Source organism: Heptranchias perlo, chromosome 24, assembly GCF_035084215.1.
Source record: "Heptranchias perlo isolate sHepPer1 chromosome 24, sHepPer1.hap1, whole genome shotgun sequence".
Lineage (NCBI taxonomy): Eukaryota > Metazoa > Chordata > Chondrichthyes > Hexanchiformes > Hexanchidae > Heptranchias > Heptranchias perlo.
The window spans coordinates 16,465,058-16,537,146 of NC_090348.1; the positions used below are offsets into that span (position 1 = coordinate 16,465,058).

At 42.1% G+C, this 72,089-nt stretch overlaps 2 protein-coding genes and 2 long non-coding RNA genes across 4 annotated transcripts; all 4 read left to right on the plus strand.

Annotated features, from left to right (window-relative positions):
• The first annotated feature begins 2,710 nt into the window (after nucleotides 1–2,710).
• On the plus strand, nucleotides 2,711–4,239 carry LOC137341835 (uncharacterized). The gene is made up of 4 exons (XR_010967129.1): nucleotides 2,711–2,747; nucleotides 3,696–3,752; nucleotides 3,841–3,897; nucleotides 4,194–4,239. It is a non-coding gene; the product is annotated as an uncharacterized lncRNA (long non-coding RNA).
• A 2,805-nt stretch (nucleotides 4,240–7,044) lies between these two features.
• LOC137341477 (uncharacterized) lies at nucleotides 7,045–21,606 on the plus strand. Its single transcript, XM_068004582.1, has 8 exons — nucleotides 7,045–7,084; nucleotides 19,042–19,098; nucleotides 19,312–19,356; nucleotides 19,961–20,017; nucleotides 20,106–20,162; nucleotides 20,459–20,503; nucleotides 21,397–21,453; nucleotides 21,542–21,606. The coding sequence occupies exons 2-8, from the start codon at nucleotides 19,059–19,061 to the stop codon at nucleotides 21,604–21,606; spliced, it is 366 nt and encodes a 121-aa protein (XP_067860683.1). The 5' UTR covers nucleotides 7,045–7,084; nucleotides 19,042–19,058.
• Nucleotides 21,607–21,903: 297 nt separating this feature from the next.
• LOC137341836 (uncharacterized) lies at nucleotides 21,904–24,522 on the plus strand. Its single transcript, XR_010967130.1, has 3 exons — nucleotides 21,904–21,939; nucleotides 24,206–24,262; nucleotides 24,476–24,522. It is a non-coding gene; the product is annotated as an uncharacterized lncRNA (long non-coding RNA).
• An 853-nt stretch (nucleotides 24,523–25,375) lies between these two features.
• LOC137341478 (apomucin-like) lies at nucleotides 25,376–52,274 on the plus strand. The gene is made up of 13 exons (XM_068004583.1): nucleotides 25,376–25,466; nucleotides 27,760–27,804; nucleotides 28,883–28,939; nucleotides 29,236–29,280; nucleotides 30,247–30,303; nucleotides 31,911–31,967; nucleotides 32,056–32,112; nucleotides 32,389–32,433; nucleotides 33,139–33,197; nucleotides 34,684–34,785; nucleotides 45,074–45,125; nucleotides 50,188–50,296; nucleotides 51,835–52,274. Exons 1-13 carry the CDS (start codon nucleotides 25,376–25,378, stop codon nucleotides 51,989–51,991), a joined length of 933 nt encoding a protein of 310 aa, XP_067860684.1. The 3' UTR covers nucleotides 51,992–52,274.
• The last annotated feature ends 19,815 nt before the right edge of the window (nucleotides 52,275–72,089 follow it).

The following is a 72,089-nucleotide window of genomic DNA, read 5'->3' on the forward strand; positions in this document are numbered from 1 at the left end:
AAGGGACTGTGTGTGATTTTGGATAAACATGGGAATGTTTCACACACTGGGGGAAACAGTCCCAGTTGAAATGGACGTGTTGCAGCCGTCAGCCTGTGGCAGCTGCAAAGGTCCATTTGGCGGGGTTGGGGGGGAGACCCTCAGCCATTGCAGGAGGCCGCTCTGTCACTTGGGACAAAGTTTGGCCTCCACCACCCTCCTCCTGACGGTCGAAGTCACCAACCTGCAATATTACCCCGGGGTCCGGAGACATGTACCTACCTTGCGGACCCCCTCAGATGTACATCTTGCGGATGGGGGCCGCCGTAGCTGCAGTCATGACCTCCTCGGAGGGCGAACAGCATCACCAGCCTCGCCATCCACGCCGTCCACCTCTGACACGTGGAGCTCCACAACAGAGTCCTGTGACACATCCACCTGTACAGCAGGAGGGAGGGCTACTGCAGAGAGAGATGCGTCGCAGAGGGCACTACCCTCGCCACACGTTCCACAGACCGAGGCTCAGCCTCCTGGACCTCTCTGAGCAGCAGTGCACACGGAGGCTCAGAGTCAGTCGACATGTAGCCGTGGACATCTGCAGCCTCTTTCATGCCGAGCTGCTCCTGGCTGGCCCGTGCACCATCTTCCTACCTGTCGCTGTCAAAGTCACCACTGCCCTCCCGAACTTCTGCTCCACAGCCTTGCAGGCTGCAACCGCGGACATCCCCGATGTCTCTCAGTCGTCTGCGCAGAAGAGCCCTGCAAATACACCTACACCCACTCTGCAGTGACACACTAGGTGGCATCAGTGGTGGGTCCTCATAGTGATACCCAGGAGCGGGCATTATTGCACAAACCGGACAGGATTCGCGAAGACATGGCAGTAGTGGTGCCAATATAATGTGTGCTGTGAGTTGTTCTGATATTCAATATAGGTAACACCCATGACAAACCCTCAAACACCCTTGTGCATCCCCTTCATGCTCACGGCACGTTTGCCTTACGCTGCCTACTGCACATATGTGATGCATGCCCTATGGCTGCAGCACAGGTGGTGGCAGGTTGAGTGAGGCTGGCCGTGAGAGAGATGCACGAGAGGGTGAGTATGGGATAGAGCCATGAGATTGTATGAGGGTTGGGTTGCGTGGTAGTGGCGGGGTGAGTACTCGCGAGGTGAGTAGGTGCAGGTAAGATGAGGATTGGGTTTGAGTGGGTATGAGGGGTGATGTGACAGAGTAGTGTTGGCAGTGCCGAAGGAGATGTGGGGTGGGGACAGTGTTGTGGCAGATGGAGTGTAGGGGAATGAGTAAGTGTACTCACTTTGGCTGACCTACTGATGTCATTGGAGCGCCTCCTGCACTGTATGCAGGTGGGCGATATGTTGGTGGTGCAGGTGACCTCCTCTGCCACCTCGAGCCAGGCCTTCTTGGTGGCAGAGGCAGGCCGCTTCCTCCCGCCCGCCGGGTGTAAGATCTCTGTCCTCCCCCTCCTCCTCACCCCATTTAATGATACCTGGGGTGAGGCATCATTAAACTTGAGGAAGATATTACTACATTTCCATAACTTAAATGATTTTACCAGTTACGTTGTGATGTGTTGCTCTTGCATGGTTTCGAGCAATATTGGCAAAATTATCTTGTTATTAAAGTGAGCATATGTAATAAAAATTCCCAAAATTTGCTTAGTAATGTTGACCAGAAGGATTGGCAAGTATTGCTGTCATGAAGAAACCAATTTCTGACTTTCAAATTTTGAAATTGTTTTGAAATTTACATTTGCATTTTGAAGAATTAGGAGATTAGGAGATCTGTGTGGAGAAGGCTTCTATTTTCATGATTCTGGACAATGATGTTGCCTCCATGGCAAATTTATGATCAGAAAGATTGATGAAATGTTTCCTTGAAATCAGAAAGAAGGAAAGTGCTCAATTTTGAATTAGTTGAAGTATTGATGAGAACTGGGGTGTGTTCAGTGAGAGTTCTCAGTTTTGCCCTCTGTTCTTTGGAAAATAAATCTTGCGATATTCCATGACATTTTTTTACTTAAAAGCAACATTTGGATTTATTTGAGAAACGACAATGACTTGTTTGCTGACAACATGGGAGTTATGTTGTAATGGCTTGACAAGTAGATTGCTTTAACAGGCAACTTGGGTCAAGACATGCTCTGAAGGACAATTGTTACATTTGTTAAAAGGAGTAGTTCAAATGATGATTGTAAATTTTTGATCTGCTCATTGTATTTTTTGTGACATTTGTAACTTGCTCCATCCATTGTGACCAAGTAGTGGTAATCCACTGAAAAACAAATTGGAGTCCATTTACAGCAATTAGTGAATGAATGCTCCGTATTATTTTCTCTGCTACGCAGGGCCAACACCAACTACAGTGACAGGCACACCTTCAGTTTCTGAAACTACCACAACTGGTGAGTAATAATGTTTCTCATTGTCACATGAAATCGACTGTGCCAAAGCCCACCAATAAAGTTTTTGTTGTTGGACTACCATTGAATTACTTTTGATGTTGATTGTCATGCATTTGTAAGTTTATAAATCAGTACTGCGTGAGTTGTTCAATATTAGTGAAGGTTTTATTAGTATTTATTGAATATGATTCATTCATCGCCTACACTGTCAATGGTTTCTGATGGGAAACAAGTTGAGTGATGGCAAATGATGAAGGTTTGAAGTAATCTTTTGAAACATTTTCTGTTCCCTGTAGGAGTAACTGCGAGCACAAGTGTGTCGGCTTTGCCTTCCACCACTGGTAATTAATGCATATTTATTTTGAGTGTGAATGAACTTTCCAATGAATAGCATTAAGGGAAATGAATGTTGCCTGGTATTCGTAATCACTGGCATTATCAATTATAGCTTGAGGAGGAGATTAATACATTTCCATAACATTGATGATTTTCCCAGTTACGTTGTGATGTGTTGCTCTTGCATGGTTGCGAGCAATATTGGCAATATTATCTTGTTATTAAAGTGAGCATATGTAATAAAAATTCCCAAAATTTGCTTAGTAATGTTGACCAGGAGGATTGGCAAGTATTGCTGTCATGAAGAAACCAATTTCTGACTTTCAAATTTTGAAATTGTTTTGAAATTTACATTTGCATTTTGAAGAATTAGGAGATTAGGAGATCTGTGTGGAGAAGGCTTCTATTTTCATGATTCTGGACAATGATGTTGCCTCCATGGCAAATTTATGATCAGAAAGATTGATGAAATGTTTCCTTGAAATCAGAAAGAAGGAAAGTGCTCAATTTTGAATTCGTTGAAGTATTGATGAGAACTGGGGTGTGTTCAGTGAGAGTTCTCAGTTTTGCCCTCTGTTCTTTGGAAAATAAATCTTGCGATATTCCATGAAATTTTTTTACTTTAAAGCAACATCTAGATTTTTTTGAGAAACGATAATGACTTGTTTGCTGACAACATGGGAGTTATGTTGTAATGGCTCGACAAGTAGATTGCTTTTCCAGGCAACTTGGGTCAAGACATGCTCTGAAGGACAATCGTAACGTTTGTTAAAAGGAGTAGTTGAAATGATAATTGTTCAGCAATTTTTGATCTGCTGATTGTATTTGTGGTAGCATTTGTAACTAGCTGCTTCCATTGTAACCAAGTAATGGTAATCCACTGAAAAGCAAATTGGAGTCCATTTACAGCAATTAGTGAATGAATGCCACGTATTATTTTCTCTGCTACGTAGGGCCAACGCCAACTACAGTGACAGGCACACCTACAGTTTCTGGAACTTCCACTACTGGTGAGTATAGTTTTTCCTCATCGTCACATGAAATCTATTTATAGCACTTCGTGACTTAAAGCTTTGTAATATTTCCTCTGATTCGTAGGGCCAACACCAACTACAGTGACAGGCAAACCTTCAGTTTCTGAAACTACCACAACTGGTGAGTAATAATGTTTCTCATTGTCACATGAAATCGACTGTGCCAAAGCCCACCAATAAAGTTTTTGTTGTTGGACTACCATTGAACTACTTTTGATGTTGATTGTCATGCATTCGTAAGTTTATAAATCAGTACTGGTTGAGTTGTTCAATATCAGTAAAGGTTTTATTAGTATTTATTGAATATGATTCATTCATCACCTACACTGTCAATGGTTTCTGATGGGAAATAAGTTGAGTGATGGCAAATGATGAAGGTTTGAAGTAATCTTTTGAAACATTTTCTGTTCCCTGTAGGAGTAACTGCGATAACAAGTGTGTCGGCTTTGCATTCCACCACTGGTAATTAATGCATATTTATTTTGAGTGTGAATGAACTTTCCAATGAATAGCATTAAGGGTAATGAATGTTGCCTGGTATTCTTAATCACAGGCATTATTAATTATAGCTTGAGGAAGAGATTCATACATTTCCATAACTTGAATGATTTTACCAGATACTTTGTGATGTGTTGTTCTTGAATGGTTGCGAGCAATATTGGCAATATTATCTTGTTGTTAAAGTGAGCATATGTAATAAAAATTCCCAAAATTTGCTTAGTAATGTTGACCAGGAGGATTGGCAAGTATTGCTGTCATGAAGAAACCAATTTCTGACTTTCAAATTTTGAAATTGTTTTGAAATTTACATTTGCATTTTGAAGAATTAGAAGATTAGGAGATCTGTGTGGAGAAGGCTTCTATTTTCATGATTCTGGACAATGATGTTGCCTCCATGGCAAATTTATGATCAGAAAGATTGATGAAATGTTTCCTTGAAATCAGAAAGAAGGAAAGTGCTCAATTTTGAATTAGTTGAAGTATTGATGAGAACTGGGGTGTGTTCAGTGAGAGTTCTCAGTTTTGCCCTCTGTTCTTTGGAAAATAAATCTTGCGATATTCCATGACATTTTTTTACTTAAAAGCAACATTTGGATTTTTTTGAGAAACGACAATGACTTGTTTGCTGACAACATGGAAGTTATGTTGTAATGGCTTGACAAGTAGATTGCTTTAACAGGCAACTTGGGTCAAGACATGCTCTGAAGGACAATTGTTACATTTATTAAAAGGAGTAGTTCAAATGATGATTGTAAATTTTTGATCTGCTCATTGTATTTGTTGTGGCATTTGTAACTTTTTCCATCCATTGTGACCAAGTAGTGGTAATCCACTGAAAAACAAATTGGAGTCCATTTACAGCAATTAGTGAATGAATGCTACGTATTATTTTCTCTGCTACGCAGGGCCAACACCAACTACAGTGACAGGCACACCTTCAGTTTCTGAAACTACCATTACTGGTGAGTAATAATGTTTCTCATTGTCACATGAAATCGACTGTGCCAAAGCCCACCAATAAAGTTTTTGTTGTTGGACTACCATTGAATTACTTTTGATGTTGATTGTCATGCATTTGTAAGTTTATAAATCAGTACTGCATGAGTTGTTCAATATCAGTGAAGGTTTTATTAGTATTTATTGAATATGATTCATTCATCGCCTACACTGTCAATGGTTTCTGATGGGAAACAAGTTGAGTGATGGCAAATGATGAAGGTTTGAAGTAATCTTTTTAAACATTTTCTGTTCCCTGTAGGAGTAACTGCGAGCACAAGTGTTTCGGCTTTGCCTTCCACCACTGGTAATTAATGCATATTTATTTTGAGTGTGAATGAACTTTCCAATGAATAGCATTAAGGGAAATGAATGTTGCCTGGTATTCGTAATCACTGGCATTATCAATTATAGCTTGAGGAGGAGATTAATACATTTCCATAACATTGATGATTTTCCCAGTTACGTTGTGATGTGTTGCTCTTGCATGGTTTCGAGCAATATTGGCAATATTATCTTGTTATTAAAGTGAGCATATATAATAAAAATTTCCCAAAATTTGCTAAGTAATGGTGACCAGAAGGATTGGCAAATATTGCTGTCATGAAGAAACCAATTTCTGACTTTTAAATTTTGGAATTGTTTTGAAATTTACTTTTGCAATTTGAAGAATTGGGAGATTGGGAGATCTCTGAGGAGAATTCTTAACCAAAGGCTGCTATATTCATGATTCTGGATAATGATATTGCCTCCATGCCAAATTTATGTTCAGAAAAATTGATGAAATGTTTTCTTGAAATCAGAAAGAAAGAAAGTGCTCAATTATGAAATAGTTGAAGAAATGATGAGAATTGGGGTGTGTTCAGTGAGATTTTTCAGTTTTGCCCTATGTTCTTTGGAAAATAAATCATGCGATATTCCATGACATTTTTTTACTTTAAAGCAACATCTCGATTTTTTTGAGAAACGATAATGACTTGTTTGCTGACAACATGGGAGTTATGTTGTAATGGCTCGACAAGTAGATTGCTTTTCCAGGCAACTTTGGTCAAGACATGCTCTGAAGGACAATCGTAACGTTTGTTAAAAGGAGTAGTTGAAATGATAATTGTTCAGCAATTTTTGATCTGCTCATTGTATTTGGAGTGGCATTTGTAACGAGCTGCTTCCATTGTAACTAAGTAATGGTAATCCACTGAAAAGCAAATTGGAGTCCATTTACAGCAATTAGTGAATGAGTGCTACGTATTATTTTCTCTACGACGTAGGGCCAACACCAACTACAGTGACAGGCACACCTACAGTTTCTGGAACTTCCAGTACTGGTGAGTATAGTTTTTCCTCTCTGTCACATGCAATCTATTTACAGCAATTCGTGACTTAAAGCTTTGTAATATTTCCTCTGATTCGTAGGGCCAACACCAACTACAGTGACAGGCAAACCTTCAGTTTCTGAAACTACCACAACTGGTGAGTAATAATGTTTCTCATTGTCACATGAAATCAACTGTGCCAAAGCCCACCAATAAAGTTTTTGTTGTTGGACTACCATTGAATTACTTTTGATGTTGATTGTCATGCATTTGTAAGTTTATAAATCAGTACTGCGTGAGTTGTTCAATATCAGTGAAGGTTTTATTAGTATTTATTGAATATGATTCATTCATCGCCTACACTGTCAATGGTTTCTGATGGGAAATAAGTTGAGTGATGGCAAATGATGAAGGTTTGAAGTAATCTTTTGAAACATTTTCTGTGCCCTGTAGGAGTAACTGCGAGCACAAGTGTGTCGGCTTTGCCTTCCACCACTGGTAATTGATGCATATTTATTTTGAGTGTGAATGAACTTTCCAATGAATAGCATTGAGGGAAATGAATGTTGCCTGGTATTCTTAATCACATGCATTATTAATTCTAGCTTGAGGAAGAGATTGATACATTTCCATAATTTTAATGATTTTACCAGATACTTTGTGATGTGTTGTTCTTGAATGGTTGCGAGCAATATTTGCAATATTATCTTGTCATTAAATTGAGCATATGTAATAAAAATTGCCCAAAATTTACCAAGTGATCAGGAGGATTGGCAGATACTGTTGGCACGAAGACTCGAAATTCTGACTTTTAATATTTTGGAGAGGTTTTGAAATTTACTTTTGCTTTTTGAAGAATTAGACGATTTCTGTCAATAATTGGAGTAGCTGAAATTGACTTCTTACCATGAAAGATTAGAGGAGAAGAAGATTCCTTGTGAATTGATGGGTGCAGTAACATTTGTTGACTCTGAGACCAAAAGGAGTCGCTTGTAAGCAAATAATTTGGAGAATTCTTAACCAAAGACTTCTATTTTCCTGATTCTGGATATTGATGTTGCCTCCATGTCAAATTTATGTTCAGAAAGATTGACAAAATGTTTTCTTGAAATCAGAATGAAGGAAAATGCTCATTTTTGAAATTGTTGAAGTAATGATGAGAACTGGAGTGTGTTCAGTGAGATTTTTCACTTTTGCCATTATTTTTTGGAAAATGAATCATGCGGTATTCTATGACATTTTTTATTTTGAAGCAACATCCAGATTTTTTTGAGAAAAGATAATGCCTTGTTTGCTGACAACATGGGAGTTATGTTGTAATTGCTCAACAAGTAAATCACTTTTTGAGGCAACTTGGGTAAATACATGATCTGAAGAACATTCGTTCCGTTTGTTAAAAGGAGTAGTTGAAATGATAATTGTGCAGCAATTTTTGATCTGCTCATTGTATTTGTAGTGGCATTTGTAACTGGTGCCTTCCATTGTGACCAAATAGTGGTAATCTACTGAAAAGCAAATTGGAGTCCATTTACAGCAATCAGTGAATGAATGCTATGTATTATTTTTCTCTGCTGCGTCGGGCTAACACCAACTACAGTGACAGGCACACCTACAGTTTCTGGAACTTCCAGTACCGCTGAGTACAGTTTATTCTCATCGTCAGATGAAATCCATTTACAGCAATTGTAAGGGGTTTTGTTTCCGGGGCTTATTGTAGGTCAGCCAGTTATGTTTTCCTGAGCCGCCCTGCCCGCTGTGAGGTTTCGAATCGCATTCCCCTTCCTGATTCTGAGCTCAGGACTCATCGAGCGGTAATAAGGACCAACGAACAGACCGTTGGATTGGTGCAAGGACAACCAATGTTTATTAACAAGAAAACTAAAACGACAAGGTAAACAGTATTATATAGAAGATAAAAGGAATCACTATGGATGCAATACAGTCTTACACTTAACGGGGTGGAAGAAACGGACACATCGAGGGAAAATTCTAAAATCACAATTTTAGCAATACCCCTTTAATTCCCACCCTTGCACCGAGCTTGGTTGTCTTGTGACGGACAGAAAAAAAATAATGCTCACCGGTGAAACAGATGAGAAGGCCTGGCCCCTGTGTCCTGCTGCTGCCGTCGACATGTGGTTGCGATGTTTACTGGATGGCCTTTCTTCTTGGTTGCTAGCAGGCAAGCAGGACGCTGGGCTGAGGTGAAGAGAAAGAGAGAGAGAGGTTCTGGGACGCCCCAGTTATACCCCCCCGGTAATGGGTTATTTTCGCGCCTCATCAGTTTGCTCCATTCTCCGATTTGGGGGTGAAAACGTAAGACAAGAGGGTGTCCCTGATGAACTCGATTCTTTCCCCTCAGTCTGGTTCAGCAAAAACTGAAATCGAATACGTCTTTAAATTCAACACAATTTTATTTACTGCGGGGCTTGGTCTCCAGCATCGATTTTGACTCCGGACAGAGCCGTGTCGATCCTAACAGAACAAGACAAGTTGCATACAGGAGTTCACACTTTTATACATTTATCAGAGGAGATGGGCACCTGTACAGCCAGGGTCCACACCAATCATCAGCGGGGCATCGGTAGGCCATGTAAGGTTACATAATTACCGGCCAATCACAGGTAGTACAGGGGCCTGAACATGCAACATTGACAGACACAGATGAATGTATTCTTATCTCCCAGTTTGGAATGCCTTCGTGGTCCTTCTCCACTCTTATCTACTAGCTTGGAATGTTTCTAGCCTTGATCAGCTTATTGCTTTTATTGATTAACCGGCTGTACCAAGACACTCACACCAGAGACTCCCTAGTCCTGTCAGGTCTCTTCCATGATGAGCATCAACAGACCTCTATATCTAACAAACTCAGCATATAACTATCAGCCTTGATGGGGCCCCTTGTCCTGACCCACAGTATGCTGGCTTCTAAGTAACTCCTGTTTCCACTTTGCCACATAAGCAATCCTAGCTTCCAGTAAAACTTACTATGTAAGCATTTTCATTAAAGGGGCACTGCGTATGGATTCTCATTCCCCCCTTTTATCATTTTATGATAACTAATCCTTGCCCAATCAGCATGGGCATAGCCTCATACTCGGATTTGTTCCATTGCTACCTTACAGCAAATTTTGATGCAGGCAATAATCAGGGCAAAGGTAAGTATTGCTACGATTAGAATAATTAATCCGTGCATCAAATACGATCCCCATGAGCCCCCAAGGAGCCAGTCTAACCAACCTGCTCCCGGGGTTTGGTGTAATTTTGTTACGGCTTTCTGTATATGCTCAGCCAGATTAGTTATGTTTTCTGAGCTATCCGGTGTGTAGGTGCAGCACTCCGATCCTATAAGTGCACACGTGCCGCCTTTTGCGGCCAACAGGTAATCTAGGGCCATGCGATTCTGCAAGGCCACTGTCCGAATGGCTATCATCTCTGCACTGGCCTCCTTTAGTGCTACTGCAGTTTCATTGGCTACCTCCTCTAATACCGAAGCCATCTGCCGAATTTCCTTGATTGCTCTGGCTACCCCATACCCGGGGAACAAAATAGCAAAATATCGTTCCGTTTCTGTAATTTCCCTTTTCGGCCTATAATGGTGATGGTCCGCTAGGGAAGGCAAGTGATAGACATATGGCACTACATATCCTAAATAGCAGGACCCGATCCAGTTCTGAGGCAACCATGGGTATGCCTTATAGCCACATATGAAATACGTACTATTATACGTGGTACCCCCGAAGACGTCCTTCAGCCCTTCCCCTTCTCCTTTTCCTTGCTGTTCCTGACACGTTTGTTTCCGCGAACCCCACGACCGGTTTGTAGGACATCCCGGTCTGGTTCTATTACCCAAACACACAGATGTATTAACCTCTGCCCCTCCCCACTCTGGTTGAGGCAGTGGTTTGGTGCAATCATCTAAATCTACATACCATGTGCACCGGCTTTTACCCACTGGGACAGTCCCCTGTGTGCTGTTGAAACATACCGCCGCCTTTGGTAATTTTGTACCAGAGGTGTCGGGTAGGACCAGGACGGGCGGTTTTAGGGCCTGGTTAAAGGAGCGATACCAATCCTCCCCCCCCAAGCTATTCCCATACCGGGTTCCCTTCCGAGCATCCTCCCTAGACTCATCCGTGGTGGTCCTACGTTCGACCCACTCGGCAGTCTCGTTTTCCGAAAAGGGGACTGGTTTGAAGGGAATACCTCCCTTGGAATGGAGAGGAATGTGGGAACACACCCAGCAACTAGAGATACCCTGCCGTTTGGCATACACATAACTCATATACAGGAAGGTGTTAATGTGCAATTCGCGCTTCTGGAGTGGGAAATTTCTCTTACGTTTCCGTAGCAGGGAACCCTCCAACCTTGCATAGTCAATAGTTCCCACAGGGGCTAACCCATTACGCTGTTTCTCTTGGTTAAATCTCAGGTACCGCTCGTGCCTCTGTGTATCCCTTTCTTGTTTAGACAGCTCAGGGGTCTTTTCCCTTTCACGTTTACAAACATAATCATATTTGCACTCAGTCCAATAACAAGGTATTCCTCCATGCGATATTCCTAACTCTATCGAGCGGTGGGGCTGCCTCAGGAGCCCGGCATATCTGTCTATCCGGGTGGTGTTCCACCTTCCGAATCCGTCTGGGTCGTTATCGTTACATCGACGTACGTCTCCTTTGCATAGGTGGTGTATGCGCTTAGGCTGGTCCCGTCGACATGTTCTCTCTTTGGTTACTCCCAGGGTCAGCAAGAGTCCAAGGCAGAGGATCCAAGGGAAGACTTTCATGGCTGGTCACGATACCTGAATAGGGTAGATTTCTTAGAAGAAAAGAGAAGTTAGCATTTTAAATTTGAGACGTGGGACTGATAGTTTTACAGTGGTGGAGGTGAACCCACGCACTCTTCCCCTCTACCTTCACAGCGGTAGGGGTGGTGAGTAGACCCTGATAGGGCCCCTCCCACCGAGGTTCCAGTCCTTTCTTTGTCCAATTCCTGATTAACACGTACGTTCCCGGTTCGATTTTAGATGGACTGGCTATAGGAGGAAGTTCAACGTAGGCAGCTCGTACCCGAGAGTGGAGGCTTCTCAATGCCTTGGTTAATGACAAAATATAGTTAGTCATTTCTGTTGTCATGTGGTGAAAGTGGACAGTTTTCGGAACGTTTTGATTCCACGGGGTCTTGAGGGGTCTCCCATATATAATTTCAGCAGGACTTAACCGTGCTACCCCAGCCGGAGTAGTACGTATCTGAAATAAGGCTATAGGAAGGAGTTTGAGCCAAGTAGTACCAGTCTCTGCCTGCAGTTTAGCCAGTTTATTTTTCAAAGTCTGATTAGCTCGTTCGACCAACCCAGCGGCCTGTGGCCTGTAGGCACAGTGTAACTGTTGTTTAATGCCCATTTGGGTGCAGAATTCCTTGTTCACCTGACCCACAAAATGAGGGCCGTTATCTGAACTCAATTGATTTGGGATTCCGTATCTAGGGATGATCTCTTTCATCAGAACTTTTACAACAGTGGAGGCTTTGTTATCCGTTGTCGGATAGGCCTCTATCCATTTACTAAATACATCAACAATGACTAAAACATATTTATAACCCTGACATCTTTCCAACTCAATGTAGTCCATTTGGAGGGTCTCAAAGGGACCTTCCGGCAAAGGGGTCTTTCCCCATTCGCAAGGCACTCCCTTCCCAGGGTTGTGTTGTTGACAAATGAGGCAACTACTGCTGATGCTCTGGGCTAGGGCTTGCAACCTAGGATGCCACCAAGTGGCCAGCAGTGTATCACTAGTACCCTTGGCACCACAATGAGTTGCAAAGTGTACACATTCAATAACCCATAATGCTAATTCATCTGACATACAAGTCTGCCCTGCAGGGGTAACCCACAATTTAGATACACAGTCATAAGTACAACCAAGTTGTTTCCACATTTGTTTATCAAAGTCAGGAGCGTCCTCCTGTAATTTAATGATGTCTTGGATGGTTGGCATTGGCTTTTCAGAGGGAGACTTGCTTTTGTTTGAGCTTTTAGTCTGACTCATCATTCTAGGGACAACCACCCTCTGTGTCTGGGACGCTTCCTTAGCTTCCTGATCAGCATATCTATTCCCTATATCTACTGGAGTCTGTCCTGTCGTGTGGGCGGAGCATTTTATAACTGAAATCTGTCTTGGTAACAAATCTGAGACTAACTTCTGATGGGAAATCTGAGTACCTGCAGAAGTCAGAAACCCCCTGTTTTTCCATAACTGTCCGAAATCGTGAACTACCCCGAAAGCGTATCTCGAATCTGTATACACATTAACCCTTTGGTCTTTCCCGAGGACACAAGCTCTTATCAGTGCAAACAGCTCCGCTTGTTGGGCAGAATATGGAAATTCAAAAGCAGCAGATTCAACAGTTTTACCGTCCTGGTCCACTATTGCATATCCTGAAAGTTTCTCCCCAAAGGAACCAATAGAGGCACTCCCATCTACATACATCGTTATGTCTGGGTCCTTTATTGGGACATCAGATAGATCATCTCTGACAGAAGTGTCTTCCTTAATTAAGGATAAACAATCGTGTCCTGGGTCAGTCTGTTCAAGGGGTGGCTCTGTGAGAAAACATGCTGGGTTGATGGTAGTACAATGTTTAAATTGCAGCTTGGGATTGTTAAGCAGATATATCTCATACTTATTTTGTCGAGCCATGGTAAGGTGTTGAGTCTGTAGCTGGCCTAATAAGGCGGTTACCGAGTGTGAACTGTATACAGTGATGTCCTGTTGTAAAGTCAGATTAGCAGCCGACTGTAGGCTGTTGTAAATAGCCGTTAAAATCTGAGTGCAGACTGGGTGTCCTAACGCTACGGGATCTAGTTTTGAAGAATAGTACGCCACCGGTCTATGCTTATCTCCATGTTTTTGAGTTAAAACAGCAGTTGAGCAATCAGTGAGGATAGTACAGTACAACTGAAATGGTCTGTCATACAGGGGTCTCCCCAATGCGGGTGCTTGTGACAAAGCTTCCTTCAATCTTTTAAATGCTCCCAAGGCGTCAGAATCTAGATGAAATTCGCCCTCTGTGCTGGTGTATGGCGTTAATAATTTAATATCCATGGCGATATTAGGGATCCACTGTCTGCAATAGTTTACCATTCCCATCCACTGACGTACCTCCTTTGCCGTGCGAGGTACAGGGAATTGACAGATTGGTTCGATCCTGCTTCTTTCTAAGCCTCGCTCAGTTGCTGAGAGCAAGACACCAAGAAACTTAACCCTCTGTTGGGCCACCAGTACCTTCGACTGGGATACTATGTACCCTAGCGAGGATAAGTGATTTAGCAATTGGGCAGTGTCTCTTCGGTTACTCTGCTCATCAGGGCTGGCTATCAACAGATCATCCACATACTGGACTAGCGCAGACCCTTGTTTCAAAGTCAATGTCTGTAACTGTTCCTGTAAGCATCTAGAAAATAACGTTGGGGAGTTAACGAAGCCTTGTGGCAGTCGGGTCCACGTATATTGCTGTCCCTCGTAAGTGAAAGCAAAAAGGTACTGGCTTGATGGGTCTAACGGCAAAGCGAAAAAGGCGTGTTGGAGATCGACTACTGCAAAGATTTTGGCTTTTGCAGGAACTTGAGCCAAAATGTGATCTGGGTTAGGTACTAGTGCGTGTAGTGGCCGTACAATAGCATTGATTGATCGTAAATCCTGTACTAATCTGTACTGCTTTGGCTTGCCTGGTTTCGGAACGGCCAGTATTGGCGTGTTACACGGAGACTGACATTTGATCAAGATCCCTTGCCTTAACAACCCATTTATCAGTTTGTCAATGCTTGGTATCGCCTGTTGCTTTAGTGGATACTGTCGAATAGAGGGTAATACAACATTTTCCTGTAGGTCAATGTGAATAGGAGTCATTTAACGCATCCTACTTGCGTGGGATCTTCTGCCCATGCTTGTGGGTTAACGTACTCAGGTTTCTCATTGCCCACATGGTGGCGCAATTGTGCTCTGTTAACCTTTGGTGTCTGATAAAACAGAATAGTCCGGCCACCTGGCAGGGTCTGTTTCTGTCGGTTATCTGGATCAGCTTGTTCGACTGTCTGCTTTACCATGGGTGCTAAATCTTTCGCATGATACGGGTAATTCACCTCCCGGGTGATATGTGGGGCTCCCTCTATTTCAAAGTATCCTGGATCCCATCCCATTGTCTTCGCAGCCCCTCGAGTGATGTAACCTGTAATAGGTGCTTCCTTCCATAATTCTGAGGGGATCTCAACATACTCTGCCCTCCCTTCTGGTCCTGTAACCATAGCTCGACGGATAACCTCCCATTCTGTTCCTACATAGCTTCGGTAAAAGTCCTCCAATTCCTTATTTCTCCCACTCCTATCGTAAGCCAAGGTTACATGAAGGGAACCCTCATCTTTGAAGTCTAGAGACCACCATTGTGGGGTGATGGAAACATAACACGGCATTTTAGGGGCCCATGGTTTCACAGTCAGTCCTTCGTCCCCGCATTCAATGCTCAGGCGGAATGCACATAGCAAGTCTCGAGCCACGAGGTTACAGTCTAATCCACTTGTAATTATAAATTGGTGTTTTACTGACTCATTTCCAAATTGTACTTCCACCGGTTCAGATATCGGGTATTGGCTCACTTGTCCCTGAAAACCAGACAAACTCTGTTTTTCCCAGAACTCAGGGAGTTTGAGCTCCGATCGGACAGATGACATGGTTGCTCCGGTGTCTACCAAGAATGTATGTGGTTTTCCTTCAATCATTAGTGACAGAACGGGCTCCTGCTCTGACTGGATCCCGATTACCACAAGGTTAGCTAGTCAATACTGGGGGAACGGATTATTTTGGGAAAAGTCCGTATATCTTCCTCGTCCTCGATCCCCTTGCCAACCTCCTCTTCGCTGCCCTCGCACATGGCCCATATGGCCCCCTCTTATTTGTCTACGGGAGGGACATTCCTTGCTCCAGTGGCCTTGTTGACCACAATTAAAATAGGCATCTGCCCCTGTTTGTCTCCCTCCTCCTCTTCTTCCTTCAAAATTATGTCTCGGGGGAGCAGAGGGTAGGCCATAATTAGGGGCGGTTGGTCCGTTAGGATGTGTTTTGTACTCATACCCTTCCTCGTCAACCCATCTTGGGACACAATACTGAGGCTCCATCTGATATCCTGTTCTGTCTGGGGTGTGTTTCGGCTTTTCCTTTTTTACCACATACTCAGTTTTGACTCTACTCTGGGCTTGACCTTCCTGGTATTTATTATTCATCCAGTAGTATTTCACCGCCCTATTCACCTGGCTGGGGTTAAACTCAGACCAGTGCATATTATTATTCTTAATTGCCTGAGCCACCCGAATCGGTATGCAGTTCATTAGCACAGCACAGTACTGTGGTGTGTCTTTTCCCTCACAGTACGCTGTGTCTCCTGACTGATTCCGGTATAGTTCAGAGAATCTTTCTAAATATTCGTCCGCTCCCTTGCCTCTGTTAGGCCTGGTGTCTAGGATCTTAGTTAGGTCAACTGGTTTTTGTAGAATAGCACTGAGGGCAGCAAGAAGACGCTTCTGGCGCTCACTATCATCGCGTGGTACCTGATCTACCAGTGCAGCATGACTCTGGAAAGTTAAACGTTCCCGGAATTTGGTATGTTCAGCTGGGGTTAAAACTCGCTGTATTAGTGACCACAAGTCCCTTGATTCGGCATGATATACGGAAATAGTAGTCCGAAGAAATTCTACAAATGCGGTAGGTGACGTTTTCCTATCTGGCACCCCCGTTAGAATAGCCATGATCTCGTGGGGTTTCCATGGATAGGACACATCTATCATTTGGGAGTTGCCGGCTATTCCGACGTTGGCTGGGTTTGGATCAAAAATGGGATTAGGTATCTGTCTCATTGGTAACTGACGAGGGGTCGATTCGTACCTAACTAGTGTCTCCGTACTCTGTTCTGAGTCCAGTGATGTGCAGTCGTCTGCTGACTCTCCAGTACCTGCATCTCTAAGCTCCTGACTCTCCTGCCTTCTGAAACTAGGTGAGCTGGCTGTGAGGTTAAATGTTGGAGCCAACAATTCCTTAGTCTTACTTCTGGTACGGGATGAGACTGATGAGACTGAGGTGATAGTTTTAGGCTTTGTCACAGGGGTTTGAACAGTCGGTCCCGTAGGCACTGAAGGATAGATGTTATTGTACTCAGGAGGGGCACGAGGACCCCGGGGAGCTACATGGGGCCTGAAATTCCACTCATCCAATTCATCATCGTCTTCCCCAGCCAAGGCAAAACCAACCATTAGATTACGTAATCTACTTTCATCACTCTCTTTTGGCTTGCCCGAGGTCTTTCCAGACTCCCGTTTAAAGCGCCTTCCATTAGCACATTCTGCTTTTAATACTTCTACGGACTTGACTACCCCTCCTTCAGTGAGTCCTATTCCTAACTTGAACGCGTTATCCTGCCAACTTGCTAACAACGAAGCTTCTTTCAACTCTTGACAGTACTGTCTCCATAAAGCAATTAAATCTTTGGTTGCTTTACTTCCGTTACTTTTCCAAATTAATTCCTGTGCTTTTATGGCAGTATCTAGGTCTTTGGTTCCCCCCAATGGCCATTGATTATTTCCCAGTTTTTTATTCAGTCCCCCTGACAATTGTCTAAATTGCTTTGCCTTTTCCGGATATTTTGCACACAAAGTCTGTAAGGCACTCTCTGGTTCTGCAGAGGTATCCAGAAAATTACCCATTCTATGTCCCGTTTTCCTTTACTCTTCGTCGACTAATTAATACAACCGTATTCAAACAGAATTCAAGGATGGACCTGACTCCTTGTGCTTCACAATCCTAAGTGCCTTTGGTCTCTACGCCCACTTCAGGGTCCTGACCTTCGCGTGGGGGATCTCCCCTCTTAACAACCGGTCTAAGGCTGCGCGTTTGAGACAGGCACTTCCTTCTGTAGTCGATCAGCACAAGCAATCAGTTCTTCAACTCCCCAGGCCGGCTTATACCCAATTACCAGGCCAATTTATACCCAATGACTAGGCTGGTTTATATTCAATTACCAGGCTTATCAATACCCAAGGTTTATTTTATCCTGGTTTATACCCAATCACCAGGCTTGTTTTATTTTATCCTTAACCTACACTGACCACCCTCAGTGATTATTTAATCACTGATCTGCCGTATTCGCCAGACTGACCTGGATCTCGTAAGGACGCCACACGAGTGTTAGCGATTGGACGATTCGTCGTCAGACTTAACAGATTCAGGAAAGCCGAAGTGGTAAAAGAAAGTTTTACTCACCCCGGGCGCGCTCCCTCCTTCCTCCGTGTCCGAGACAATCCGCCTCTTACTCCGCGAACTCTCAGTGAACGACCGTTGAGATCCTGCCGACTACGCCAAATGATGAACTCGATTCTTTCCCCTCAGTCTGGTTCAGCAAAAACTGAAATCGAATACGTCTTTAAATTCAACACAATTTTATTTACCGCGGGGCTTGGTCTCTAGCATCGATTTTGACTCCGGACAGAGCCGTGTCGATCCTAACAGAACAAGACAAGTTACATGCAGAAGTTCACACTTTTATACATTTATCAGAGGAGGTGGGCACCTGTACAGCCAGGGTCCACACCAATCATCAGCGGGGCATCGGTAGGCCATGTAAGGTTACATAATTACCGGCCAATCACAGGTAGTACAGGGGCCTGAACATGCAACATTGACAGACACAGATGAATGTATTCTTATCTCCCAGTTTGGAATGCCTTCGTGGTCCTTCTCCACTCTTATCTACTAGCTTGGAATGTTTCTAGCCTTGATCAGCTTATTGCTTTTATTGATTAACCGGCTGTACCAAGACACTCACACCAGAGACTCCCTAGTCCTGTCAGGTCTCTTCCATGATGAGCATCAACAGACCTCGATATCTAACAAACTCAGCATATAACTATCAGCCTTGATGCGGCCCCTTGTCCTGACCCACAGTATGCTGGCTTCTAAGTAACTCCTGTTTCTACTTTGCCACATAAGCAATCCTAGCTTCCAGTAAAACTGACGATGTAAGCATTTTCATTAAAGGGGCACTGCGTATGGATTCTCATCCCGATCTTGTCCCATTTACAATCATGGCCGATACTTGTACTGAATTTTGATTGTGTCGGCCGGCAATGTTGTTGGCTTGCCTCTGGGCGTGAATGCAACTGCATTGTTCAAAGAGCCCTGTCTGAAACACGGAGCCTGCCAAGCTGTCAGAGAATCCAATTTCACATGCTCCAGGCCCTTGGCCATGTGTCTGACCGCAGCCATTTTTAAGAGGTCCTGGATTTTTTAAAACACATTCACACCAGGGTTTCTTTAATAACTCCAATAAATCTTCGGCGGGGGGACATGTGAAATTTTGCAAATCCCTTCACAATTAGTGGATTAATGCTTTGGAATATTTCCTCTGCTTCACAGGGCCAACACCTACTACCATGACAGGCACAACTTCAGTTTCGGAAACTACCATTACTGGTGAGCAATAATGTTTCTTATTGTCACATGAAATCTACTCTGCCAAAGCCCACCAATAAAGTTTGTTGTTGTTGGACTATCATTGAATTGCTTTTGATGTTCATTGTCATGCATTTGTAAGTTTGTAAATGGTTTTTGATGGGAAAGAAATTGAGTGATGGCAGATGATGAAGGTTTCATGTAATCCTTTGAAACATTTTCTCTGCCCTGTAGGAATAACTGCGAGCACAAGTGTGTCGGCTTTGCCTTCCAGCACTGGTAATTGATGCATATTTATTTTGAGTGTGAATGAACTTTCCAATGAATAGCATTAAGAGAAGTGAATGTTTCCTGGTATTCTTAATCACAGGCATTACCAGTTGTAGCTTGAGGAAGAGATTAATACATTTCCATAACTTTAATGATTTTACCAGTTACGTTGTGATGTATTGCTCTTGCATGGTCTCGAGCAATATTGGCAAAATTATCTTGTTATTAAAGTGAGCATATGTAATAAAAATTTCCCAAAATTTACGAAGTAATATTGACCAGAGGATTGGCTCCATCTAGATTTTTTTTTGAGAAATGATAATGACTTGTTTGCTGACAACATGGGAGTTATGTTGTAATTGCTCGACAAGTAGATTGCTTTTACCAGCAACTTGGGTCAAGACATGCTCTGAAGGACAATCGTTACGTTTGTTAAAAGGAGTAGTTCAAATGATGATTGTAAATTTTTGATCTGCTCATTGTATTTTTTGTGACATTTGTAACTTGCTCTTTTCATCGTGACCAAGTAATGGTAATCCACTGAAAAGTAAATTGGAGTCCATTTACAGCAATTAGTGAATGAGTGCTACGTATTATTTTCTCTACTACGTAGGGCCAACACCAACTACAGTGACAGGCACACCGACAGTTTATGGAACTTCCAGTACCGGTGAGTATAGTTTTTCCTCATCGTCACATGAAATCTATTTACTGCAATTAGTGACTTAAATCTTTGTAATATTTCCTCTGCTTCACAGGGCCAACACCAACCACAGTGACAGGCACACCTTCAGTTTCTGAAACTACCACTACTGGTGAGTAATAATGTTTCTCATTGTCACATGAAATCTGCTCTGCCAAAGCCCACCAATAAAGTTTTTGTTGTTGGACTACCATTGAATTACTTTTGATGTTGATTGTCATGCATTCGTAAGTTTATAAATCAGTACTGGTTGAGTTGTTCAATATCAGTAAAGGTTTCATTCATATTTATTGAATATGATTCATTCATCGCCTGCACTGTCAATGGTTTCTGATGGGAAACAAGTTGAGTGATGGCAAATGATGAAGGTTTGAAGTAATCTTATGAAACATTTTCTGTTCCCTGTAGGATTAACTGCGAGCACAAGTGTGTCGGCATTGTCTTCCACCACTGGTAATTAATGCATATTTATTTTGAGTGTGAATGAACTTTCCAATGAATAGCATTAAGAGAAGTGAATGTTGCCTGGTATTCTTAATCACTGGCATTATCAATTATAGCTTGCATGGTTTCGTGCAATATTGGCAATATTATCTTGTCATTAAAGTGAGCATATGTAATAAAAATTTCCCAAAATTTGCTCAGTAATGTTGACCAGGAGGATTGGCAAGTATTGCTGTCATGAAGAAACCAATTGCTGACTTTTAAATTTTGAAATTGTTTTGAAATTTACATTTGCATTTTGAAGAATTCGGAGATTAGGAGATCTGTGTGGAGAATTCTTAACCAAAGGCTTCTATTGTCATGATTCTGGACAATGATGTTGTCTCCATTGCAAATTTATGATCAGAAAGATTGATGAAATGTTTTCTTGAAATCAGGATGAAGGAAAATGCTCATTTTTGAAATTGTTGATGTATTGATGAGAACTGGGGTGTGTTCAGTGAGAGTTGTCAGTTTTGCCCTATATTCTTTGGAAAATAAATCTTGTGATATTCCATGACATTTTTTTACTTTAAACCAACATCTAGACTTTTTTGAGAAACGATAATGACTTGTTTGCTGACAACATGGGAGTTATGTTGTAATGGCTCGACAAGTAGATTGCTTTTCCAGGCAACTTACGTCAAGACATGCTCTGAAGGACAATCGTAACGTTTGTTAAAAGGAGTAGTTGAAATGATAATTGTTCAGCAATTTTTGATCTGCTGATTGTATTTGTAGTCGCATTTGTAACTAGCTGCTTCCATTGTAACCAAGTAATGGTAATCCACTGACACGCAAATTGGAGTCCATTTACAGCAATTAGTGAATGAATGCCACGTATTATTTTCTCTACTACGTAGGGCCAACACCAACTACAGTGACAGGCACACCTACAGTTTCTGGAACTTCCAGTACTGGTGAGTATAGTTTTTCCTCACTGTCACATGAAATCTATTTATAGCACTTCGTGACTTAAAGCTTTGTAATATTTCCTCTGATTCGTAGGGCCAACACCAACTACAGTGACAGGCAAACCTTCAGTTTCTGAAACTACCACAACTGGTGAGTAATAATGTTTCTCATTGTCACATGAAATCAACTGTGCCAAAGCCCACCAATAAAGTTTTTGTTGTTGGACTACCATTGAACTACTTTTGATGTTGATTGTCATGCATTCGTAAGTTTATAAATCAGTACTGGTTGAGTTGTTCAATATCAGTAAAGGTTTTATTCGTATTTATTGAATATGATTCATTCATCACCTACACTGTCAATGGTTTCTAATGGGAAATAAGTTGAGTGATGGCAAATGATGAAGGTTTGAAGTAATCTTTTGAAACATTTTCTGTTCCCTGTAGGAGTAACTGCGAGCACAAGTGTGTCGGCTTTGCATTCCACCACTGGTAATTGATGCATATTTATTTTGAGTGTGAATGAACTTTCCAATGAATAGCATTAAGGGTAATGAATGTTGCCTGGTATTCTTAATCACAGGCATTATCAATTATAGCTTGAGGAAGAGATTCATACATTTCCATAACTTCAATGATTTTACCAGATGCTTTGTGATGTGTTGTTCTTGAATGGTTGCGAGCAATATTGGCAATATTATCTTGTCATTAAAGTGAGCATATGTCATAAAAATTGCCCAAAATTTACCAAGTGATCAGGAGGATTGGCAGATACTGTTGGCACGAAGACTCAAAATTCTGACTTTTAAAATTTTGGAGAGGTTTTGAAATTTACTTTTGCTTTTTGAAGAATTAGACGTTTTCTGTCAATAATTGGAGTAGATGAAATTGACTTCTTACCAATAAAGATTAGAGGAGAAGAAGATTCCTTGTGAATTGATGGGTGCAGTAACATTTGTTGACTCTGAGACCAAAAGGAGTCGCTTGTAAGCAAATTATTTGGAGAATTCTTAACCAAAGACTTCTATTTTCCTGATTCTGGATATTGATGTTGCCTCCATGTCAAATTTATGTTCAGAAAGATTGATGAAATGTTTTCTTGAAATCAGGATGAAGGAAAATGCTCATTTTTGAAATTGTTGAAGTAATGATGAGAACGGGAGTGTGTTCAGTGAGATTTTTCACTTTTGCCATTATTTTTTGGAAAATGAATCATGCGGTATTCTATGACATTTTTTATTTTGAAGCAACATTCAGATTTTTTTGAGAAAAGATAATGCCTTGTTTGCTGACAACATGGTAGTTATGTTGTAATTGCTCGACAAGTAAATAGCTTTTTGAGGCAACTTGGGTAAATACATGATCTGAAGAACATTCGTTCCGTTTGTTAAAAGGAGTAGTTGAAATGATGATTGTGCAGCAATTTTTGATCTGCTCATTGTATTTGTAGTGGCATTTGTAACTGGCGCCTTCCATTGTGACCAAATAGTGGTAATCTACTGAAAAGCAAATTGGAGTCCATTTACAGCAATCAGTGAATGAATGCTATGTATTATTTTTCTCTGCTGCTTCGGGCTAACACCAACTACAGTGACAGGCACACCTACAGTTTCTGGAACTTCCAGTACCGCTGAGTACAGTTAATTTCATCGTCAGATGAAATCCATTTACAGCAATTGTAAGGGGTTTTGTTTCCGGGGCTTATTGTAGGTCAGCCAGTTATGTTTTCCTGAGCCGCCCTGCCCGCTGTGCGGTTTCGAATCGCATTCCCCTTCCTGATTCTGAGCTCAGGACTCATCGAGCGGTAATAAGGACCAACGAACAGACCGTTGGATTGGTGCAAGGACAACCAATGTTTATTAACAAGAAAACTAAAACGACAAGGTAAACAGTATTATATCGAAGGTAAAAGGAATCACTATGGATGCAATACAGTCTTACACTTAACGGGGTGGATGAAACGGACACATCGAGGGAAAATTCTAAAATCACAATTTTAGCAATACCCCTTTAATTCCCACCCTAACACCTTGCTCGGTTGTCTTGTGACGGACAGAAAAAAAATAATGCTCACCGGTGAAACAGATGAGAAGGCCTGGCCCCTGTGTCCTGCTGCTGCCGTCGACATGTGGTTGCGATGTTTACTGGATGACCTTTCTTCTTGGTTGCTAGCAGGCAAGCAGGACGCTGGGCTGAGGTGAAGAGAAAGAGAGAGAGAGGTTCTGGGACGCCCCAGTTATACCCCCCCGGTAATGGGTTATTTTCGCGCCTCATCAGTTTGCTCCATTCTCCGATTTGGGCGTGAAAACGTAAGACAAGAGGGTGTCCCGATCTTGTCCCATTTACAATCATGGCCGGTACCTGTACTGATCTGTTCCGTAACTGCTTTCCATTGTTCCGAATGTTCCTTAATGGGTCACCTCAGTCCTGGGATTACTCCTGCTTGAATTTTGATTGTGTAGTCCGGCAATGTTGATGGCTTGCCTCAGGGCGTGAATGCAACTGCATTGTTCAAAGAGCCCTGTCTGAAACACAGAGCCTGCCAAGCTGTCAGAGAATCCAATTTCACGTGCTGCAGGCCCTTGGCCATGTGTCTGACCGCAGCTATTTTTAAGAGGTCCTGGATTTTTTAAAACACAGTCACACCAGGGTTTCTTTAATAACTCCAATAAATCTTCGGCGGGGGGACATGTGAAATTTTGCAAATCCCTTCACAATTAGTGGATTAATGCTTTGGAATATTTCCTCTGCTTCACAGGGCCAACACCTACTCCCGTGACAGGCACAACTTCAGTTTCAGAAACTACCATTACTGGTGAGCAATAATGTTTCTTATTGTCACATGAAATCTACTCTGCCAAAGCCCACCAATAAAGTTTGTTGTTGTTGGACTATCATTGAATTGCTTTTGATGTTCATTGTCATGCATTTGTAAGTTTGTAAATGGTTTCTGATGGGAAAGAAATTGAGTGATGGCAAATGATGAAGGTTTGAAGTAATCTTATGAAACATTTTCTGTTCCCTGTAGGATTAACTGCGAGCACAAGTGTGTCGGCTTTGCCTTCCACCACTGGTAATTAATGCATATTTATTTTGAGTGTGAATGAACTTTCCAATGAATAGCATTAAGAGAAGTGAATGTTGCCTGGTATTCTTAATCACTGGCATTATCAATTATAGCTTGCATGGTTTCGTGCAATATTGGCAATATTATCTTGTTATTAAAGTGAGCATATGAAATAAAAATTTCCCAACATTTGCTCAGTAATGGTGACCAGAAGGATTGGCAAATATTGCTGTCATGAAGAAACCAATTTTTGACTTTTAAATTTTGGAATTGTTATGAAATTTACTTTTGCAATTTGAAGAATTAGGAGATTAGGAGATCTGTGTGGAGAATTCTTAACCAAAGGCTGCTGTATTCATGATTCTGGACAATGATGTTGCCTCCATGGCAAATTTATGTTTAGAAAAATTGATGAAATGTTTTCTTGAAATCAGAAAGAAGGAAAGTGCTCAATTATGAAATAGTTGAAGTAATGATGAGAATTGGGGTGTATTCAGTGAGATTTTTCAGTTTTGCCCGATGTTCTTTGGAAAATAAATCATGCGATATTCCATGATTTTTTTTTACTTTAAAGCAACATTTGGATTTTTTGGAGAAACGATAATGACTTGTTTGCTGACAACATGGGAGTTATGTTGTAATGGCTTGACCAGTAGATTGCTTTAACAGGCAACTTGGGTCAAGACATCCTCTGAAGGACAATTGTTACATTTGTTAAAAGGAGTAGTTCAAATGATGATTGTAAATTTTTGATCTGCTCATTGTATTTGTTGTGGCATTTGTAACTTGCTCCATCCATTGTGACCAAGTGGTGGTAATCCACTGAAAAACAAATTGGAGTCCATTTACAGCAGTTCGTGAATGAATGCTACGTATTATTTTCTCTACTCCGTAGGGCCAACACCAACTACAGTGACAGGCACACCTTCAGTTTCTGAAACTACCATTACTGGTGAGTAATAATGGGCCCGATTTTAGCACCCGCTACCGGGTGCGTTCTCGGCGGGTGATCACGAAAAATCCCGAAATCCAAGTGCGGGACCGGATCGCGCCTCGATCCCGCCCACTTCCGGGTTCCACGCTGATGTGCGGGGGTGCGTGCGCAGCCCCCGCTGGTGGGAATCCCGCAGGTAATTAAAGCCAGTGGGATGCCACTTGAGTGTATTTACTTTGCTTGTTCAGATCATTAACTGACCTGATTAAGGGACTGTGTGTGATTTTGGATAAACATGGGACTGTTTCACACACTGGGGGAAACAGTCCCAGTTGAAATGGACGTGTTGCAGCCGTCAGCCTGTGGCAGCTGCACAGGTCCATTTGACGGGGTTGCGGGGGAGACCCTCAGCCATTGCAGGAGGCCGCTCTGTCACTTGGGACAAAGTTTGGCCTCCACCACCCTCCTCCTGACGGTCGAAGTCACCAACCTGCACACTTACCCCGGGGTCCGGAGACATGTACCTACCTTGCGGACCCCCTCAGATGTACATCGTGCGGATGGGGGCCGCCGTAGCTGCAGTCATGACCGCCTCGGAGGGCGAACAGCCTCACCAGCCTCGCCATCCACGCCGTCCACCTCTGACACGTGGAGCTCCACAACAGAGTGCTGTGACACATCCACCTGTACAGCAGGAGGGAGGGCTACCGCAGAGAGAGATGCGTCGCAGAGGGCACTACCCTCGCCACACGTTCCACAGACCGAGGCTCAGCCTCCTGGACCTCTCTGAGCAGCAGTGCACACGGAGGCTCAGAGTCAGTCGACATGTAGCCGTGGACATCTGCAGCCTCTTTCATGCCGAGCTGCTCCTGGCTGGCCCGTGCACCATCTTCCTACCTGTCGCTGTCAAAGTCACCACTGCCCTCCCGAACTTCTGCTCCACAGCCTTGCAGGCTGCAACCGCGGACATCCCCGATGTGTCTCAGTCGTCTGCGCAGAAGAGCCCTGCAAATACACCTACACCCACTCTGCAGTGACACACTAGGTGGCATCAGTGGTGGGTCCTCATAGTGATACCCAGGAGCGGGCATTATTGCACAAACCGGACAGGATTTGCGAAGACATGGCAGTAGTGGTGCCAATATCATGTGTGCTGTGAGTTGTTCTGTTATTCAATATAGGTAACACCCATGACAAACCCTCAAACACCCTTGTGCATCCCCTTCATGCACACGGCACGTTTGCCTTACGCTGCCTACTGCACATTTGTGATGCATGCCCTGTGGCTGCAGCACAGGTGGTGGCAGGTTGAGTGAGGCTGGCCGTGAGAGAGATGCACGAGAGGGTGAGTATGGGAGAGAGCCATGAGATTGTATGAGGATTGAGTTGAGCGGTAGTGGCGGGGTGAGTACTCGCGAGGTGAGTAGGTGCAGGTAGATGAGGATGGGGTTTGAGTGGGTATGAGGGGTGATGTGACAGAGTAGTGTTGGCAGTGCCGAAGGAGATGTGGGGTGGGGGCAGTGTTGTGGCAGATGGAGTGTAGGGGAATGAGTAAGTGTACTCCCTTTGGCTGACCTACTGATGTCATTGGAGCGCCTCCTGCACTGTATGCAGGTGGGCGATATGTTGGTGGTGCAGGTGACCTCCTCTGCCACCTCGAGCCAGGCCTTCTTGGTGGCAGAGGCAGGCGGCTTCCTCCCGCCTGGGGTGAGGCATCATTAAACTGGGAGCAGCCTTCCCCCTGGGCTGTGCTCCATGCTGTAAGTTTTCAAATTTGTTGCAGCATCTGTCAGTGGAGGACTGCCCCTTTAAATAGAGCGCCTCCAGCCGACAGATCGTACTGCGCATGAGCAGCCCGCCCGACGCGCAGATCAGCGGCGCGGAACCCGGAGGAGCAGGTAAGTGGCTCCAATTAGTGGATTGCCTGCTACGATCGCGCGGGAAACCCGCTAATTTCACTGGGCGCGTTTTCAACGCGCCCGCTGGCCCACCCGCCAAGAACCCGCACCCCTGGTAAAATTGGGCCCAATGTTTCTCATTGTCACATGAAATCGACTGTGCCAAAGCCCACCAATAAAGTTTTTGTTGTTGGACTACCATTGAATTACTTTTGATGTTTGTCATGCATTCGTAAGTTTATAAATCAGTACTGGTTGAGTTGTTCAATATCAGTAAAGGTTTTATTCGTATTTATTGAATATGATTCATTCATCACCTACACCGTCAATGGTTTCTGATGGGAAATAAGTTGAGTGATGGCAAATGATGAAGGTTTGAAGTAATCTTTTGAAACATTTTCTGTTCCCTGTAGGAGTAACTGCGAGCACAAGTGTGTCGGCTTTGCCTTCCACCACTGGTAATTGATGCATATTTATTTTGAGTGTGAATGAACTTTCCAATGAATAGCATTAAGGGAAATGAATGTTGCCTGGTATTCTTAATCACAGGCATTATTAATTGTAGGTTGAGGAAGAGATTCATACATTTCCATAATTTTAATGATTTTACCAGATACTTTGTGATGTGTTGTTCTTGAATGGTTGCGAGCAATATTGGCAATATTATCTTGTCATTAAAGTGAGCATATGTAATAAAAATTGCCCAAAATTTACCATGTGATCAGGAGGATTGGCAGATACTGTTGGCAAGAGAACTCGAAATTCTGACTTTTAAAATTTTGGAGAGGTTTTGAAATTTACTTTTGCTTTTTGAAGAATTAGACGATTTCTGTCAATAATTGGAGTAGATGAAATTGACTTCTTACCATGAAATATTAGAGGAGAAGAAGATTCCTTGTGAATTGATGGGTGCAGTAACATTTGTTGACTCTGAGACCAAAAGGAGTCGCTTGTAAGCAAATAATTTGGAGAATTCTTAACCAAAGACTTCTATTTTCCTGATTCTGGATATTGATGTTGCCTCCATGTCAAATTTATGTTCAGAAAGATTGATGAAATGTTTCCTTGAAATCAGAAAGAAGGAAAGTGCTCAATTTTGAATTAGTTGAAGTATTGATGAGAACTGGGGTGTGTTCAGTGAGAGTTCTCAGTTTTGCCCTATGTTCTTTGGAAAATAAATCTTGCGATATTCCATGACATTTTTTTACTTAAAAGCAACATTTGGATTTTTTTGAGAAACGACAATGACTTGTTTGCTGACAACATGGGAGTTATGTTGTAATGGCTTGACAAGTAGATTGCTTTAACAGGCAACTTGGGTCAAGACATGCTCTGAAGGACAATTGTTACATTTATTAAAAGGAGTACTTCAAATGATGATTGTAAATTTTTGATCTGCTCATTGTATTTGTTGTGGCATTTGTAACTTGCTCCATCCATTGTGACCAAGTAGTGGTAATCCACTGAAAAACAAATTGGAGTCCATTTACAGCAATTAGTGAATGAATGCTACGTATTATTTTCTCTGCTACGCAGGGCCAACACCAACTACAGTGACAGGCACACCTTCAGTTTCTGAAACTACCATTACTGGTGAGTAATAATGTTTCTCATTGTCACATGAAATCGACTGTGCCAAAGCCCACCAATAAAGTTTTTGTTGTTGGACTACCATTGAATTACTTTTGATGTTGATTGTCATGCATTTGTAAGTTTATAAATCAGTACTGCGTGAGTTGTTCAATATCAGTGAAGGTTTTATTAGTATTTATTGAATATGATTCATTCATCGCCTACACTGTCAATGGTTTCTGATGGGAAACAAGTTGAGTGATGGCAAATGATGAAGGTTTGAAGTAATCTTTTGAAACATTTTCTGTTCCCTGTAGGAGTAACTGCGAGCACAAGTGTGTCGGCTTTGCCTTCCACCACTGGTAATTAATGCATATTTATTTTGAGTGTGAATGAACTTTCCAATGAATAGCATTAAGGGAAATGAATGTTGCCTGGTATTCGTAATCACTGGCATTATCAATTATAGCTTGAGGAGGAGATTAATACATTTCCATAACATTGATGATTTTACCAGTTACGTTATGATGTGTTGCTCTTGCATGGTTTCGAGCAATATTGGCAATATTATCTTGTTATTCAAGTGAGCATATATAATAAAAATTTCCCAAAATTTGCTAAGTAATGGTGACCAGAAGGAGTGGCAAATATTGCTGTCATGAAGTAACCAATTTCTGACTTTTAAATTTTGGAATTGTTTTGAAATTTACTTTTGCATTTAGAAGAATTAGGAGATTACGAGATCTGTGTGGAGAATTCTTAACCAAAGGCTTCTATTTTCTTGATTCTGGATGATGATGTTGCCTCCATGCCAAATTTATGTTCAGAAAAATTGATGAAATGTTTTCTTGACATCAGAAAGAAGGAAAATGCTCAATATATTGAAATTGATGAAGTCATGATGGGAACTGGAGTGTGGTCAATGAGATTTTTCAATTTCGCCTTTTGTTCTTTGGAAAAATAATCATGTGGTATTCTTTGAAATATATTTTTAAATGAAGGCAACATCTACATTTTGCTGAGAAAAGATGATGACTTGTTTGTTGATTAAAAACGGAGTCATGTTGTAATTGCTCGACAAGTAAATTGCTTTAACAGGCAACTTGGGTCAAAGCATGCTCTGAAGGACAATCATTATATTTCTTGAAGGGAGTAGATCGAATGATAATTGGGCAGTAACTACTGATCTGCTCATTGTATTTGTAGTGGCAACTGTAACTTGCTCTTTCCATTGTGACCAAATGATGGTAATCCCCTAAAAAGCAAACTGGAGTCTATTTACAGCAGTCAGTGAATGAATGCTTCGTATTATTTTCTCTTTTGCATAGGGCCAACACAAACTACAGTGACAGGCACACCTACAGTTTCTGAAACTTCCAGTACTGGTGAGTAATAATGTTTCTCATTGTCACATGAAATCTACCTTGCCAAAGCCCACCAATAAAGTTTATTGTTGTTGGACTATCATTGAATTACTTTTGATGTTGATTGTCATGCATTCGTATGTTTATAAATCAGTACTGGTTGAGTTGTTCAATATCAATATAGGTGATGTGAGCACCTATTGAATGTGATTTTTTCATCCTCTACACTGACAATGGTTTCTGATGGGAAACAAGTTGAGTGATGGCAAATAATGAAGGTTTGATGTAATTTTTTGAAACTTTTTCTGTGCCCTGTAGGGTAACTGCGAGCACAAGTGTGTCGGCTTTGCCTTCCACCACTGCTAACTGATGCATATTTAATTTGAGTGTGAATGAACTTTCCAAGGAATAGCATTAAGAGAAGTGAATGTTGCCTGGTATTCTTAATCACAGGCATTATCAATTATTGCTTGAGGAAGAGATTAATACATTTCCATTACTTTAATGATTTTACCATATACTTTGTGATGTGTTGTTCTTGAATGGTTGCGAGCAATATTATCTTGTAATTAAAGTGAGCATATGTAATAAAAATTTCCCAAAATTTACCAAGTGATGGTGACCAGGAGGATCGGCAGATACTGTTGGCATGAAGACTCCAAGTTCTGACTTTTAAATTTTGGAGTTGTTTTGAAATTTACTTTTGCTTTTTGAAGAATTAGGAGATTTCTGTCAATAATGGGAGAAGCTGAAATTGACTCTTTACCATGAAAGATTAGAGCAGATGAAGATTTCTTGTCAATTGATGGGTACAGTAATATTTGTTGATTCTGAGACCAAAAGGAGTCGCTTGTAAGCACATAATTTGGAGATTTCTTAACCAAAGGCTTCTATTTTCTTGATTCTGGAAAATGATGTTGCCTCCATGTCAAATTTACGTTCAGAAAGATTGATGAAATGATTTCATGAAATCAGAAAGAAGGAAAGTGCTCAATTTTGAAATCGATGAAGAAGTAATGATATTAACTGCCGTGTGTTCAGTCAGATTTTTCAATTTTGCTCTTTGTCTTTTGGAAAATAAATCTTGTAGTATTCTTTGACATTTCACTTTTACTTGAAAGCAACATTTAGATCTTGTTGAGAAAAGATAATGACGTGTTTGCTGACAAAATGGGAGTTATGTTGTAATTGCTCGACAAGTAAGTTGCTTTTACAGGCAACTTGTGTCAAAACATGGTCTGAAGGACAATCATTACATTTCTTAAAGGGAGTAGATCAAATGATAATTGGGCAGTAATTTTTGCTCTGCTCATAAGAACATAAGAAATAGGAGCAGGAGTAGGCCAATCGGCCCCTCGAGCCTGCTCCGCCATTCAATAAGATCATGGCTGATCTGATCCTAACCTCAAATCTAAATTCATGTCCAATTTCCTGCCCGCTCCCAGTAACCCCTAATTCCCTTTACTTCTAGGAAACTGTCTGTTTCTGTTTTCATTGTATTTGTAGTGGCATTTGTAACTTGCTCTTTCCATCGTGACCAAGTAGCGGTAATCCCCTAAAAAGCAAATTGGAGTCTATTTACAGCAATCAGTGAATGAATGCTTTGCATTATTTTCTCTGCTGCGTAGGGCCAACAGCAACTACAGTGACAGGCACTCCTCCAGTTTCTGAAACTATTATTACAGGTGAATAACAATGTTTCTCATTGTCACATGAAATCTATTTACAGCGATTAATGAATTAATAATTTGTACTATTTCCTCTGCTTTGTAGGGCCAATACCAACTACAGTGACAGGCACACCTACTGTTTCTGAAATTACCATTAATGGTGAGTAATAATGTTTCTCATTGTCACATGAAATATACTTTGCCAAAGCCCACCAACAAACTTTGTAGTTTTTCAACTTTTGCTGTTCAGTGTCAGACATTTGTAAGTTTTAAATCAGTACTGGTTGAGTTGTTCAAAATAGGTGAAGTTAGTATTTATTGAATGTGATTCTTTCATCCTCTATACTGACAATGGTTTCTGATGGGAAACAAGTCGAGTGATGATAAATAATGAAGGTTTGATGTAATCTTTTGAAACTTTTTCTGTTCCCTTTAGGAGTAACTATGAGCACAAGTATGTCGGCTTTGCCTTCCACCACTGGTAATTGATGCATATTTATTTTGAAAATGAATGAACTTTCCAATGAATAGCATTAAGAGAAGTGAATGTTGCCTGGTATTCTTAATCACTGGCATTATCAATTGTAGCTTTCGAAAAGATTAACACAATCCCATAACTTTGATGATTTTAACGGATCATGCAAGAATGGGGAACAAGCTACTGTCCTGGCCGAAGTTGCTTGTTGACCCAAGAAATTAAGTGCAGGAATGACTTCTGAGCCATAGTAAGTTTTCTCCTGATTGTTGGGGAAGTTTGCAGATATCCCTCTAGGTTGATGCAAAGCACTTGCAGTGCTTCTGGGTAAACTGCAGTATCCATACACGTAATTCCAGCAAGATATTCAAATAAGATCTTCTGAGTCTATACACCATGGTAGCTGGATATCTGCGGGAATATCTGAATCTTGAGCCTGCCCCTTGAGCCTGACGTCCAAGTCAATGGAAAGTAAAATCGTTTATGGTGTAAGATGGGCGGCTGATCTGATCACTCTGATTGGGCAGATGCATCTTAGACCCTCCCTTACTTCCAGCATAATTTAGGGCAAAACTTAAACAGGGCTTCAAACTGGCAGATCCTCTCTCCTCCCCAAATTCTGCCCAAGATCTATTGGTTTTACATCCTACCAAGCCATCAAAATTGGGGGGCTTTGTTTCTTACTGTCTCAACCTTTGTTTTTTTTTTAAGGTATTACACATTCAACACTTTTCAGTACTGTGCCTGAAACTACAGTACCTTCCTGTGTGGTATGTCAAATTTAATGCTGTTAAATTAAGACATCCTGTATAAGAATCATTTTTGTAAATTATAAACATCTTTTTGACTTTCACTCAAAATACTATGGTAGAGTTTCTATCAAGTGTGGGGAAAATTTACTTTGGATACAGCCTGGAACAACATCTTAAACATAGCAGGAAGATTTCCTGTGTTCATTGTTTTGTAAGCTGATTTAAGAAGCATGGCCTAGAAATTAGACCGTGACTTTTGACGGTTAGCTCGGCCCCCGCTTGCCTTTTGCGGGAGCCTCGTCGTTGGCCTCATTTGTGTTTGTTAAAATTTAAACGTCAGGGAATAGGGTCTGGTAGCTCAATCCCAATATTTTAATCCCAATATTTTAACCCCCCTACTCCCCCCGTCGAGGCCGATGTTTCCATGGTGAGAACAGATACTGTTGTGTTCCATGAAGTATTTTATCACCTCTCTCTTTGATTATCCACATAGTCCTCAATTTAATTTCCATGTATATTCAACTTTTTTTCGCTTCTGAGTCGGAAGATTGTGTGTTCAAATTCCACTCCAAGGACTTGAGCATGTAATCCAGGCTGACACTTGAAGTATACCGAGGGAGTGCTGCACTTTCAGAGGTGTTGTCTTTCAGATGTGATGTTAAATGAAGACCCTAACTTCCCTCTAAGTGGATGTGTAAGAGCCCACTGCACTATTCGAAGAAGAGCTAGGGAGTTCTCCCCAGTATCCTGGCCAATATTTAACCCCCAACCACCATCCCTGAAACAGGTTATCTGGTCGTTATCTCATTGCTGTTTATGGGACCTTGCTGTGTTAATATTGGCTGCTGCACTTCCCTACAATAAAATAGTGACTACAGTTCAAAAGTTCTTCATTGGCTGTAAAGCGCTTTGGGACATTCTGAGATCATGAAAGGCGCAATATTAACACAAGTTCTTTCATTTCTTCTTTCTTTCATTCCACTTCATTAACTGTTACAGTTATTGCATTGTCAACTGCATTAGATGGCTGCACTGCACATTTACAGTTTTAACACCAGTACTATTTTTAACACAGTTTGATGGTGCAGCACAGAGTTGTACTGCCTGCTCACATGGCTTTCTAACTCGGCAGTTATACCAGAAGTTATACGAAGCCCAAGCAGTATGAGACTACTTCCTCCAATTGGTCTCACACCAGTACAGAAACTTTGCATCATTACCAGTTCATTGCTGTGAACTCCAGTTATACTATACTTCCTGTGTCAATGTAATGAGAATACACATTGTGCTGACATTTAATGTGCAGCATAACTGTCTCATTAAATAGCTACAGGCAAGAATAAAGCACAAAATTATGTCCCACTGTGTTTACTATTTTCATTAACTATTTTAAGTCCGAAATGTGAAATTCCTACCAGTTCATAGTGTTAAATAAATTCCGTCTCTTTATAATACTGTCCTTTTCACATAATCACAATTCTTTTGGTATCTTTTTCATTTCTAGGTTGGACCAGATCCCAATAACACTTGTATTTACTACACCTGTCAAAACAATATGCAACTGGTTCATGAAATACAATGTGCAGAGTCCGCAAACTGTTTTGAGGTTTGTACCACAAAGGGGAGATTCTTTCTGTGATGCACTGGTGGTAGGAAATTGAAGACTGGGTAGTTGGGTTGGGTGCCTGTGCTGCACTGACCTCAATAATGACTGGAAAATGATATTAAGATGCCAGGGCTTCTCTTCCATCACATCCACCCTGAAACGTAACATCATCATTGAGTGTCCTGTTTACATCAGCTGAATTGGTAACTCATTTCCTGATGTTTCTCTTGAAACTCTGTTTAGCTACAATGGAAATGAGCATAATGGATTTTTTTTGGCCTGTTCGTTTTTTAAAATTTAGTTTGGATCATGGGAATTTTGGGGTGTTTTCCAATTAATTTTTGCCATTTCATATTTTTATTTTTTCATTTTTAACCTATTGCTGAAGGAAGTTTTACTCTCAGTTCAAACCCTTTGCTGATAGGATAGGCACTCCTCTGGGACTTCGAGTTGTCCTCAGGGAACTTGAGAATAAGAAGGAGTTGTAGAGGAATTTTCAAAGGGAGATCTTCCTGCATCTAAGGTGGGTTACACAGATCTGCTATTACCCAAGTATGTGAGTCCACAGGCCCTGCCAGACCTACTTGGGATATCACAGGAGATATGCATTTACCACCTACATTTCACCGGGAGGCCTTTCTGTGGGTTAGGAATTCCACCCCTGTTTGCCATTTTATTGTACAAGCTGAAAAGTAGTTTTGACATGCTGGAAATTGAAGGAGTGCATGCACAACCAGAATTCCAACTTGGGGGTCAGTAAATGTCGATGCATCATGCATCTAAGTTGTTTTACAATGATTTGAGGCGATGCCTTTAGAATGTGAGTTTGGCATGGTTTCAGTTCCACACTACTTCTTGAAGGATACAGGTGTGCATGAGATGCAAGGAAGAAGCTGTAGGCTTGTGTCAAGGTAAGTAGTAAATGTGAAACAGGTTATTAGGCAACCCTTTGTGGGATGCAATTTTGGACTGTTTACCTGATACATGGTACTGTTGGTTAGTTTTACCTTGGCAGATTCCTTTAAGTGTTCTGTCTTCTTATGCATCCAGGTACTAATTGTAAGACCTCATAAAAAAGGTTCTGAGTCCGGTGGTAACTTCAGGTGAACTTTATTATAGTACTTCAGTCATGGTGGCAATCATCAACGAACGAACGAACAAAAGAAAAGTTTAGAATACAGTATTCTCTATACAGTTCACATACCATTGGCTTACCGACATCAGGTGATCTGAGTTCTCATGCTGTGATTGATCCCTTGATGCAGAGTTGTCATGCTGTGATTGGCCCCCTGGGTTTTACAACAGCGAGTCATTCGCTGTCGTGTCCTGATTGGACGAAGGGCGGATTTTTGCCGAAGCAAGAGGATCTGCACATCCACAGCTTGACTGCTGACAGTGGTTTCTCCCACTGCTGCCCCCCAGTGCCACATTGCGCAATAGCCTAACATCTAGCCTAGTAACAATTCCTTAGCTTTATTATTACCCATCTCTATCAGTCCCAGTGACAGCTAATAATTATCTATCACTGCCCTTAGTGTAATTATTACTTCAATATTTTAAAACATTTAAACATGGAATCATAGACGTTTCAGTACGGAAGGAAGCCATTCAGTCCATTGTGTCTGTACTGACTCTTTGCCGGAGCAATTGAAAACTAATTCCAGTGCCCTGCTCTCTCCCCATTGCTGATCTTCCTCTGCTTCAAATATTCATCCAATTTTCCCTTAAAGGATGCAATGGTCTCTGCTTCAAACATTCCCTGTGGCAAAGCATTTCATGCTCTGTGTAAAGAAATTCTTTCAAACCTATCTCCCCAATGTCTTGGTACAATTTTAAATTGATGATCCCTCATCACTGACTGTTCAACCAGAGGAAGTAGTCTTTCTCTATTCACTCCAACAAATCACTTTGTAATTTTAAAAACCTCTATTAAATCTCCTTGTAGCCTTCTTAGCTGCGGTGGAAATAGTCCTGGTATCTCAATTCTCTCCTCATAACTATAGTTTCCTGGTGAATCTGCACTATACACTCTCTGTGGCTTTAATGTCCTTTCTATAATGGGGTGCCCAAAACTATATGCAGTGGCATAACCAGTGTTTTGTATAAATTTATCATTATTTCTTTACTCTATGTCCCTATTTATGAAACCCAAAATGCCGTTGATCTTATTTTGCTTTATCTGTTGGTATTCGCACTTTCAGGCAATTATGTATTTGAGCTCCTGGGTCTCTCTGCTCATCCACACCCTTTAGTGTCTTTCCATTCAATGTGTACTCCAATTTCTTGTTTTCCTCAAAAAAATGTATTACCTCACATTTATTCACATTGAAATGTACTGTTATCTATCTGCCCATTCTGCTAATCTATCAATGTCATCAAGTCTTTTACAGCCCTCCTTGCTGTTAACCAAGCCTCCTACTTTTGTGCTGTCAGCAAATTTTGAAATTGTCTCCCTATATCCAAATCCAATTCACCTCTATATACTGAGTACAAAAGTGTACCCCACTTATAGGAACATAGATCGGGAGTAGGCCATTCAGCCTCTCGAGCCTGTTCTTCTATTCAATTAGATCATGGCAGATCTGTATCTTAACTCCATCTTCCCACCTTGGTTCCCTAACCCTTAACACCCAGTCCTAACAAAAATCTATCAATTTCAGTTTTGAAATTTTCAATTGACCTAGTCTCAACAGCTTTTTGGGGGAGAGCATTCCAGATTTCCACTACCCTTTGTGTGGCGAAGTGCTTTCTGACATCACTCCTGAATAGCCTAGCTCTAATTTTAAGGTTATGCCCCCTTGTTCAGTCCTGTCTGGCTACAGGTGTGGTGTTGGAGGACTTGAGGACTGCTAATGTTGTATTGTTGTGTAAAAAGGGAGAAAGGGATAGAACGGGTAATTACAGGCCAGTCAGCCTACCCTCGGTGGTGGGCAAATTATTGGAAAAAATTCTGAGGGACGGTGTTAATCGTCATTTAGAAAGGCACGGATTAATCAAGGACAATCAGCGTGGATTTGTTAAGGGAAGGTCGTGTCTGACTAACTTGATTGAATTTTTTGAGGCAGTAACCAGGAGGATCGATGAGGATAGCGTGTTTGATGTAGTCTACATGGATTTTTAACAAGGCTTTTGACAAGGTCCCAAAAGCTGTAGACTGCAGGAAGGTATCAATGGACTGGTCAGGTGGACAGAAAAGTGGCAAATGGAATTCAATCCGGAGAAGTGTGAGGTAATACATTTGGGGAGGGTAAACAAGGCAACGGAATACGCAATAAATGGGAGGATACTGAGAGGTGTAGAGGAACAGAGGGACCTTGGAGTGCATGTCCATAGATCCCTGAAAGTAGCAGGACAGGTAGATAAGGTGGTTATAAAGGCATATGGGATACTTTCTTTTATTAGCTGAGGCATAGAATATAAGAGCAGGGAGCTTATGGTAGAACTGTATAAAAGACTAGTTAGGCCACAGCTTGAGTACTGCGTACAGTTCTGGTCACCACATTACAGGAAAGATGTGATTGCACCAGAGAGGATACAGAGGAGATTTACGAGGATGTTGCCAGGACTGGAGAATTTTAGCTATGAGGAAAGATTGGATAGGCTGGGGTTGTTTTCTTTGGAACAGAGGAGGCTGAGCGGAGATTTAATTGAGGTATATAAAATTATGAGGGGCCTAGATAGAGTGGATAGGAAGGACCTATTTCCCTTAGCAGAGAGGTCAATAACCAGGGGGCATAGATTTAAAGTAATTGGTAGAAGGATTAGAGGGTAGGCGAGGAGAATTTTTTTCACCCAGAGGGTGGTGGGGGTCTGGAACTCACTGCCTGAAAGGGTGGTAGAGGCAGAAACCCTTATCACATTTAAAAAGTACCTGGATGTGCACTTGAAGTGCCGTGACCTACAGGACTACGGACCAAGAGCTGGAAAGTGGGATTCGGCTGGATAGCTCTTTTTCAGCTGGCACAAACACAATGGGCTGAATGGCCTCCTGTGCCATAAATTTCTATGATTCTATGACTATCCCCACCAGAGAAAATAGTTTTTCCCTATCAAATCCTTTAATCATCTTAAACACGTCAATTAGACCACCCCTTAATTTTCTAGGCTTCAAGGGAATACAAGCCTAGTCTATGCAACCTGTCTTCATAATTTAACCCTTTTAGCCCCGATATCAATCTGGTGAACCTGTGCTGCACCCCCTCCAAAGCCAATATATCCTTCCTGAGGTGTGGTGCCCAGAACTGAATGCAGAACTTCAGATGGGGTTTAACCAGAGCTCTGTACAGCTGTAACATAACTTCCACCCCTTTGTATTCCAGCCCTCTTGAGATAAAGGCCAAAATTCCATTTGCCTTTTAAATTATTTTTTGTACCTGTTCACTACCTTTTAGTAATTTCTGTACTTGGACCCCGAAATCTCTCTGCTCTTCCACAGTTCCTACCTTCTCGCCATTTAGAAAATACTCTGATCTATCTTTCTTAGGTCCAAAGTGGATGACCTCACACTTTCCCACGTTGAACTCCATCTGACACAGTTTTACTATCACACACTTATACTATCAATATCCCTTTACAACTTTCTGCTCCCATCTACACTATTTACTGTGCCACCTAACTTAGTGTCATCAGCAAACTTAGATATACAGCTCTCTATTCCTTCAACCAAATCATTTATAAATATAGTGAAAAGCTGAGGCTCTAGTACAGATACCTGGGGATACCAATAGACACACCCTGCCAATTTGAATATATATCCATTATCCCTACTCTCTGTCTCCTATCTCCTAACCAAGCCAATAGGTTGTTTCTAATTCCATGCACTCTCATTTTTGTTAACAGTCTCTTTTGTGGAACTTTGTCAAATGTCTTCTGGAAGTCCATATACATAACATCCATAGACACTCCCTTATCGACCACGTTAGTGACCTCCTCAAAAAAATCAACTAGGTTCATTAGATATGAATTACCCTTTACAAATCCATGCGGGATCTCTCTAATCAGTTCATATTTGTCCAAATGCTCAGTCACGGTGTCCCTAATAACAGATTCTAGTAACTTCCCCACAACTGACGTTAGACTAATAGGCCTATAATTTCCTAGTTTATCTCTCCTACTCTTCTTAAATAATGGTTACATTGGCAGTTTTCTAATCCAAAGGGCAATTCCTGAATTGAGAGAATTTTGGAAGGTTATGACTAACACATCAATAATTTCCTCATCTACTTCTTTTAATACCCTGGGGTGGAAATCATTGGGTCCTGGAGATTTGTCTATCTTTAATCTCATTAGTTTCTTCATCACCATTTTTTTTTACTCATAATGAATCTAGTTAGTTCCTCCCCTTGATTTATTTTTAGTTTTCCTTGTATCTGTGGTACTTTATCCTCATCCTCGACTGTAAGACAGACACAAAGTAATTATTTAGTAAATCTGCCATTTCCTGATTAGCAATTACATAATCACCCGCGTCTGTCATTAAGGGGCCCACGTTACTCTTTGCCACTCTCTTTCTCTTCATATATTTATAAAAACCTTTAGTGTTGTCCTTGATATCCCTTGCAAGTTTTTTCTTGTATTCCCTTTTTGCTGCTCTTACCACATTCTTTGTATCTCTTTACTGTTCTCTATGTCTCTCCCAGTCAGTGGGATCTCTACTGTTCTTTGCCTTCGTACAAACCCTTTCTTTTAGTTTCATACTATCTCTCACTTCCCTTCTTGACCAAGGTTGTTTAATTGCCCTCTGAAATGGCATAGCAAGCCACTCAGTTGTACAATCTCGCTAAGAAAAAGTCATAATAAGAATAAAACCGGACGGACAACCCGGCATCGGACCACTAGGCACCGGACACGACAACGGCAAAACACCAAGCCCAGTCGACCCGGCAAGGTCCTCCTCACTAACATCTAGGGACTAGTGCCAAAATTGGGAGAGCTGTCCCACAGACTAGTCAAGCAACAGCCTGACATAGCCATACTCACAGAATCATACCTTTCAGCCAACGTCCCAGACTCTTCCGTCACCATCCCTGGGTATGTCCTGTCCCACCGGCAGGACAGACTGACCAGAGGTGGCGGTACAGTGATATACAGTCAGGAGGGAGTGGCCCTGGGAGTCCTCAACATTGACTCCAGACCCCATGAAATCTCATGGTATCAGGTCAAACATGGGCAAGGAAATCTGCTGATTACCACCTACCGTCCTCCCTCAGCTGATGAATCAGTCCTCCTCCATGTTGAGCACCACTTGGAGGAAGCACTGAGGGTAGCAAGGGCACAGAATGTACTCTGGGTGGGGGACTTCAATGTCCATCACCAAGAGTGGCTCGGTAGCACCACTACTGACCGAGCTGGCCGAGTCCTGAAGGACATAGCTGCCAGACTGGGTCTGCGTCAGGTGGTGAGCGAACCAACACGAGGGAAAAACCTACTTGACCTCGTCCTCACCAATCTACCTGTCGCAGATGCATCTGTCCATGACAGTATTGGTCGGAGTGACCACCGCACAGTCCTCGTGGAGATGAAGTCCCATCTTCGCACTGAGAACACCATCCAACGTGTTGTGTGGCACTATCACTGTGCTAAATGGGATAGATTCAGAACAGATTTAGCAACTCAAAACTGGGCATCCATGTGGCACTGTGGGCCATCAGCAGCAGCAGAATTGTATTCCAGCACAATCTGTGACCTCATGGCCTGGCATATTCCTCACTCTACCATTACCAACAAGCCAGGGGATCAACCCTGGTTCAATGAGGAGTGTAGAAGAGCATGCCAGGAGCAGCACCAGACGTACCTAAAAATGAGGTGCCAACCTGGTGAAGCTACAACTCAGGACTACATGCATGCTAAACAGCAGAAGCAACATGCTATAGACAGAGCTAAGCAATTCCACAACCAACGGATTAGATCAAAGCTCTGCAGTCCTGCCACATCCAGTCGTGAATGGTGGTGGACAATTAAACAACTAACGGGAGGAGGAGGCTCTGTAAACATCCCCATCCTCAATGATGGCGGAGTCCAGCACGTGAGTGCAAAAGACAAGGCTGAAGCATTTGCAACCATCTTCAGCCAGAAGTGCCGAGTGGATGATCCATCTCAGCCTCCTCCCGATATCCCCACCATCACAGAAGCCAGTCTTCAGCTAATTCAATTCACTCCACGTAATATCAAGAAATGGCTGAGTGCACTGGATACAGCAAAGGCTATGAGCCCCGACAACATCCCGGCTGTAGTGCTGAAGACTTGTGCTCCAGAACTAGCTGCGCCTCTAGCCAAACTGTTCCAGTACAGATACAACACTGGCATCTACACAACAATATGGAAAATTGCCCAGGTATGTCCTGTCCACAAAAAGCAGGACAAATCCAAACCGGCCAATTACCGCTCCATCAGTCTGCTCTCAATCATCAGCAAAGTGATGGAAGGTGTCATCGACAGTGCTATCAAGCGGTACTTACCAATAACCTGCTCACCGATGTTCAGTTTGGGTTCCGTCAGGACCACTCTGCTCCAGACCTCATTACAGCCTTGGTCCAAACATGGACAGAAGAGCTGAATTCCAGAGGTGAGGTGAGAGTGACTGCCCTTGACATCAAGGCAGCATTTGTCCGAGTGTGGCACCAAGGAGCCCGAGTAAAATTGAAGTCAATGGAAATCGGGGAAAACTCTCCAGTGGCTGGAGTCATACCTAGCACAAAGGAAGATGGTAGTGGTTGTTGGAGGCCAGTCATCTCAGCCCCGGGACATTGCTACAGGAGTTCCTTAGGGCAGTGACCTCGGCCCAACCATCTTCAGCTGCTTCATCAATGACCTTCTCTCCATCATAAGGTCAGAAATGGGGATGTTCGCTGATGATTGCACAGTGTTCCATTTGCAACCCCTCAGATAATGAAGCAGTCCATGCCGGCATGCAGCAAGACCTGGACAACATCCAGGCTTGGACTGATAAGTGGCAAGTAACATTCGCGCCAGACAAGTGCCAGGCAATGACCATCTCCAACAAGAGAGTGTCTAACCATCTCCCCTTGACATTCAACGGCATTACCATTGCCGAATCCCCCACCATCAACATCCTGGGGGTCACCATTGAACAGAAACTTAACTGGACCAGCCACATAAATACTGTGGCTACAAGAGCAGGTCAGAGGCTGTGTATTCTTCAGCGAATGACTCATCTCCTGACTCCCCAAAGCCTTTCCATCATCTACAAGGCACAAGTCAGGACTGTGATAGAATACTCTCCACTTGCCTGGATGAGTGCAGCTCCAACAACACTCAAGAAGCTCGACACCATCCAGGACAAAGCAGCCCACTTGATTGGCACCCCATCCACCACCCTAAACATTCACTCCCTTCACTATCTATAAGATGCACTGCAGCAACTCACCAAGGCTTCTTTGACAGCACCTCCCAAACCCGCCACCTCTACCACCTAGAAGGACAAGGACAGCAGGCACATGGGAACACCATCACCTGCACGTTCCCCTCCAAATCACACACCATCCCGACTTGGAAATATATCGCCGTTCCTTCATCGTCGCTGGGTCAAAATCCTGGAACTCCCTACCTAACAGCACTGTGGGAGAACCTTCACCAAACAGACTGCAGTGGTTCAAGAAGGCGGCTCACCACCACCTTCTCAAGGGCAATTAGAGATGGGCAATAAATTCTGGCCTCACCAGCGATGCCCACATCCCATGAACGAATAAAAAAAAATTACACACGTCGAGCTCTTGCCCTTTGTACCCCTCTCTTATCTGAACATTATCCATTTACCTGAACCGTTTGTTTTCTGTTGCTCAACCAATTTTCTACCCATTCTGATCCATTTCCATAACATACCATGCACCTGAATTTTTCTAACAAGCCTCTTGTAAGACACCTTATCGAATATCTTCTGAAAATTCATATACACTACATTCCCTTTCACCATCCAGTTGGTCACCTCTTCAAAGCACTCTATTAAATTTGTCAAATTCATGCTTACTGCCTCTAATTAACCCATCCATTTCTAAATGCTCCTTAATCTTGTGGCTAATTATGGTTGCTGAAAGTTTGGCCACAAATGACATTGGACTAACTGGTCTACTGTTACCCTGTTTATCCTTCTTGATTAAAGGTGTTACATTGGACACTCTCCAATCCAATGGCCTAATTTTCATATTTGATGAGAATTGAAAAATTGTTGCCAGAGTCCTTGCTGTCTCCTCGCTGACTTCTGTCAACAACCTAGGGTTAATACCATCATTGCCTGGTGACTTATCCACCTTGTGTTCCACTAATTGTTTTTCAGAATCAGTTCCTTTTCTACAGTTATTTCTAGCAATTGTTCCCTATCCTCCTCTAATAAACCTATGTTCTCACTTAATCCTCATTAAACCTAAGGAAAACTTTTATTTAGTATCTGTCATACCTTGATCCTCAACAATTAGACTCCCTCCTTCATCCCTGAGCAGTTCTTCCCTCTCTTTAACTATTATGTCACTTTTTATAGGCTTGTAAGACCCCTTACTATCTCCTTTTTATAATATCTGATAGCCTATTTACATATTTTTTATTAGCCATTCTAATCTACTCCACTTTCTATATTATTCATGTTTAATCTATAATATTGTTCGCCCTGATTTCATCATTTGCCAGCTTTTTAAGTTTAATCCTAGTTTTAATCTCTCTAGCCACTGTGTTTTTCTGCTTAGTTTGAACTGATGCAAATCTATCTTAAATCGTTTTGAAACCAAATATCAAATTCAAAGAAATATTTGTGAGATATTTCACTTTGGGAAAAATAAATATTTGCAAGTCCATTGTGAATATTATCATGCTTGTGTGATTTGTGCTTTTCTAATCACACTTACTATTAGTGTTCTGACTTCCGAAATTACTCACATGGACTCCCTAATGGTTCAATGGTTAAATGCACCAACCAGTGTGTTACTAAGATCCCAGGTTTGATCACTGGTCTATGCTGAGACTGTTTATCTCAGCCATGGTAGTGATGGGAGCACTTTAATTGACCTTAGAGTTCCTAAGACAGGGAAGGAAAAATTAGCCAGGGTTCCCACGCCTCGTCATAATCTAATAATTCTTGCTGGAACCTACACATATATGGACATCAGATCAGGGTGGGCTTTGATACCCTCTGTTGAGTAGCTTGTAACATTAATCTCACACATGAAGTATGATTGAGATACCAAAGGGTTGGTGGAGAAGAAGGAAAAAATTGAGAAAAATAATGATGCACGTTTAAGTAACATGTATATTAATTATTCAATATTTTTTCTGTTGTTAGTCTGAAAAGATCTGGGATGAACATCATTGCTGCTTTAATTGTCCGCGGCCAGGTAATTATCTAATATTTCTGTATTGCAATTGATTTGCCTGTTATTCTTCCCTCAAGAAGCAATATTAGGATCAGGGAAAATGCTGAGTGAAGTGCTCCATGAATCAGTATTGGGACACCTATGGCTGGATTTTCCTGGACTATCTCCTACCCAGAATTGGTTGGGATGACTACGCAAAAGGGGGCAAAATCAGGCAGTAAGGGCTACCATCATGTTCCCACTCTGAGCGGGATTTCTCACCCCACCGGGCTCAAAACTGGCCACTCTTTCCGCCCTCAGCGCATGCAAAAGCCAGTGGGACACGAGGCCCAGGTTTCTGGTGGATTTTCCTGCCATCTGCTCATCTTACTGCCAGTCCCTGGGACTACCTGGAGAAAGATGGGGCAGTGCTGGAATGGTCCTGAATTCTTTGAATGGAGAAGAGAGGGCCTAAAAAAATCGTTGTTTCTTCTTTGGGGCTCCTCTGCTCCTTTAAATCCCTGACTGTCTCTTCCAGTGCTCTAAGAGCGGTCACTCTGCAGAACCACCAGGATTCTTTTGCCTTTACAATCCCATTTCCCTCTTGCAGGTGGAGATCCTGCCAGGAGACTGCTTTGTATAAGAAATTACCCCCAATCTGGGTTGATGAGTTGGGGTCACACCAGCTGAATGCACTGTCTGAAAGGGTGGTGGAAGCAGATTCAATAATAACTTTCAAAAGGGAATTGGATAAATACTTGAAGGGAAAACATTTACAAGACTATGGGCAAAGAGCAGGGGAGTGGGACTAATTGAATAGCTCTACCAAAGAGCCGGCACAGGCATGATGGGCCGAATAGCCTCCTTCAATGCTGTATCTATGAAATGGTATCAGGAAGTTCATCTTCATAAAAGTGTAATAAAGCAGTCAAATGGACTCTTTGGTTAGAGTGGAAGCAAAAAGCCTTGGACTCATATAAGAAACAGTTACATGCTGTGGTTGGGGGGACTATAGGTTCCCAATGGATGAGCTTGAATGGCCTGAAACACCTTCCTCATCTGTACCTGTCTCATGGTTTTGTGAAAGTATAGCAAAGTTATGATAATATTCAGAAGAAATAGTTCTTCCTCAGAACAAACATAAGCTCTTCTGAGCTGAATTTGTAGTTCATGTTTAATACCATGTTGAAACTCATTGCTGTGATATTGTGTGGCCTATTGCTGGGGCAAGGTTAACTCAGCTCAGGGGAGGGTAAGATTTTTTTTTTTAAAGTTCTGGATATCTAGACATTCTGTGGAAAGAGGCTGAAATTGAATGAGGAAATATTTGAGATTATTACAGTTAAGAGTTCTGTCAAATTCAAATCATAAGACAATCTACATATTTTTACTATCTGTTTATCAAGATAATTTAAACAGGGTAATTATGGAGGAGGAAGGCCATTCAGCCCATCTTAATCCATCCATCCAGAGAGGTCCTAATGCTCCTCCCATCGTAGCGTACAATGTTTCTTAAATGATTCCCCTTTTGTTGCCTCCACTACTCTTTCTGGAAGTTTATTCCACACGTTGATCACTATTTTTGTGTGAAGAAAAATTTCCTGATATCAGTCCTAAAAGTACCTTTCTCTAGTGTGAACCTGTATCCCATAGTTCTATTCCCACAGTTTAATTTAAAGTAATATTCTGAGTTACTCTTTTCTATACCTTTTATAATCTTGCATACCTCTATAAGATCACCTCTCAGTCAGCTCCTTTCCAGGTTGAAAAGCTTGGGTCTCTCCAGTCTTTTCTCATAACTCAGACCCCTGCCTTCAGTGCTTGAATGCCTCTCCTGTTTCTTGGTGACCAGAACTGGACACAGTTTAAAGATGCGTGGCCTGACTAGAATACTGAAGAGTTTGATCACGACCTCCTCTGACTTATATTCTACTGTTATGGCTATGCAGTTCAACATCCTATTGGCTTGCTACTTTGCTTTGTTTGGACATGTTTAGCATTAAGTCTACGAAGACTCCTAGGCCTCTTTTAGCTTCATCCCCAGCTACTTCAATACTATTCATTGAGTATGTGTGTCGAGTTACCCCATGCCCCAAAAAACATCTGGGGGTCACCACTGACCAAAAGCTGAACTGGACCAGTCATATTAACATAAGAATATTAGAACAGGATCAGGAGTAGGCCATATGGATCCTCGAGCCTGCTCCACCATTCAATCTGATCGTGGCTGATCTTCGACCTCAACTCCACTTTCCCGCCTGATCCCCATATTCCTTGATTCCCTTAGAGTCCAAAAATCTATCAAACTCAGTTTTGAATATACTCAATGACTGAGCATCCGCAGCCGTCTGGGGTAGAGAATTCCAAAGATTCACAACCCTCTGAGTGAAGAAATTTCTCCTCATCTCAGTCCTAAAAGGCCGACCTCTTATCCTGAGACTATGTCCCCTCGTTCTAGACTCTTCAGCCAGGGAAAACAGTCTCTTAGGATCTACCCTGTCAAACCCTCTCAGAATCTTTTATGTTTCAATGAGATTCAAACAGCATGACTACAAGAGCAGGGCAGAGGCTGGATACTCTGTGACAAGTGATTCACCTCCTGACCCCACAAAGCCTCTCCATCATCTACATGGCTCAAATCAGAAGTGTGATGGAATACTCACCACTCGCCTGGATTTCGCAGCCACAACAACATTCAAGGAGCTTAACAACATTCAAGGAGCTTGACAACATTGAGGACAGAGCAGTTTGGTTCCTGTGCCACTGAATTCAATATTGAACCTTTTCACCACCAGTGCACTGTGGCTGCAGTATGCACAATCTACAGGATGCACTGCAGCTACTCATCAAGGTTACTTTGACAGCAACTCCTTCTCCTGCAACGTCTACCACTGAGGACAAGAGTAGCAATATTGTGGGAACACCATCACCCTCAAGTTTCCCTCCATGTCACACACCATCCTGACTTGGACGTATATTGCTTTTCCTCATTGTCACAGGGTCAATATCCTGGAATTCCTTACCTTATTACGGGACCACCATCCCACAAGAACTGCAGAGGTCAAGGTCCACCACCTCCTTCTCAGGGTAACTAGGGATAGGTAATAAATGAACAATTGTCCACATTCTGAGAACATATTAAAAAATTCTAGATCACAGGATAGGCTTGGATGTAGAAACTCATTTGATCTCATCCATCCAGAATACCAATCCCATGGACTTCCCATTACAGCATCCAGCTCGTTCTTATTAAATAAGTCCAGTGTCTTAGCTTCAACTACTTTTCCTGGCAACCTCTTCCAATGATTCAAAACTCTGTAAATATTTCATGACATCTGCCTAAATTTAGCTTTGAAATCCTGAAGGTGGTAACCTCTTGTTTAGCTACCCTGAAAACATTGTTCCAGGTATTGATACTCCAAATATTGTTACTTTATTCCATCAAGCATCTTATATACCTCTATAAGGTTCCCTCTGCGACATCTCTTTTTGAGACTGAAGAGCCTTAGCTTATCAAGTTGTTCCTTATAACTCTTCCCTCTTACGTCATCAGCATCAGTCTCGTTGTTGTTCTCTGTACTATTTTTAGGGCCTTGATGGCCTCCTTAGATCATTGTGACCAGAATTGTATGTAGTGCCAACTGGGGCACTGATGAGCTTCAGGGTGATCCTTAAAGTTTTGAAGTCAACTTATTTGGTAATAACTGAACATACTATTTACTTAATTTATTAATACCTCACACTGTTCAGACATTACGAGCAACAAGTCAGCAGACAGCCCTAGGTCTCTTTCACCTTCCCCTTCGGCAAATTCCTTCCCCAACTCATGAAATACAAAGTGCCGCCTGCCTTTACTGTCAATATACAGTACCTTGCATTGGTCTATATTGAACTTGCTGTTGGTCAGTCCAGATGCAAACCCCTTTGAGGTCTCTTTGTAAGATCTTGGCTGTCTCCTCCGAGTTTGCAGTTCTCCTTACCTGTTGGATAGCATGCTGTTAGTATCTCCCTGGTAAAAAAATCTCCCGGAAGCAGTTACTTAGCGTGTTAACTATTTCCTGTTTATCCTCGTGTTCAACGTCATATGATTTCCTTAAAGTTTATCTTTCCTCCCAGTCAACCCTTATGCTGTTACAGTATTGAAAGAATGTTTGTTTTCCACCTGTCGCTGTATCTGATTTCAGTTTCCCTTTGGTTTCCCTAATGCCTTTATTTTTGGGGACCTATTTCTATTGCCAGCCTCATGTAACTTCAGTGGGAGAATAGCAGAACCCTGGAAAATGGTGGAGCTGTGCTTGTGCTGGGTCTCTGCCATTTCTGGGAGTATCTTATTTGCCTTGTAAGCAGTAAAACCTCTGCCTGCCTCTCTACAAGGAAAATGTCATCAGGAGTGGGTGGAGCCAGGGGCAGAGATTCCCTACACCAGAAGTTCCCATCTCACTGGCTCTGTTGAGACCCGGCATAACTGTGGAGGTCAGTACTACCAGTCAGATTAAGTACATCCATCTCCATGTGGGCGGAAGAGGACCCCACTGGTGAGGTGCAGGCTGGGAAGCGGTTTTGGACCGCTGAAGAAATTTAAGTTCATTTTAAAAAAAAAGTTTTTCAAGATCAGTCCACCTACAAATTAGGTGACCTCCACACTGTCCCTACAAATACTGGCGAGGTCAATGCTGGGGGGTGCGGGGGTGCGGGGGTGGGGGGGGCACGATCCTGGCGTAACTGCCTCGATTGCGTCCTGGGGAATATTGGTCCTCCTATGTCTTTAATGTCCCTTTCTATAACAGGATATCCAAACGGTAGACAGCACTCTAACTGCGGTCTAACCAACGTTCTCACCCATTCAGCTGCTTCTACTTGCTCAATGGTTTTTAAGTCACTCATGCTGGTATATCCCTGGTGGTGGAAGACAATCAGTTGTGTACTATTGTGAACAGTAAAGGCTATATGGGGCAAGGCAAGTCTGGATATTTGGTGACGGTACTATCTATTATTACCTGTGCATTTGAGAGAGAGATGAGGGAATAATGCATCCTTCCTGTTTAATTCTTAACTGTTGCGATGAGTGCTTATTTTATTGTTAATTTCATTTATTTGCTCACAGTCCGAGTGTGTGAACCCATCACTTATAATCAAACTATCGCAAAGGAATTCTGCAGATCAGCTGATATTGAACTTCGAAAATGTGAAGGATATTGTGCAGGATTATCTGAGTAAGTAGTTTTTTTTTCAAAGTTTGCAATTTAAATATGGAAATATTATCAGCTGCTGAAGAGTGAATAATCCAGACCAAAATAATAAATCTATAATTATGGCTCAAAATTAGTGGGTGTCCGAGCACCCAGGTACTGCTAGTGAAAAGATGGAGGGTTTGAGGACTGTGGCTGATGGGGTATTTTTACCCCATTCCTCTTTATTCCATGCCTTTCTGAGTCTCCCCCATGCTGCCCTTCAGCTATTTCAGTGTATCCTTGGCTGTTTCATTTTCCTTCACCAAATAAGCCTGCTCATTTCTGTTCACTCTCAGAGCGAGTAAGAGATTGAGGAAATACTATGGAGAGGTGAGACCACTCCAACCTTCTTCATATTCACTCGTGATGCTGGAGTGATTTTGAACGAGGCCAAGATTACAACCTCAATCTAGTTGCATTGTCCAAGTATGAAAGAATGGCACCAATCAAAATGGATGATTTCTCTACTTCTTAGCTTGATACAGATAGAGAAAACAAGCATTTAGACTCAGGGGAGTAGCCCATAAACCAAAATTCATGCCAATCTTGATTGATTTAAATAGCACCTGTCAGTTGTGTTGATTGTCCCAGGATTATACTGCAGGACTCTACCTTGAACCTAATAAGAAGGCCACATTATGAACCTTCCGCTGAATTCATTTCCTGCCCCACACAATAGCCCAGATTTTCCTACCTGTTATTGCTTGACCTGTCTGGCATCCCTTTGTTGGACCTCCTTCTCTTCCAACCTCATTGGGGAGGGGGAGGAATTCCCATTGGAAAACCCATTGGTACCAATAATGGGGATCAGGGCAAAAAAAATGACAGTTGGAACAACAATTCAAGAAAACCCAAATGTAAAAAAGATTTAAAAATAAGAACGCTAGTTCAGAAATGTTTAGCATATATTTAGGATGATGGTGTCCTTTCAATGATCTTGCATTTACTGCTGCCTAGCAGCCCTGGGCATCCATTTCACACGGACTTGGTTTACATCTGATGCTCTGCATGGCAGAAAATGAATATTTAAATTATTTTCCTCTTGTTTGAGGCAAGTATTTCCCTGCCTGTTAGAAATTATGGGCGAACACTAAAATGGGTAGAGACCAACTCTCCATTTCCTGCTGTTGTCCACTGATTACTGGCCCAAAATTGGACTGAATATAGAACAACAATTTGCATTTATATAGTGTCTTTAATGTAACTAACGTCCCAAGGTGGGCTGCATTTAGTGACAGCACTATTCCCGGCCAGAATGGAGATGATTGGGTAATTCCCCTGTCAACCACACATTGAGGTTTTGTAGCCTTATCTCTGAATGATGCTCCCTTCAAGCATATCTCCATGCTAATTTCCATTTATTGGTTCATTTTAATTAATATTTTCAAATATTGAATGTAATTCCTGGTGGTAGCACATGACAAAATATCATTTAATGCGTTAATGAATCTGTTGTATGAGTAAAATGATCTGGTGTTTGTGTTTGCTTCTCCATGATGCATGGTTTGGTCATATTCCAGATTTAATGTTGACATAGGCAGTATTAAGCACACATGTACATGCTGCCATGAAGATGAAATTGAAGAAAGGCAAATAGAACTTCAGTGTGAGCGTCAAACTCAGAGCTTCAGATATACTTACATCAAGTCATGTACATGCAAAGAATGTATAAACTAACAGTAACGCATGCTGTGATAATGGATTTGCTTGATTACACACAGCCTGTGTAGATGAAATGGAAATATAAAATTAAATCAAACTGGGGAAATTGCTTTTGCAATGTAGTCACTAACTTGATTTTAATCATATGCTGCATGATAACAAACTGAAAATCTAATTTCAAGTAAAATGCCTCTCCGTTGTAATGTGTTTGAAGAATCTTTCCTCTGTCTGTATGTTGCAAATCTCTTGGCTTTTATGTAATTATAAATGATTGTTAATAAATTTATTTGCAAATGAATCCATCTTGTAGTTCTCTTGTTTCAAGTTTTGATATATTTTTGCCAAAAATTTACGGACAGTACGGAAGCTGCTTTGCAGATTTGCACCTAGATTTGCAGATACAAATGCAGAAACAGAAAACTTCTTCTCAATGTTAAATGGGAAGAAATTTTGGCTCATCTAGGACTGGATGTCAGATGTAAGGAATCTTACAACACCAGGTTATAGTCCAACAGTTTTATTTGAAAATCACAAGATAAAGCTTGTGATTTTCAAATAAAACTGATGGACTATAACCTGGTGTTGTAAGATTCCTTACATTTGTCCACCCCAGTCCATCACTGGCATCTCCACATCATGGATGTCAGATAAGCACTGAAGGAATTGAGAGGGGCCTGAAACAGGCAGGCACTCTGGCTGCCCGGAGAAAGGCCCCTTTGGGAATGGTGGCCATCGAAGCATCAGCGTTAAGCCATTTTCAGGCTACTACCAGTTTACAGCGGCCGGTCCAAGTAAAATCTACCCCTTTATGTATTGTGTGGACTTAAAGCAACAGCCACTAAAGAAACTAACTAAGATAAAGTGTTAACAATGGATCAGATTAATGCATCTACAAACAGGCAACTTTAATATCTGAAAAGGGATTGGCCCTGATGTAATTAATTTATGAATGCAGACAACAGCATCATATAAGGCAGCTAAGAGAGATGACTTCCATGCAAGAAAGATCTCTCTGAACAGTTTTGATTATTGGCAACGTCCTGGTCACAAAGACAAAAGAAAGGTACAGCTAATCTGTAGCCAGTCTTCAATTCACTTTACTCTGCCTATCTAGTCATATATATTAAAAAAAGAAATTATAGTATTTGAGGCATCAAAAAGCTTTGCTTCCAACATGTACATCATTAGCACTCCTCCAAAAAAGAGCATTGGCTTGCATAATTCTTTACAGATGCATGCATACCATCCATATATTAATGGTGCAGCAACCCATTCTATTGATAACAGAGAGGGTATTGCCTACAAGTGCATGAATGACAAAATTAATGTTATTTTTTGGTCCATTTCCCCCTTTCTTGGAACTAATAGATGAACTGAAAACAACAATTTTCTGCATGCAACACTTAGCTTCAGACATATGGCAGTTACTGTGTGAATAGACTCACTTTTGCATGGGGATTAAAGCTAGCACATAAATGATGTCTAAAAATGTTAAACTCATAATTGTGGACTTTGGCTGCCTTTGTTGAACTACCTATGCTGTGTTGAAAATTCCTCGTATGAAAATATTCACAACCTATCCATATAAACAAGTATTAGCCAAAATATTGTGATTACTGGCATAGTTACAACTGTGTCAATTATTTTTCGAACAGCACATCGTCCTAAAGGAGCCACAAACATGGATTTACATTAAGAGCCTGTTGTATATTTATGCAGACTTATCTTTAAGGATAGTCAAAATTATGCAATTTTTAAGAAGGCAAAGTTGATTGCATTTTTAATGACCGGATTTGCAAACAATATGCAAATATTCTATCTAATTTATTTTTCATTACTGTAAAAGATTTAAAAGCAAACAGCAATTGACCTGGGGATACATCAAGACATGCATTTTAAAAACAAAGACATGGATAAAAATGAATGTGAAACAAACACTAGTTTAAACAGAAATGATTAACAGAAACAGTGTGAGTGAGTATTGGATTTTCTAAGAGAAAGAGATTCTCTTCTCCATATTGGTTCTGTGTTCAGGGAATATTCAAAATACAGAGTAATGATTTGTGAGCATTGAGAAGATATACCAGGATATGGAGAGGGCTGAGCAAAGTCTGGTATGGAGAGTTTAGGGGCCCAGCAGGGCTCGGGAAGGCTCAGTTTGTCCTCTCAGATGGATGTAAAAAATCCCATGCCGATATTTGAAGAAGAGCAGGGGAGTTTGCCCGGTGTCCAGGCCAACATTTATCCCTCAACCAACATCATGACAACAGATTATCTGGTGATATATTGAATTGCTGTTTGTGGAACCTTGCCGTGTGCAATTTGGCTGCTGTGTTTCTCTACATTACAACAGTGACTTCATTGGTTGTGAAACATTTTAGGACATTCTGAGGTTGTGAAAAGTGCTATAACAATGTAAGTTCTTTTATTTCCGTTTTTTATGGCAAGCCTAGCATTACGATCCCTGCAGCGCAGTTTACTCCCCCCTCCCCACCCTCATTGAGGTAAATGTTGGCCTGGCGGATTAATGTATCAACACCCCAACCCCACCCCCCCAACTTTGGAATTAAACTCAGAACCTGCTCTCTGACACACCCCTTCCCCTTATAGAATTGAACAGCAGAGAAGTCATGTTAAACTTGTATAGAACCTTGGTTAGACCACACTTGGGGTACTGTGCACAGTCCTGGTCTCCATATTGTAAAAAGGATATAGAGGCACTGGATTAGGTGCAAAAAAACTGTACAAGGATGATACCAGAACTGAGAGGTTAAACCTATCTCGAAATATTGAACAGGCTCTGACGGTTTTCTCTCGAAAAGAGAAGGCTGAGGGGTGACCCGATAGAGGTCTTTAAGATTATGAAAGGGTTTGATAGGATAGACGTAGAGATGTTTCCACTTGTGAGGGAGACCAAAACTAGGGATCATAAATATAAGATAGTCACTAATAAATTAAATAGGGAATTCAGGAAAAACGTCTTTACCCAGAGAGTGGCTAGATGTGGAACTCGTTACCACAAGTAGTTGAGGCGAATAGCACAGATGCATTTAAGGGGAAGTTAGATAAACACACGAGGGAGAAAGGAATAGAAAGTTATGCTGATAGGGTTGAATGAAGAGGGATGGGTGGAGGCTCGTGTGGAACATAGTATGGACCAGTTGGGCCAAATGGACCGTTTCTGTGCTGTAAATTTTATGTAAATAAGCATCCGAGAATACTTGACATAACACCCTTGTTCTTATAAAACCTCTAACTCACTGCGAGCAACGACGTAGGCGATTTAAGAAAATGCATCTTATTTTACTTTGCCACCCTGATCAACCTCCCCACCTGCCACTAGTAAACAGACACAGCTAACATTCGCCCCATGGTTTGCACTCTCTGTGAGGCAACTACCCATTCTGCCCCTTAAAGACCTGTCACCATAAAGGCTAATGCCTTTTAGACAGCTGCTGCTCACACTTCCTGGTTCGGTGTCCGCGCTGCTTATTAACGTGTTTCAATCTGATTGATTTAGGGGATAGGCAGTTCCTTGCCCCATTCACACAGGTCACAAATGCAGTGGACCCTATAAGAGGAACTTGCAGTGCAAAAGCCCATGAAAAGTCTATGGGAAAGTCCAAGTCTCCCGAACAATGGGTACCTTCATTCGCCCCTCAGAGCAAAATCCGGTCCAATGTATTGGCATCATTCACAGTGGATTTTAACCACTTCAAGTGATAATTAGCTCGCTAAGAAGATGAAGACTTCAGAGAGGACAGAAAACCATGCTGCACTTACCTGTCACCCCTGACCCTCACTCTGAGGAATGACGTTCCTGCTGCCAATGTTTCCCTGGGCCTGTCAATGCTGACCCCATTTCCATTGGGGTTGACCCAAATTTGCTTGTTGTGGCATATGCAAATGAGATCTCCAGAAAACTTTGGCATAAATTGCCATCGGCGATATTGGTGAGGTAACCTTTTAGCGTAAAGTGCTGATTCTGCCGATCCAGGGAATTCTAACCCTCTTATCTCACCTGCTAACACTTCTAAGACAGACAGTGAAAGTTAGATAGGCAGGCAGGATTTTTTTTGCTCTCTGTTATTTTATTTTTTCATTTGAATTTTGAAAGGAAACACCGCTTCTTTGAGTTAAACATAGGAAGGGAGTACAGGAGGGAATAGGAGAACAGGGATACAGGTTGAATGAATTCTCACTACCACCTCTTGGAAGTCTAATGGGATGGGTGGAGTGGGTGGAGGGTTAAGGGTGGAGGTGAGTGATAGCGGAGCAAGTTGGAATGGGAGGATACAAGAACTGAGACAGAGAGAAACAGCAATATGAAAACAGCAGAGAAGGGTAAAAGAGAGCATATCCTCCGACTTAGCGTGTGCACTTCCTGTTAACTTTTTGCTTTGTAAACGTCTATGTTCACGTTGATATTGGAAACTGCCTGTGTAAACTTGTTGTGCTTGAATTACACCCTCCCTTAGTGGAGGTGCTGCAGCAGCACCACAGGCAGAAGGATCTAATTACAAGTTTACATTAGCTGTTTCTATTGTGGATGTGGACAATATGAATTTGTTATGGAATTTAAAAGAGAGGACAGAATGTATGACTTTAAAATGGGCACTGAATTACATCTTGGTGCAATTATCTCTTTACCTCTAACCCACTTTGCCTGAATACTACACTTGGTCATAACTTTCCATTTATAATACCACAAGAGATTATGCACATATATATATATATATCAATATATAGAAAGTACATGCATAGTAAAATAGTTTTTTTTTCTTTTTTATTCCTAATATTTTTGCATGTGCCAACTGGCCAGAGACACATCTGGCTGATGTGATATTAAGGGAGTCCCTGTGGTTGTTGAATGTTGATGTTATATATGGACAGTTTGCCTAATTGATATAGCCAACAAATTGCATAAGGAGATGTGCGAGAGATAGAAAATGTTTATGGGACCTTTTGTGGTATGGGTGGTAGGAGGTGGTGCTTTCATGATCAGAACGCTACTCAAGGTGCAATCACATCAGGTCCAATGATTAGGGAAAAGCCCTCATTATTCAGCTGTGATCTGGTGACAAGGATTTTAAAATAACAATAACTTCCATTTGTGTAGTATCTCCATCGTAGAAAAAACATCTCAAGGCACTTCAGAGGCCAAAGAAAAAACTGACACAGAAGATTAAGAAGGGTGATCAAAACCTTTGTCGAAGAGATGGGTTTTAAGGAAGGATATGGGGCAGTAGAGTGATTTAAGGAGGCATTTTCAGAGTACGGGGCCTCGGTGGCTGAAGAAATTGCCAGCAATGGTTGGTTGAATGGAAAGAGGATGTAAAAGAAGCCACAGTCAGAGGTTTAAGGAGCAGTTGTAGGACTGGAGGAGGTTACAGAGATAGGGATAGTTGAATAGAGTTGGTGGTGAGAGTACAGAACTTGTGGTGGAGCTGAAGACAATAGCTACGATCTTCCCAATATTTACCTAAAGGAAATGATAATTCACACAAAGTTGGATTTCAACAAAGAGTCTCGTAGCACAGAGGCCGTGGAGGAGATGAGCGAGATGGTGGAGAAGTAGAGCTGGGTGTCACCAGCGTACATGTGGAAGCTTACCCCAACTAGCAATGGCCAATAACGAGGCTCTGTCAGTGCTGCCCACAGCCCAAGAACAAATATATTCTGGAAGTGGAAGTAAGCCGTCTTGGCGATGGGATGGATATGCAACACTAAGGAATTGTAATTCATTCACAAAAAATTGAGGAAGAACGTATATTCCTTTACTCTCTGTTATTGACAATGTTTCTTATTGTAAAACTAAGTACAATAAATGTTGATTGCAATGAATAAAAGTAAGGAAAGGACTTGCTTTTAAATATCACCTTTCACAACCTCAACTTGTCCCAAAACTAGTGGAGTACTTTGAAATCTAGTCACTGTTATAATGTCTGGAAACACAGCAGCCAATTAACGCACAGCAAGATCCGACAAACAGCAACGAAATACATGACCAGATAATCTTTTTCTTTTGGTGGTGTTGGTTGTAGGATAAATATTGGCCAGGACACTGGGAGAACTCCTCTACTCTTCTTCAAATAGTGTCATGGGATCTTATGTATCCACCTGAGAGGACAGATGGGGCCTACTGACAGTGCATCACTCCCTCAGTACTGCATTGGAGTATCAGCCTAGATTTCATGCTTGAGTCCCAGGAGTGGGACTTGAACCCACAGACTTCAGACTCAGAGGGGAGAGTGCTACCATTAAGCCACACCTTGGGGGGGATTTTAACCCCCAAGAACAAGTGGATTAGGGGCAGGTGGGTAGTTAAAATAACTGATCTTTCGAACCTGACTGCAACTTGACTCCAACGCGCCCACTTTTGGATTTAACGGAGGCGCGTTTGGATGTGTGTGAGTAACCCACTCGCTGCAGTAGGAACTTAATTATTTCAGGCGGGTGCGCATTTATAGCATCAATCAATATCCTTATATAACACTCATTAGGTCTTTTTAAATTGAATTGTATTGACCTTTAAATTTAACGCCTTGTGAATCTCACCAGTGAAAAGGAGGTGGGAAGGGTACATCATGAGGTAAGTGCCTTTATTGTACGGCTTGTGGGCCAGGTAGAACAAGAGTGTTTTCTCCAGCCCAACAAGCTTACCTGTCGTGATTGGACCCCTGCGATCGGCCGACCACCCCCCCCCTACCGATGATGGAGGGCCCCCCCGATGTCCAACCCCCCCCCCCCCCGACCTCCGATGTCCGACCCCCCCCCTCCCGACCTCCGATGAGCGACCCCCCCCTCTCCCGACCTCAGATGTCCGGCCCCCCTCCTGCCCTCCGATGTCCGACCTCCCCTCCCAACCTCCGATGTCCGACCCCCCCCCCTCCCGACCTCCGATGAGCGACCCCCCCCTCTCCCGACCTCAGATGTCCGGCCCCCCTCCTGCCCTCCGATGTCCGACCTCCCCTCCCAACCTCCGATGTCTGGCCCCCCCTCCCGATCTCCACCTCACGGCCCGCGATCATCTCCCCGGCCCCCCTCCCCGATGTGCTCCAAACATTGCTATGTTTGTTTAATCAGCTACTATTATGTTGTAATTGTTGAAACTAAAATTTTTCACTTCAGATTAGAGAAGCAGTTAGTCTCCTTATCCCCAGGTGACTGCTAATTTTTTAGTTCATTGTTAAATGGATCAGCATATATTTATAATGGGGCAATTCTGCACTTGGAAAACTTTTTCTATTTGGGCAATCTGAATTTCTGTTCATCTAATTATATCATAGCTTTGGCTTCAGTTTTACAAGTGGCCTTCGAAAACCCAAAAAAACCCCAAAATGTCACTTTTTTGGTAGTGCTTCAATATTAATACTGATTTATTGATTAAAATTTTCTGCCTCATTCTCTGTTATTTTTAACTTGTATTTCAAGCATTCCTCATTTGAAACTCCATAGATATCAACCAACTTAATGGCTAAAGTCAGAAGGTTACAAGTTGCAGGACTTCAGCACAGTCTAGCCTGCCACTGCAGTGCACTACTGATGGAATGCAGCATTGTCAGACGAGATGTCAAACTGAGGCCCTGTCTGCTCGTTTAGATGAATGTTGAAGGTGCCATTGCATTTTGAAGAGCAAGGAGTTCTTCTGGCTAACATTGTCCCTTTAACTAACATATCAAAACAGATTAACTGGCTATGTATCTCATTGTTGGTTGTGCGACCTTGCTGTGCAAAAAATGGCTGCCATATTTACCTGCATGACAACAGTCCTTGCACTATATTAAAGCTTTATGTATGTATGTGAAGCACTTTGAGACATTTGAGCGATGTTTAAGGTGCTGTATAAACCTCTCTTAGGAACAAAGGAATAGGAGTCGGCCACTTAGCCCCTCGAGCCTGTTCCGTCATTCAATGAGATCATGGCTGATCTGTGACCTAACTCCATATACCTGCCTTAGCCCCATATCCCTTAATACCTTTGATTAACAAAAATCTATCAACCTCAGATTTAAAATTAACTTTTCTCCTCTTCCCATTTGTGCCCGCTCAATAATTTTTATGCCACCAGGCAATCCCAGCTTGAAGTTTGCAGTATGGGGTCTGATCATTTAGAAAGTTTTATTCCTTTACTGTGGGTTTAGGATTTATCTATTAAAGAGAGATCAGTGATGAGAATAGACCTTTCCAAACAGTAGGAAAATACAGAATTGGAAAAGTCCATCTGACTGGTTCCAAAAACAAATCCCCCCTCAAATATTATCCAGTACTCCCTTAAATTTTTCCACACTGTCTGTTGTTAATTGTATGGTTTGTATCAATTGGGGTTAATCGTATTCAGGTGATGGATATTGATTGGGGACTCTCTTGGATCCTTTTTATAGGAGAGCTTAGTTAGGGTGTGGGATGTGCAAGAGGAAACTCTGTGAATAAAGGTGTGGAAGCAACTAAAGACCAGACTCTCGTATTCTTTCCTTCACCATATGGCTAACCAGTTTTGACACCTGTCTCCCTGGGTAGCCCATTCCTCTTCTCTGTGTAATGTAGTTCAGTCTAACCAGTGTGTGCTCCTTCCTCTTTCTAAGTTTGAGTCCATGTCCCCGGCTGAACATATTATTTGGATTCAATTTATCTATTCCCTTCAGAGTTTGAATAATATCTCTCCTGAGCCTCTCTTCTCCAGAATAAACCATTCTATGCCACTCAACCTCTCCTCATAGTTCAGATGCCTCAAGGTAGGCATCGGTTTGGATGCTGTTTTCTGCACTGCCTCCAAAACTTGGAGAGCCGAATTGTACACTGTACTCCAGGTATGGTCACACCAATGTCTTGTACAGACTCATTATTGTCTCATTAGATTTATGCTCTCTCCCTCTGGCAATACATCCCATGACCTGGTTAGCTTTTCTTACTACTACTGCTGTACACTGTGCTACTGGCTTCAGTGAGCTATGTACCAATACCCCCAGATGCTCTCTATTGTGTCCTGTAGCCTAGAGCCATTTAATTTATGTTACCACTATTAACTTACATTCATCTCCTTTTCCTAGTCTAGTTACCTTAATTTTGTCCACATTAAGTGCCATCTGCCATTCATCAACCTATCTATCCAGATCCCCTTGTATTTAGTTTTCCTGTTCCCCATTGTATGAAATTCTCTAACCTCTTCCACCTGCACCCCCACCAACCTCCCAACACCACTACAGTTTGGTATTATCTGCAAACTGAAACTATTTTGTTTCTGACCAGTTCCAATTGACTTATATACACCATAAACAGCAATGGCTTCTGCAGTGATCCCGATGAAAACCCATCTGCGATTCCCTTGTCATGTTGTCATAGGTTCATTTACAACCACACATTGAATTTTCAGGTTTAGCCAATTTTTAATCCAAAATGGAAGCTTGCTTCCTATTCCATGCCGTCATACCTTGTGGACTAATCACTTGTATGAAACCTTAAAGCCTTGCTAAAACGTAGGAACATAGGAACAGGAGTAGGCCATTCAGCCCCTTGAGCCTCTTCCACCATTCAATTTCCACCATTCATGGCAGATCTGTACCTTAACTTCATTTGCCCACCTTGGTTCCGTAACCCATAATACTTTTGCATAATAAAAATCTATCAATCTCAGTTTTGAAATTTTCAATTGACCTAGCCTCAATAGTTATTTGGGGAAGAAAGTTCCAGATTTCCATGACCCTTTAACAACAACAACAACTTGCATTTAATTAGCGCCTTTAATGCAGTAAAATGTACCAAGGTGCTTCACAGCAGCGATATTCAAACAAAATTTGACACTGAGCCACATAAGGTGATATTAGGACAGATGACCAAAAGCTTAGTCAAAGAGGTAGGTTTTAAGGAGCGTCTTAAAGGAGGAGAGAGAATTAGAGAGGCAGAGAGGTTTAGGGAGGGAATTCAAGAGTTTAGGGCCTCGGCAGCTGAAGGCACGGCCGCCAATGGTGGAGTGATTAAAATCGGGGATACACAAGAGGCAAGAATTGGAGGAGCACAGAGATTTCAGAGGGTTGTAGGGCTGGAGGAGGTTACAGAGATAGGGAGGGACAAGATCATGGAGGGATTTGAAAACAAGAATGAGAATTTTAAAATCGAGGCGTTCCTGGATTGGGAGCCAATGTAGGTCAGCGAGCACAGGGGTGATGGGTGAACAGGACTTGCTGCAAGTTAGGATATAGGCAGCACAGTTTTGGATGAGCTCAAGTTTATCCCTGTGCTTCCTGACATCACCCCTGAATGGTCTAGCTCTAATTTTAAGGTTATGTTCCCTTGTTCTGGACTCCCCCACCAGAGGAAATAGTTTCTGTCTATCTACCCTATCAACTCCTTTAATCATCTTGGACACCTCAACTAGATCACCCCTTAATCTTCTATACTCAAGGGAATACAAGCCTGGTCTATGCAACCTGTCCTCATAATTTAACCCTTTTAGCCCCAGAATCATTCTGGTGAATCTGCGCTGCATCCTCTCTAAGAGCAATATATTATCCCAAGGTGCGGAGCCCAGAACTGATCACAGCACTCTAAATGGAGTCCAACCAGAGCTTTATACAACTGTAGCATAACTTCAACCCCTATGTATTCCAGCCTCCATGAGATAAAGGCCGACATTCCATTAGCCTTTTCAATTATTTTTATCGAAATGGATAACATCCATAGAACTTCTGTTGACAATTTGTATGCAAATTTGCAGTTATTTTGTTTTGTACAACATTCCTCCATGACTCCTTCTTTCCATACCATAACTATCTAATTCTTATCTAACATAATACCTTCTTAATACTTCACCCATAACAGTTGTTAGACTTACTGACCTAGATTCCTTTAGGCCATCCCTGTGCCCTGTTTAAAGATTGGTGTTACAGTAGCTATTTTCCAATGCTTTGGTGCTAGTCCCATTTCTAATGATTCCCTAAAAATAGAAGCAAGAATGTGAAAGATTTTTCTCGCCATTTCTTTGTACAAAATCCATCTAAGCTATGTGCTTTGCTTCCTTTAACTTCTTCAGTTTATCGATGACTGCCTTATCTGAAATTTCTGTTTCTCTTAGTACTGCCTCTGTCCCCCTGCTCCCCTCCTGGGAAATGCAACCTTCCAATGCCGACGAGTTCCCATGATCTCCTTATGAATGCAAAAAATAAGAATTAATTTAGCTTATTTGCTATCTCTTGGTCACCTGACACAAGTCACCTTGTCTTCTTCAATACACTTCAACTTTGACATTCACTTTCACTTTTAAATTAAGGCTGTCTTGGTTTAAAAGAAAGAACTTGCATTTATATAGCACCTTTCATGACCTCAGAATGTCCCAAAGCACTTTATAGCCAATGAAGTATTCATGAAGTGTATCCACTTTTGTAATGTAGGAAACGTGGTAGCCAATTTGTGCACAGCAAGATCCCACAAACAGTAATGAGATATTGGCCAGATCGTCTGTTTTTAGTGATGTTGGTTGAGGAATAAATATTGGCCAGGGCACCTTGCTCTTCTTCGAAATAGTGAAGCTGGCAGCTCAGGTAGAAGTGGAAGTCTGGCAGCAGGCTTGGATCAAATTCCTTTCATCTTGTAATGTTCTGGGGCTACAAAATAGAAGGAAATTGTAATTTGCAGAGATGTGGAAAATTTGTTTTTTAATTCTATAGTATTGTTATTGGTAGTGTGCATCACCTAGCAACCACAGTGAGAACAGATTGGAGTCGCATTGAAAATGTAATTAAAGCGCTGTATTTTCAACATTTATTTTAAATTTTATTTTAACAGTATTGACCACTTTAGGAAAAGCTACTCCTCATTTACATTGCCTCAATAGCTACCTGAGTCATAAACAATATTTTGCAACTAATTCCAACGATTCGAAGGTGTTTCTTGGCTGTCAGTTCCTGAAGACTTGTACGCCTTCACATCAACAGTAAGTTAAAGCCTATGCTCTGGCAGTGCTTCAAGTAGTTCTAGGAAATATATCTATTGTTTGTTGATTTTTGTTTCAGTGTAAGTTGAGAATACTTTTTCGCAGAGTGGTGCTTTCTTCAACAAACTTGTGGTTGGATCAACTGGCCACTTGTGATCTAAGCCAAAAATGTAATTTCTTCAAGTGAATCATCCCATTGTCTAATACCCCACACTCAGTAGGCACTTTCTGGCTGTCTGTCTAATTGTGCTTTTTGCAACATTGACTAGAATTTGGGAACTTAACAAAGCACATGGCTGATTTCTATAGCAGCTAAACACATTAAAAATCTTTGAACATAATGATTACTCGTCTATAAATGATATAATTTGATCTTGTCATCAAAAAATATGTGAAGGGCCATCTTTTACAGCCTGATAAGTTTCCTCAATGTTCTAGCAATTTTTGTGCATCTACCCAATAAAGGAAATGCTGGGCCTTAAATATTCTCCAGTGGAAGAAGTTACCAACTTTGAAATAGTAAAACCTGGTCCTCCACACACTCAAACGATGGTCAAACGTAAAATACGGACGCTTCATCACAGTCCCAAATATTTTACATTAGAAAAGATACGAGAGGCACTCTGAAATGCCAGACACCCACACCTTACGGACTATGGACAGCCTTCAATGTGCCAAATCCTATTTACAATGCAATATCCCAATAGCCTTTTGATCACTTTCTGAACAAGTAAACAAGCTTTTATAAGCGGCAGCAGAGAGGGTGGATAGGTGTGAGAAGTGCTCTCAGATCCCCTGAGACCGATGCCAGAAGTGGATAGATTGGCATTAAATAGCTGCATGTGAGGACGCACATAGTGAATTCTCTTCTAAATAGAACTGTAGGGAAATCACCAAATCATCTTCTACAACAAACGGAAAATACTGGAAAATACTCAGCATAGGCAGCCTCTATATCCAGTTTTAGGATCAGTTATTGGCGGCACCATGGATCTTCTTAAAATACGGACAGCTGCAAAATCGGACAGCCGATGCAAGCCCCCTAGGTGCCCGCAATTCACAGGTTTCACTGTACTGGGGTTTGGATTCACAATTTGGAAAGAGTTCTGGTTACAATTTTTGAATACATTTCCTTCTCATGCGTCTTGCACATGAGAACCTGCACAACTCAAAAACTGGTGAATAGTTTCAGAAAAGCTGACAATGCAAAATAATCCATACAGGTGAAAAATAGCCCTCTATAAAGGCTTATCGCCAAAGCCACTTCTTCAAGGTGACTGAATAAATTAAATTCCTTTTTATTACATTGGATCTCAAGATTTTTATTAGTGTATCGGTATCACACTCTGCAATTCAGTCAGTTTTTCTGTGAAAACTGAAACCCATTTGTCTCAAATGCACATAGTTGCTGACTGTCTGTTTCTTGAGGTCCCCTTCAAGCTGTCCATGTGGGAGCCAGAAGACAGTAGATTTGGAAACCACTTAAATCCTCAGTGTAATGTCATAGAATCATACAGCACAGAAGGAGGCCATTCAGCTCATTGTGCCTATGCCAGCTATCAAATTAGTCCCACTCCCCTGCTCTTTCCCCATAGCCCTGCAATTTTTTCCTTTTCAAGTATTTATCCAATTCCCTTTTGAAAGTTACTATTGAATCTCCTTCCACCATCCTCTCAAGCAATGCGTTCCAGATCATAACAACTCGCTGCGTAAAAAAAAATTCTCCTCATTCCCCCCTCTGGTTCTTTTGAAAATTATTTTCAATCTGTGTCCTCAGGTTACCGACCTTCCTGCCTGTAAAAACAGTTTATCCTTATTTACTCTATCAAAACCCTACATAACTTTGAACACCTCTACTAAATCTCCCCGTAACCTTATCTGCTCTAAGGAGAACAATCCCAGGTTTTCTAGTCTCTCCACATAATTCAAGTCCCTCATTCCTCGTACCATTCTAGTAAATCTCCTCTGCACCCTCTCCAAGGCCATGACTTCCTTTCTAAAACATGGTGCCCAGAATTGGACACAATACTCCAGCTGAGGCCTAACCAGTGATTTATGAAGGTTTAGCATAACTTCCTTGCTTTTGTACTCTTTGCTTCTATTTATATGCGTATGCTTTTTTTAACAGCCTTAAGACATCTTAAATGTCTGAAGATTTGGGCAGTATCCTATTTTTAAATACAAAATTTCTGTTTCAAACATGCTATGACTTCTGCTTACAACACACTACTTGCAGGCAGCCTGCAAATGCACATTTTTGTGTAGAGATCCTTCTGATGCAATAGTCACATTAAATTCTATTCAAAGTTACTATTTTCACGGTCTCTAAATAGCAGTTAAATTAAAACATCATCAAAGCCCAATTAAAAAACGACGGTTTCTGTTTTTATTACATCAGAAAGACTTCACAGTACAATAACCACTGCTTCCCCATTAGTGCTATATTATATGAAACTGTAGACATGCTTGCTAATCCCTGGCACATCTTTGCAGCTCGTTACAGGAAACATTGATGGCTGCATGATAAATCTCTCAGCTGCAAAGTGTCGGGGCAGACAGACAAAAGTACAAAGGAAAGGAATTACAGAAAATAATGAGAGGAAAACTTGCATAGAAAAATATCCGATCTACCTTGTTTGTTATGTGTGTGTATGGAAGTAAACAGAATAGACTCACACGCACCTTTCTGTCCTGCCAAGTGTGATTGCAGCTTATGTGTTTGTGTATGTGTGAACTTTAGGGCTGCGTGCAGTGAATGTTTGCTTTGGGATTATACTGTAATCCGCTCACATCAGGTTTGATTGAACTGAGCATTCTCCATGACAATGTGCCAGAGAATTAATGCACCACTGCCCTGACATTGTGAAGCTGAGGAAGGCAGCCCAGAAAGGCAGCAGCACCAAGAGATGTTGGACCAAATGTTGGCCTAGAAATTCGACCACTGTCTCTTACTACGACCATCTGATTGCCTTCCTTCAGTCCAGACTTACGGGTCTTGCCTTAACGTCACTACAAAGATAAACACCAACACCAAATCCAGAACAAAAACAAATTTATCAAACGAATATTCTGACGATATGTCAGCATTGACAAAAAAAAATCACGAATCACCCTTGTGAAAGCCCCTAGTGCCTATCTTATGCTCTTGTTTTCTTTCACTAATGCTGCTACAAAGTGTTTCCCCAGTGGCTACAGCTTAGTACGAACATACGAGTTAAGAGCAGGAGTAGGCCATTCGGCCCCTCGAGTCTGCTCTGCCATTTGATGAGATCATGACTGATCTGATTGTGACCTCAACCCTACTTTCCCGTCGACCTACTATAACCTTTGACTCCCTTGTTAATCAGGAATCTATCTAACTCAGCCTTAAAAATATTCAATGACCCTGTCTCCACCGCTCTCTGGGGAAGGGAGTTCCACAGACTCACGACCCTCTGAGAGAAAAGAAATTCTCCTCATCTCCGTCTTAAATGGGAGACCCCTTTATTTTAAACTGTGGCCCCTGTTTTAGTCTCTCCCACAAGGGGATACATTCTCTCAGCATCTACCCTTTCAAGTCCCCTCAGGATCTTATATGTTTCAATAAGATCACCTCTCATTCTTCTAAACTCCAGAGTATACGGGCCCAACTTGTCCAACCTTTCCTCATAAGATAATCCCCTCATCCCAGGAATCAGTTGAGTGAACCTTCTCTGAACTGCCCCGAAAGCAATTATGTCCTTTCTTAAATAAGGAGACCAAAACTGCACACGGTATTCTAGATGTGGTCTCACCAATGCCCTGTACAACTGTAGCAAAACATCTCTACTTTTATATTCCATTCCCCTTGCAATAAATGACAACATTCCATTTGCCTTCCTATTCACTTGCTGTACCTGCATTCTAACTTTTTGTGATTCATGTACTCGGACATCCAGATCCCTCTGTACCTCAGAGTTCTGCAATCTCTCTCCATTTAAATAACATACTGCTTTTCTATTCCTCCTGCCAAAGTGGACAAGTTCACATTTTCCCACATTCGTAGGTGGAAGACTGCTGAGCTTCCACTGAGGACACTTCAGCTGGCAGTGATGGATGACCTCGAGCAGCTCTGGGCCTAGAGGGCCTGGCTGCAGATTATAACAACTCAGTGTGGACCAGGGTAGTCTGGCTCAGCTGGCTGTGTGGCACTAACTAGGGCACTGGCAGAGTGGGCGGCAGGAGAGCAGGCATGCTGTCACCTTTAGAGACGGCAACAAGTGTCTCTCCCATGGAGCCAGAGCCACTCCTGGGATTGTGCCTCAGCACTCTAATGGTTCTTTTTTTTTATTCGTTCATGGGATGTGCGCGTCGCTGACGAGGCCGGCATTTATTGCCCATCCCTAATTGCCATTGACAAGGTGGTGGTGAGCCGCCTTCTTGAACCGCTGCAGTCCATGTGGTGAAGGTTCTCCCACAATGCTGTTAGGAAGGGAGTTCCAGGAATTTGACCCAGCGACGATGAAGGAACGGCGATATATTTCCAAGTCGAGATGATGTGTGACTTGAAGGGGAACATGCAGGTGGTGTTGTTCCCATGTACCTGCTGCTCTTGTCCTTCTAGGTGGTAGAGGTCGCGGGTTTGGGAGGTGCTGTCAAAGAAGCCTTGGCGAGTTGCTGCAGTGCATCCTGTGGATGGTGCACACTGCGGCCACTGTGCACCGGTGGTAAAGGGAGTGAATGTTTAGGGTGGTGGATGGGGTGCCAATCAAGCGGGCTGCTTTGTCCTGGATGGTGTCGAGCCTCTTGAGTGTTGTTGGAGCTGCACTCATCCAGGCAAGTGGAGAGTATTCCATCACACTCCTGACTTGTGCCTTGTAGATGGTGGAAAGGCTTTGGGGAGTCAGGAGGTGAGTCACTCGCCGCAGAATACCCAGCCTCTGATCTGCTCTCATAGCCACAGTATTTATATGGCTGGTCCAGTTAAGTTTCTGGTCAATGGTGACCCCCAGGATGTTGATGGTGGGGGATTCGGCGACGGTAATGCTGTTGAATGTCAAGGAGAGGTGGTTTGACTCTCTCTTGTCGGAGATGGTCATTGCCTGGCACTGGTTCTGCTGGAAAACACAGTGCAGGAGTGAGGAGACACATTGGAAGTGCCAAGATGGCAGTTGTCTGAGCTTCCATGGCAGCTGTGAGAGCTGTCAGGAGAGGCTTCATGATGGGGTGCAACACTGTGGTGTTAATGTAGCCAATCACTCGGTTCATGTTGGACACAATGATCTCCATGCTCTGTGTGAAACTTGAGAGAAGTTGGAGCTGGACTCTTCCATGATTTGCGAAATTGTGCCCTAGCTCGCTGGCAGGCTGCCTAGTGCACTAAGCATTTCTTGGCAAATGCCCATCAGACTTCAGAGGATGTGCAGGCGTGCTCTTCCTCGTCTGATGGCAGCCTGCTGTTTGGACTTGTGTGCAATCTTCTCCAGCAAGAAAGAAGGGAATGTGTTGGTGAGAATCTTGTGCGGTTTTTAACGAACGCACCTATCATAGTAGAATAGCTGGTAGTCAGTGTATCAGATGTGAGGTATGGGTAAGTGAGGGTTGGAATAATGGTGAGTGTAAGGAGAAGGAGGTGTAGTGAACTGTGGTGCAGTGATTGTAGGAGAGTGAAGGGAAGTGGGGGAGGTGAGTCTTAAGTGTTGTGAGTAGAGAGGCAGTAGGTGTTGGAGGTATGAGCGGAGGGTAAGAGAGCAGTAATCTTTTCTTGACTACTCTAGTGAGATCATTGAATTTTTTCCAGCATTGCAGGCATGCCCTTGGAGATAAACTCCTGGCAAGAGGATAGCAATTCTCCCCCGTGTCCTGGCCAATATTTATTCCTCAACCAACGTCACTAAAAACAGATGATCTGGTCATTATCACATTGCTGATTTTAGAACCTTGCTGTGCGCAAATTGGCTGCCACATTTCCTATATTACAACAATGGCTACACTTCAAAAATACTTAATTGGCTGTAAAGTGCTTTGGGACATCCTGAGGTCATGAAAGGCACTGTATAAATGCAGTTTTTTTCTTTTAAACTCCTGTCATTGACATGCTCTGTGACCTCTTCCCACTATCTCCTGAGTTGATGCCTGGAGAGCTTCCCGCCCCCTTGAGGGAACCGGGTGTCCTCTGCCTGGAACAGGGCCTCCAAGGCAGCATCAGAAGAACTTGGAACTCTCTCAGCTCTTGTTTTTTTTTATATATTCGTTCATGGGATGTGGGCGTCGCTGGCAAAGCCAGCATTTATTGCCCATCCCTAATTGCCATTGACAAGGCGGTGGTGAGCTGCCTTCTTGAACCGCTGCAGTCCATGTGGTGAAGGTTCTCCCACAGTGCTGTTAGGTAGGGAGTTCCAGGATTTTGACCCAGCGATGATGAAGGAACGGCGATATATTTCCAAGTCGGGATGGTGTGTGACTTGGAGGGGAACGTGCAGGTGGTGTTGTTCCCATGTGCCTGCTGCCTTTGTCCTTCTAGGAGGTAGAGGTCGCGGGTTTGGGAGGTGTTGTCGAAGAAGCCTTGGCGAGTTGCTGCAGTGCATCCTGTGGATGGTACACACTGCAGCCACGGTGCGGCGGTGGTGAAGGGAGTGAATGTTTAGGGTGGTGGATGGGATGCCAATCAAGCGGGATGCTTTGTCCTGGATGGTGTCGAGCTTCTTGAGTGTTGTTGGAGCTGCACTCATCCAGGCAAGTGGAGAGTATTCCAGCACACTCCTGACTTGTGCCTTGTAGATGGTGGAAAGGCTTTGGGGAGTCAGGAGGTGAGTCACTCGCCGCAGAATACCCAGCCTCTGACCTGCTCTTGTATCCACAGTATTTATGTGGCTGGTCCAGTTCAGATTCTGGTCAATGGTGACCCCTGGGATGTTGATTTTTGCAGGCATTTCACTATTGTTGTGTGTTCCCTTCTTTCTGCAGCCAGAAGGCGCCTCCCTTTAAAAGGTGCTGGCTGCCTTAAAGTGTTATTAAAGATGCCCAATATCGAGCACCCCTGATAGGCATGCTGCCAATGAGTAGTGAGGGTAGCACTGGCTGCACGCCTGCATGATTATAATGGTCAGGCACGAATATTGCATGTTCCCGGAGTCAACGTTAACAGGCGCAAGCATTGGATGCCACCACCCCCACCCAACGCACCCGTCTCTGGACTCAATTGGATTTCTAGGCCATTAAGTTTCCTTCATAGAAGGGACGTACTGTCCCTCGATGCTGAAGATACTGGCTTTATCAGCTTTTGAAAATTTGATAGTACTGTATTAAAAACTTTAAAAACAAAGTTTGAGAGTTAAATTCAACTATCAATACATCACACAATGCAGGTGATGCAGCAAGGGTGCAAACACTGCTGGGAGTACACCAAAATTTTGTTGCTGACACTGTCCTAAGGAAATTGGCTGGTGTTATGGGTGCAGTCCTGTCAAAGTGACACTCCCTTTATGTATTTACCACCAGCTAGATGAATTATAGTCTAAATCTTTTAAATTTTAATAACTTTACCATTTATAAAAAAATTCTGAAATGTTCTTTTTTCCTAAGTTACATGTGAATATAGAAAGGTATGAAAGTTGAATCTATTACCTCTTACTGCTTTATATTCGAAGAGGTATATGGCTGTTTTTGTACTTGGTAATTAAATTAGAAAGAAATCTCTGCACTGAATGGAATATTAATTTACTATGAATAGAATATTCATTTACTATGAATAGAATATGGGTTCACTGTGAATAGAATATGGGTTCACAATGAAGATTATAGTTCAAGTTTCTGATAAAAATCATTTGTATAATCACAAACGTAAAATTTTCCATGCACCAGCGCAATCGGGCAGCGTCATTGAACGTAATCATTTATTTATTTTTTATTTCCATTAAAAAGTATTCCTCGATGTATTTACGAGTGGTAACCTGGTGCAGTTTTATTAATACAGCTGAAAGTGGGTTTATCACAAAAAATAAGCATTTCTAATACGAGTGTCTGGTCCTCCACCTGTGAGTAACCTGATTTAAAATCACTGAAAATGACTTGAAAATCTACACTGAACCGTTTACTACTTTCATTGGTGTACATTAGTCAGTTTCTTAGTAAATTAAATATTTTTTGATATGAAAAATCTTTTAAAACATGCCCTCTAGTGACTGTACGTCTAAGAAAATTAACACAATTCAAAAAGCCTTCCCG

Coding starts and splice junctions, on each gene's coding strand:
- LOC137341477 (XM_068004582.1), top strand. CDS start 19,059: ATGACAGGCACAACTTCAGTTTCGGAAACTACCATTACTG. Junction 19,357..19,960: donor GGCTTTGCCTTCCAGCACTG/GTAATTGATGCA, acceptor TCTACTACGTAG/GGCCAACACCAACTACAGTG. Junction 20,163..20,458: donor TTCTGAAACTACCACTACTG/GTGAGTAATAAT, acceptor TGTTCCCTGTAG/GATTAACTGCGAGCACAAGT.
- LOC137341478 (XM_068004583.1), top strand. CDS start 25,376: ATGAATGCTACGTATTATTTTCTCTACTCCGTAGGGCCAACACCAACT. Junction 30,304..31,910: donor TTCTGAAACTTCCAGTACTG/GTGAGTAATAAT, acceptor TCTGCTGCGTAG/GGCCAACAGCAACTACAGTG. Junction 50,297..51,834: donor TATTGTGCAGGATTATCTGA/GTAAGTAGTTTT, acceptor GTCATATTCCAG/ATTTAATGTTGACATAGGCA.